This window comes from Gobio gobio, assembly GCF_949357685.1.
Source record: "Gobio gobio genome assembly, chromosome: 18".
NCBI classification, from domain to species: Eukaryota; Metazoa; Chordata; class Actinopteri; order Cypriniformes; family Gobionidae; genus Gobio; species Gobio gobio.
Genome location: NC_137111.1, coordinates 4,671,263 through 4,743,351, shown reverse-complemented (window position 1 = coordinate 4,743,351; position 72,089 = coordinate 4,671,263). Strand labels below are relative to the sequence as shown.

Below are 72,089 nucleotides of genomic sequence, written 5' to 3'. Positions count from 1 at the left end.
ACGTCATTTAAGGAGTCAACAAAAATAACGACTTTATCACACTATTATTGTTGTTCAATTTGAGCCTCTGACGAGAGTTTGCGGGAGTGCCACGACGCATGCGCGAGAACTGAGATTAACCCTACTCCGAAAGAGTGAGCAGCCAGTCAAGTAGTAGAAGAAGAAGAACGCCGTAATCTCAGTTCTCGCGCATGCGTCGTGGCACTCCCGCGAACTCTCGTCAGAGGCTCAAATTGAACAACAATAATAGTGTGATAAAGTCGTTATTTTTGTTGTTTTTCCGCTCAAAAAGTATTTTCGTCGCATGATAGACTTAATACAGAGCCACTGTAGTCATTTGGACTCCTTAAATGACGTTTTTACTTACTATTCTGGGCCATCAAGTTTCAGTCCCTCTGAAAGCCTATGGAGGAGTGAGACAGCTCTCAGATTTCATCAAAAATATACTAAATTATGTTCCGAAGATGAACGAAGGTCTTACATGGTTGGAACAACATGAGGGTGAGTAATTACTGACAGAATTTTCATTTTTGGGTGAACTAACCCTTTAAGGCGAGACGAGGCAGGTGAAACTTTCAAGCAGTTGTCAATTTTGAGATTTTGGGCCAGTTTGCTCCCTTAACATGTAAGCTTTCAAGCCAACCTGTTAAAACTTTGAATCATTTATTCTACAAAAAAATGGGTTGCAAACTTGACAAAAACTGTTCCATAATTCCTATTAAACCAAAAGATATTGGAAAAACAACATATAAATTATATAATATTTATAGTTATATAAATACATTTTATTTAATATTATTTAATATTAGTGTTGTTTATATGTTTATTACATCAAAGCGAATACGAAACGAAATAACAAAATCCTGTGAATAACCAGGCAAAACTTATGAAAACGCCAATCAATGCTCTGAATTTCTTCTGCCCATTTACATGATCAAGATAAGACTTAATTGATCCAGAACTGCAGAAATTCGCTTGTTATAGCAGCTCCAGATACAACACAACAGATGGCAAAAACACACATTAAATAAAAAATAAAGATATGGTGAATAAGAGCATAATATATAGGCTACAAAATACAGATTGATGTTAACATTGCACTGGTCACGAAAAGGAGGTAGTGGCACGGTGTAGAAATACATGCATTTTATTGCATAGGACGAAAGTTGCCAGATATACATGACCATATGTGCTACGAGCACTTCCTCGGAGTGTGTATTCAGTGGTGCTAGCAACATCGTCACTCTGTTAAGATCCTCGCTGAAACCAGACAAAGTGAACATGTTGGTTTTCCTGTCATGAAACATTAAGACTGAAAAATAGAGCAGCAGGACTTGCCGATTCACTTAAAGGGATAGTTCACCCAAAAACGAAATGTTTGTGTGTATCTGCTCACCCCCAGGGCATCAGAGATGTAGGTGTGTTTGTTTCTTCAGTAGAACACAGATGAAGATTTTTAACTCCAGCCGTTGCAGTGTGATAGTCGTATAATGATGTCAATGGGGATATTTTAGAGTATGAGAGTAAAACATAGACATACGAATCCTTATTAAACCTGCGGCTCGTGGCGACACATTGATGTCTTAAGACACCAAACCATCGGTTTCTGCGAGAAACCCAACAGTATTTGTTATTTTTTACCTCTTATCAGACGAACGTCATCTAGTATTCCCAGCGCCATAACTTCCGGCGAATAAGGTCAAAATACTATCAAAGATAAATATATGCACAGATGCCTCATTCGACCGATCCACGCAGGAACTAATGAGGAGTCTATGTATATATATCTATGATCGCGCCGGTATTTTGACCTTATTTGTCGGAAGTGATGGCGCGGCTGATGCAGAGCCATAGAAAAAAATGAAATAAATGTTTAAATATGGATATTTTTCTTACACAAACGCATCGATTGGCTTCAGAAGGCCTTTATTAACACCCCAGAGCCGTGTGGAGCAGTTATATGACGGACAGATGCATTTTTATGGACTTCAAAAACAGCGCAACTATTACTGCTATTATAATGCTTGGATTAGCCTGAACATTTGTAATATAACTCAGATTTTACTCGTCTGAAAGAAGAATGTCATACACACCTCGGAGGACTTGAGGTTGAGTAAATCATGGGCTAATTTTCATTTTTGGGTGAACTATCCCTTTAAGCGGGCCAACAGCCGAACACTTGTACTAGGTTAACAGCCAAACCACGAGATTTGTCGCTTCCCATAAATCCCATACCGTCACAGCCCTAAACCTAATATAAATATGGGGATACTTTCATGCATGATGTCACTGCTTGTAGGATAAATCAAATATAAATAACACATTCCAAATCTGAGTGAATTTAATTGTAGTTTTACAGGATCTTCTAACGTTGAACATTGACCATCTTTACCATACATTGAGTAACATATAACCGTCATCTTTTTCACAGTCTTGTGTGGTTAGCAGTTGTCAAGTTTTTAATGAGTTTTGTTTTCAGAAATGCGCAGTATTTGGTTCTCAGTATTGATGTGTGTGTGTGTGTGTGTAGATGGCTCTCAGCGCTGCCTCTCCGTTCTACCGTGGATTCGTATCAGACATCGACTGCCGTTGGGGAGTGATCTCTGCTTCTGTGGATGACCGAACTCGAGAGGAGCGGGGTCTGGAGGTGAGGACCGGGTTCATCTACACACCTCACACAAACGATCATTTCCGTCTTTTGGCCATATCCATAAAGGAATAGTTTCCCTGAGGAGGTCAAGTTGATTTGCACTCCTGTTCAAATTGATGCTGCCTGGGGTTCTGGCACAATATATGGAGCAAATAACCTACTGTTTTTAATTTTTACTCAATTATATTCTGTAGTTTTATAATTACAGACTACATGATGTTCCGTAACGCCCTCGTCCTAACTATAGACAATCACTTCAGTAATAATTACAGAGATCCCAGTCCTGTGTGAATCATACATGAGGTGACTCGCTAATCATTTAAAAAGAAAAATTATCTCATCATCTTTTGAGAACTTACTCTGTTAATGACAAGAAAAGCTGCATGTGTTATAATTAACAAGGCGATCACATGGGTCTACAGCCGGAATTATTCTGAAATAAACAGTCAAACGTTACTAATTCTGGGTCACTGAGAACGAAAAATGATGCTTACAATGGTTGATTGCCTCTAGTTTTCAAGATATGCTATCGGGTCACTATATACGGCCCTTGACTTGGGAATGGCGGAGTTATAAATGTAGGGAACTCCATCTTTGACTGGAGCTATCACTGGGTTTGGACATTACAGTAAAATAAATGATGCAATCTGAAGATGGTATTGCATCATACATGAAATTAATTGCATCATGTTATTCCAAGAAGTCATGGATGATGCAATTATAACGAAGCTTACATCACTCCAGCGCTAGAAACCATACAGCAGGGTATTGTCAACACAATATACATGTAGATATATTAAAATATCTTGGAAACAGTGGGTAGTCATATTTTAATTGTCATATTTGAATTCAGCGCATCAAAATACATGAGAGATACTCCAGGCGCACTGTAAATAGTGAATCCGCCATGGTGCGAACACAATTGGCTTTTAAAGGGAAAGGGAGATGAGACTCTGATTGGTTTATTGCACGTTACACCCAAAACACACCCATAACTCATTAAGAGACGAGAGACGGCCCTTTTGGACCATTTGTCCCCCCGCTAAACTAGCAAAAGTGGATTCGGACACCCCGAAGTGCACCTGCGCCACGAGCTCAGATCGTTAAAATAAAGCCCCAAGACTTTGTTAGGGGCCGTTCACATCGCGTCTAAAATGTGTCGTTCCTCTATCTTGACTGAGCTTTCAATGTTGTTACGGAAAGGCTAAAGCTGATTGGATGGTTCTTGTCACATGACCTGCGGTGCGTTTGCGGCATTCTGAAAACAGCTGTGGCGTAGTTAAACAACATGTCACAAACGCGTCGCTCTATATCATGAATGCACATCTACATGAACTCAAAATGAACTAATGTGCACAATAAGCCCTGTGGTTTACAGTGAATTTGGCTAAGGGGCGTTGTTAGGCATGATGCGGAGCATCGTTTATAACCGCTAACCCCCTTAGCTGTCATAAATTCACTGTAAACCACGGCTTCATGGGGTTGTGTTACCACACAATACAAATATTAAAGCCAAAATATATGCATCAATGCAACTTTTATGAAGTAAAATCACTAAAAGCGTGAGGTCAGGGACCGTTTTTTCCGGCGGAAGGCAGACATGGTGTAATAATTTAACAGACGTTACATTTTTACACCATTAGATGGCGGCAAAGTCGGTCTTAGTGAGCGAGTCACTCAATAGAGAAGACTTTTATATTGAAAGGACTGAAACGCAGAGGTGGAAAGAGTAACAAAATATTCTACTCAAGTAAAAGTACTATTACTTCAATGAAATTTTACTTAAGTAGAAGTAGAAGTACTTACCTAAAAATTTACTCAAGTAAAAGTAAAAAGTTGTTCATTTAAAATGTACTCGGAGTAAAAGTTACTGAGTTACTTTTTTAACTGCGGGGTGGGGACTATCCCGTGTAGGGTTGTGGTAGAATGAGATTTTCATGATATAAAAACAGTTTTCACAGCATCACTGTATTAATTATTTAATAAATAAACTGTATTATTAAATTATGGTTATTATCACCAGTTAAAATGGCATTAAATTAATGAAAACTTTTCTTTTCTTTTTTTTTGGTTGAACAAATGCTTTATTATAACAAACTTGAAACCACTTTTTTAAATTAATTTTTTTAACATTTCAATAAAACATGTCTAATGAACTAAATAAATTATTATAAATTAGATTAACAACTTTAAGAATAATAGAGTCCTAAGAAATTTTCCTTTTTATGATTTAATACAAATAACATTACCAAAACGGTGGTAATCAAATACTTATCCTTTAATATTTTTGGGCAAAGCGCTGCTGTTTTACTAAATGAAACCATGGATTTAAAAATATATTCTTAAATAATGTTTAAATTATGTAATATTATTATTGTTGTTAGTTAATATTATTATTATTTTGACAAGTATTCTATAGAGGCCTACAATAGTAATATATTTCTGTCACAATTTCATCTAGTTAAACCGTTTATTTTGACGGGTGTAAGTGAGGACCTATTTCAGCGAAGATCTGTTTCAGAGTGTATTTGATAATGGCTTTTAATCAAATAAAATGATGAAAATGTTCATTAGGGGGTCTCAGATCAGCTCTGGAAATGTTCATACTGTATGTTCATGCCCAAATATGTTTTTTGAGACGTTAAACACCACAGGCATCGCTTGGGCTACTTAAGTATGTAGGCTAGTAGACGAAACAGAGCTGCTCATTCACACAGAGACAGAACAAGCAGATAATATATTCATATAGCAGTGTTTGAGCTTTAATATTCACAGACCATGTCGCGATTTGATTTATTGTACAGCTTTACCGTTGATGTATTCATTCATCCATCAGTTTGCGTGTTTTACGTGACATCTGCGTTATACTGTAATTCCGGGATTCCCTCTGCATCACAGAAAGCATTCGGCCTTAAGTTATAAACGTACCTTTATCCGCACAGAGGGAAGTTCCCGAAAAGTTCCTTTCAGCTGGGTCTGTCTTCAATGCAGTCGTTTCCGTATCGCGTTTTTCCCCCCTTTGTATTATTTATTTTTACTCAGTAACGGATGTGGTTTAAAATGTAGCGAAGTACAATACTTCAAACAAAACATACTTAAGTAAAAGTAAAATTACAGATTTTTAAAACTACTTAAAAAAGTAGAAGTACGCAGAAAAACTACTCAATTACAGTAACGCGAGTAAATGTAATTCGTTACTTTCCACCTCTGCTGAAACGTGTGTGAACACAGAAAAACCCCTTTACTGTTAAAAGGACAAGATATCACAGTGGACATTCAGCTGATTTTTTTATTATGACCATAGGACTGACCTGAAGAATATGTGGTAACACTTTACTTGAAGGAGTGTGCATAAGACTGACATGACACCTTCATAATCATGACATGAATATGAAGGAGTTTTTATGCATGTTCATGACAACTCTCACTAAGTGTCATTCGCTCAATTTTGTCATTTTTAATGCAAAGATGACATTATTTGAGATGTTTTTTTTTGTCATGACAACTTGACAATACCAATACAACATAACCTGTCATAAACATGACATAGCAGATTAATTATCAAACTTAAGTATTAAAATAGGAAATATTATCCAAATTAAGTCTTAATACTCTGTCAAATTATTTTACAAGTGTCATGAATATTTTCCTTGACCTAAACTATGGCGTCATAGAGGAAATCGAGAACTCATTGAAAACTCACCTCAGAATGATAGAGTGGCCTTTATGATGGTGTCTTAGCTACACTTATCCATGATGTAAAAAAGCATTTTGGAATGGAGCATTACACGGTTGATGCTACTTCCATTTTCTTTCACATATCCCTTTCAACTAACGAATAATCCAAGCTAATAACTCATTTTTTAACCAAATCATTATGATAATTATCTTCATGATTTATCTGAACGGAAATAAAAATGAAATGAGGAAGAAAAGGGTGTGGTCCGCTAATGGAGATCAAAAATGAACATGCGTGAAGGGAAGGAAGTGGAGACGCGTCGCGGAAGTGAGAGCGCGATGGAAATGGTGGGATGGAGTTGCCGAGAATAATTAGTTGTCGTTAGCCTGGCGTGGCCATACTCAATTCTAGTCAGAATATGAGTCTGGTACCGCTCCATTGAGCTTTGATTATGGGGCGTGTTTCAACCGAACCAGGAAAGACCTCAATTGGATAGACCCACAACCAATCAGAGCAACGGAGCGACGCGTAACGTTAGTTGTCAAATGTCAACAGAACTCAACTGCACTGTGTTGCCAAGTCCGTGTTTTTCTCCATGTCCGCGGGTTGAAGCGACCCCAATTATGTGATTATATAAACCCAGGAATGCGAATTTTAGCAGGCAACCTTGCCAAAATAACATATTTTGCCAACCAAACGCCATTTTTTTCCGGAGAACCCCCCGGAAAGTTATTGTTTTGGGCTATAGTTTTGAGTAGCAATTGTGCGCGACATTGCAAAAACACTTGTAAACCCTGTCTGCACGCACGCTGGATTAAGTAACGTTACAAGAAAAAGATGAGTGTAAACGATCTTTGGCAGTAATAAAATAATTTAAGGATACACAGAGTACTTACCAACACGATCATCGTTTCTGAGAGAAATAGTGAAGGTGAATGCATATACGAACAAGTTCTCCAGTTTAGGATAAGAGCAAATTCAACCCAAGAGCCTTCAATGACGTGGATGATTACGTTACTGTTGATCATCTGTCAATCATCGTCTAAAGCCCGCCCTGATGATTTCATTGGTCCGAACAGTTTCTGTTCGGGCATAATTACTTCTCTATGGAGCGAGTCCAGACCGAATTGCCCGAGCAAAAATTTTTGTGGGCGGGGCTAAATTCGGCTGGCATCCAGGCTAAGTTGTCGTTGGAGTTTAACCACATTCGATTGAACTGCAAAACCTTGTGGGTACACCAGGAAGATCGTGCTGAAATCTTCGGATGTCCTCTGCACAGATGATGAATTGTGGCAATCGAAACGGAATCGAAACCGGACCTACCCAGGTTTCAACGACACACGCCGAACGGGTTTGAGGGATTTTGATTTTCTACCCCTTTTTTGTTACTTGACTGCTGGCATAATTATTCTCCCCCGTGACTCTCAAGAGGAGAGCTCAAAGCAAACTGTTTCCACGCTTTTAAAGCTTCCTTCGATCCGATCTCTCTCTCATCTTCACTAAAGTTAGACCCTTGCCCCGATACAAACAGAACCCTAACGAATATATCACTTTAAATTGAATATTTTTGGTTGGAGAAGTTTTTGTTTTGTCTTTTTTGTCAATTAATTATTTATTTATTTTTTGTCGTATGAAAACATTTAAGTTTTGAATTGCAAATTCTCTAAAAGAGTTTGTGCTATATATGTTTGAACTGAACTGAAAGAATAATAACACTTATTTTCGGAACTTTTTGAGAGTGATTTAATGTGTTGAAATGCTGGGTGGGGTCAGGTTTTTTTTTCGACAGTAATTTAAACTGTCTGGCGCCCGAACTGAAACTTTGAAATACCTGGGTGACCACGCTACAATTTCAAGGAAATATAAATGTGTGGGATCCTGTAATGAACTGTTTAGGACACTTTTTTTTTTTTAAACATTATGAACTGAAAAATGACGCTGTTATAAAATAATTTGTCAGAGTATTAACACTTAATAACATTTTAATGACAAATTCAACTTGTACCACTGAAAAAAATATTTATTTGTCAAGTTGTCATGACAAAGACATCTCAAATAATGTCATCTTTGCATTAAAAATGACTAAATTGAGCGAATGACGCTTAATGACAGTTGTCATGAACATGCATAAAAACATATTCATGACATGTGTCATGTCAGTCTTATGCACACTCCTTCAGGTAAAGTGTTACCGAATATGCAAAATCTGAATGCAGGTGATACACTCAGTCACTCGATCTCTCTCTCACAATAATACAAGCTTCAATGAACATCAATTAGAACGAACATGTTTACGTTGATAAGAGTGTTGTGCAGTGATACACAGGCCTCTTTAAAGCTACACTGTGTGATATTTTCCCCCATCTAGTGGTGAAAAGGTATATGACCATCCAGTGAATATTAGTTTCTCTCAATTCCGATTTCGTTTTAACTCCTACGGTGGCCGATTTAGTCCAAGATTAACATGGCTTCCAGTTCGACCTCGTCCACATTGGACACGGTGCCATCGAGTGTTAAAATGCCAAGGGCAAAGCTTGAATTTACCGGAATGTCCCTCTTTGGCTAATGTACTTTCAAGATGGAGGGGCAACATGGCGACCCGCATTCAAACCCTCACCCGTATGTATTTACAATGGCATATTATAAACTTACAAGAAACTTTATTACTTGAAAGAAGTCAATATACATTAATGAGCACATATATTTTTGAAAGAACTAAGTGTTTTTAGCTAAGAATAAACTAAAAAAGTTACACAGTGTAGCTTTAAAATTAATCATGTGTATCTGTTTCTCTGCAGCCGCTGAAAAACAACAAATTCAGGATCAATAAATCGAGGTATGATTCGATTGACAGCTACCTCTCCTGCTGTGGTGAGAAATACAATGACATTGAGCTGACCATCGATGAGGAGATCAACACACAGCTCCTGGATGCAGGTAAAGACACACACTCAAACCTTCCCTAAAGAGCACCATTCCTCATCGGGATGTCAGGAGAACCGATACTTCGGTACCAATCAGTATCAACATTGCAAAATCCTGCCGGTTCTTGTTTTTCTACAGTAGCTTATGTACCAATGGTACTTAACGTTTCTGCACTATAGCATTATCAGAGCAAATCCGTAATTAAATCAGTCATTTTAAATCTTTCTGTGAGACGATCGGTACCGCGTCTCTCTCACAATGCACAAACGGCTTCATAGTTTCCACATTGCTTTTGCTCTGCAAGCGAGACGCACGTGCAAGACTTTAGCGCACATCAATGTACATCATGCCAATTTATAAATTCAAGCAATTGTAAACTATAAAGTACTCGCGTGCTCTCTGAGAGACAGTACATGGCGCGCACACACAGTCGGCTCTTGCACGAGTGTCAGATTTTTGCAGCTTATTAGCCTACTACGGGTGTAACGGTACACAAAACTGACACAATTTGTTCAGTAAACCACTGTTTAATAAAATAAAAAATAATTAGGGCTGTCAAAAGATTAATCGCGATTAATCGCATCCAAAATAAAAGTTTGTGTTTACATATATGTGTGTGTGTACTCTGTTAATTATTATTTATATATAAATACACACACATTCATGTATATATATTTAAGAAATATTTCCATGCATATACATTTATATAATCTATAATATATATAAATATAAATGTTTTATATATATAAAAAAAAAATTCTTAAATATATGCATGCTTGTGTGTGTGTATTTATATATAAATAATAATTAACAGAGTACACACACATATATTATGTAAATACAAACTTTTATTTTGGATGCGATTAATCGCGATTAATCTTTTGACAGCCCTAATCTAAACATAAATATCAGCTGAATTTAGGCTAATAGTTCGAGCTCTGTCGTTTAATATTATAGTAATGAGCACGTAAGAGCTCCTTATAGTTTACAGAATTAGCAGAGATAATTTTTTTTTATCTTTAAGAAACCTTTAGTTATAATTTAATTAATTTAAGGACTGACACAATTTGTTCAATAAACCATTGTTTAATAAAAAAAAAAAGCAATTTTATATTTAGTTTTCTCTCTCCTGCTGTACCGAACCGTCAGTTTTGTGAACCGTTACAGCCCTATTAAAGGGTTAGTTCACCCAAAAATGTAAATTCTGTCATTAATTCCTCACCCTCATGTGGTTGGACACCCGTCAGACCTCCGTTCATCTTCAGACACAAATGAAGATATTTTAGTGTAAAGCTGATGCTGAGAAAGGCTTCACACAGGCCTCCATTGGCATTCAGTACATTTACACTCACAAGACCCATAAAAGGCACTAAAAACGTCGTTACAAAGTCCATCTCACCACAGTGACTCTACAATCATTCTACAAAGCGACGACAATAGTTTTTGTGCGCAAAAAAAAATCAAAATAACGACTTTATCCAACTTGTTCTTGTCTTCTGTGTGTGTCTCCACGACGCATGCGTGAGAATATGACGCAGATCCGGCGTTCGGACACATGACCCAGAAGAGATTTGTTTACAAGCAGAGGAAGACGCGCGTGTCTCAGCTGTTGAATTCTACATTGATCGTGCTTTAGGTCTCGGCGTAGTTCTCAAAATGTGGCTAAAGTGTGCATTTCATGGATTCCCGAACGCCGGATCTACGTCATATTCTCGCGCATGCGTCGTGGAGACACACACGGAAGACAAGAAGAGGTTGGATAAAGCACAAAAACTATTGTCGTCGCTTCGTAAAATGATTGTAGAGTCACTGTGGTGAGATGGACTTTGTAACGACGTTTTTAGTGCCTTTTATGGGTCTTGTGAGTGTAAATGTACTGAATGCCAATGGAGGCCTATCTGAAGCCTTTCTCAGCATCAGCTTTACACTAAAATATCTTCATTTGTGTCTGAAGATGAACGGAGGTCTGACGGGTGTCCAACCACATGAGGGTGAGGAATTAATGACACAATTTTCATTTTTGGGTGAACTAACCCTTTAAGTATTATTATTTGTTTACTGTTTTGTGTACTTTTGGTGGTGTCTCTACTAGATGTAGAAGCGGGTCAGCTGTGTTTGCGGTGTTTTCAAGCGCTCTGTGTTGCTCTGTTGCAGGCATTGACAAACTGCTGGCTCAGCACATCGCTCACCTCTTCATCCGCGACCCGCTGTCGCTCTTCCAGGAGAAGATTCATCTGGACGATGAGAACGAGTCGGACCACTTCGAGGTATTTGAAATCAACACCGATGGACAACAACAAGAAGAAGTGTTGATACTAGACCACTGGTTTGTTCAAATCGCATGTGAAAAAAATGAAGTTTGTTTTGCGTGTCACAGAATCTGCAGTCGACCAACTGGCAGACAATGAGGTTCAAGCCCCCTCCTCCAAACTCGGACATCGGATGGAGAGTCGAGTTCCGCCCAATGGAGGTATTAAACCAACATCTGTGTGTGTGCCAAATGATGCAAGCAGACGCGGCTTGACTGACTGTGTGCTTAGCAAAGCATGTGCAGATACACAGATCTGGGGGTGTTTCTGAAACGCATGAACCACAGTGGGTATTTCATACATTATTTAAAGGGTTAGTTCACCCAAAAATGAAAATTCTGTCATTAATTTCTTACCCTCATGTGGTTGGACACCCGTCAGACCTCCGTTCATCTTCAGACACAAATGAAGAAATTTTAGTGTAAATCTGATGGCTCTGAAAGGCCTCCATTGGCTCAATGCACTTTACACTCTCAAGGCCCTTAAAAGACACTAAAGACGTCGATACAAAGTCCATCTCACTACAGCGGTTCTACAATAACTTTATGAATCGGCGAGAATAGTTTTTGTGCGCAAAAAAACCCTAAATAACGACTTATATAGTGATGACGATTTCAAAACACGGCCTCATGAAGCTTCGAAGCGTTATGAATCAGTGAGTCGAATATGATTCGGATCGCGTGTCAAACCGCCAAACTGCTGAAATTTGGCGATTCAAACTGCTGAATCGACTCACTGATTCATAACGCTTCAAACTGCTGAATCGACTCACTGATTCATAACGCTTCGAACTGCTGAATCGACTCACTGATTCATAACGCTTCGAACTGCTGAATCGACTCACTGATTCATAACGCTTCGAAGCTTCATGAGGCCGTGTTTTGAAATTGTCATCACTATATAAGTCGTTATTTAGGGTTTTTTTGCGCACAAAAACTATTCTCGTCTTCATAAAGTTATTGTAGAGCCGCTGTAGTGAGATGGACTTTGTAACGACGTCTTTAGTGTCTTTTAAGGGTCTTGAGAGTGTAAAGTGCATTGAGCCAATGGAGGTCTTTCAGAGCATCAGATTTACACTAAAATATCTTCATTTGTGTCTGAAGATGAACGGAGGTCTGACGGGTGTCCAACCACATGAGGGTAAGTAATTAATGACAGAATTTACATTTTTGTGTGAACTAACCCTTTAAGGCTGGGCGATACAGATAAAAATGTATCAAGAAGTAATGTTTCATATTATTCGGTATCAAATAATTATTTTAATCTTTTTTTTTTTAAACAAAGGACCAGTACAAAAAGTAACACTTTCTATGAAGCCCATGCTTGTAATGAATTATAGCTCCATTTATACTTGTTTATAAGTATTACTATTCTATCCTCCTGGGACCCAGGAATAGACTTTTGTCCACTGTAGTGGTCATTATATTTGAGTGAATTTCTCTTGTGTCACATGTCTCAGTCTGGATGTCCTGTAAAGAGCACATTCGGGGGTTTGCAGAGATACCAAATGTTTGGAGGTTTCACCAGGACAAACAACTTATTCTTGGTCTTTAAAACCTCTTAACTGTCACCGTCCCGCTGATCGCCTTTTTAAATTAGGTTTCATTCGAAAGCTTACGAACTCCAAATTCATCCTGTGGAAAACGTTTTGAAATTGGATGTTGTGTTACCATGGAAACGGTACTTTAAATTCTTCTAGCGGGCTCCTTCCCCTAGTGGGCGGTGTCACGTTTCATATTACAACATTTATTTTAACTACTTTATAATCAAAATATTTTCTAATCTTGACAAAACACATCGTCGGAAAGGTCTGAGTCTCAAGGGTCCATATTTGGGGACCGTTTTGTGATGGACGTGACATTTGGACAGAAAATTACAGGAAAATGCATCAAAAAAACAATCAATGGAATTTCAATGAAACCCGGTGGCTATTTTTGGTATTGCGCATAAACAAAATCGCATGGGAACTTACTTTTTTGTGATATCAACTTCAAATTTGGAACACAACTTGGTTAGACATATGGCTTTGATTTTATAGTAATTTTTGATTATAATTTTTTTTGTAAAATATATATTTTATATAAAATAAAATATTTTGTACAGTATTTTTTATTTACAGTAAATTTAAACTTCCATAACTTTTTCATACTTTCATATTTTGAACTAGCCTGGTTAAAACCAGACCATTCTCAGTAGTGACTGAGTTATGGTCTGGCAAAGCTTCATAGACAAATCATTTCCAAAGGGGCGTCACCAACGGGCGTCGCTCAAATGCCTCTCGGCGCAATTGGATAGACCTAAAACCAATCAGAGCGATGAGGGAGATGACCTATGCAGAGCGACGGAGAAACATCTACTCTGGCCGTTTCTCAATATGCGTTTTTGTCTGTACCACTGTCTATGGTCTGTACTTGTGTTCTCAAATAGGAAATGTCTGGTCACCTTACCTAAACCACATATTAATGTTTAATTATTTTTAAAATGTAAACGAAAAGAGGCAGGGTGTTTTATACTTCGTTTTATTATAAATATATAAGATAATGAATGTAGGCCTAACTACCCGTTGCCTGAACCACATGTGTGTGGCTAATATGTTTTTTTTTTATGAAATGAGGCAGTGGTGTTTTATGACATATTTTGTACGCGAACTTCTGACTTGCGTGGAGAATGAACTCCCGATGACGGTAGTTAATATTAAACATATTATAGCCACACAAATGTAGTGAAGGCAATGCATATTATCTTCAATGCATGTATATAACAAAACGAAATATTTAAAAAACCCGGCCTCTTTTCGTTTACATTAAAAAATAAAAACATGTAATATGTGTGCATAATATAGGCTATGATTATCACTGTAATACAATGAGATATGACATAAAACAAAATCCAGTCTCTTTTTGTTAAATGTTAGTTTAATGCGTGATCAATATCCATTTTAAAAGTATAAGTAAAAGGTATAAGAAGCTATACAATACATAAAGCAATTCAGTCAAAGAAAGTCAGCGCTAGGAGACTACAACGGTAAAGTTTAATAGCTTACAAATATAAAGTTATGAAACTTCACTTTGCCCTCAGACAAAACGATCTGTCAGGGAACAAATGATAGATTAATGAGAGCAAAGATCAGCCGTTAGATCTACACAAGACGAATCATATCTTCATATCAGAGCCAGCGGCAGACGGCAGAAGGACTGGCCGAGGAAAGGCGCCTCTCGGTGGGGTTGAGCAATTGAGCGCCGCTGGTCCACTGGAGCTCACAACTCCAAAAACGGCAGATCAAATTTTCAAAAAGGCGCTCTCTTTATAAATAAACCACAGATTTGAGCTTTAAAAACAACTACATTCTCGCCTGAAAAGGACTTAAAACTATATTTTGTGAAACATTAACACTACCAGAGGGCTCTCGCTAAGACAAGCAAGCTGGTATATCAGACTTTTGCCGAATCCAGTCGGTAAGACAGCGATAACATCTTTTTTAGATATGAAGGCTTCTTGTGTTGTTCTTTGCTCTGGTTTTAACGAAATGGGAAAGTTTAAATCGCTTAAAACAGCCGCGATAGCTGATAGTGATGTTCCACTGCTGCATCCATCTTTGTAGTCAGTGTACAAAATCTGCTTCACTGTCGCTGCGCTGTCGTCATCGTGTAAAGCCCGCCTCAACGTTTCTGATTGGTGCCTCGATTTCTGGGGCTTAGAAATGGGTTTGAATGGGCTCTTTGCCAGACTACTTGCAGAGCAAATCTAAATTTGCCGGAAGTTGTCTGGGTTTTCCCAGGCTAATTTTGAATTGCTTTCACTTCAGCAATAATCTGCGGAGTGTCTGCTTTAAAACAAGACCAAACTTAGTTTTGTTGAATTACAGCCCTTTGTTTGGATAGTGCATTTTCATGTGTATTCTCAAAAGAAAAGAAAAAAACGGCTGACATTAATGTTTATCACTCTTATGGAAATATGATAATATTTTGTAATTATAATTTAAATCTGGTTAATTTTCAAATTGTTTGTTATAAATCAACATCTCAGGAAAATGTTATGGGGTTTCTAATCAAAATATGACTTTCTGTTATAGAACGGCATTGATTATTTCATACATGTCCACTGTAGAGACGCCAGGACTTAAATCATGATTATCAGGAATTCTGGGAGACACAACAAGTGAATAGGGAATTAAATTACATATCAATATTCCTATGAAATATTAGATATTATTATGAAAATGTTGCCAATTTTTCCTCCCATTATTACACTTCTATTTTCCTTACATGTTGCACCAAGAACACATTAATATGCAAATTAGATGCAGTGTATAGAATGGGAAAATCCAAGTATGGCCATTTTACCCACTTATAAAAAATATTGTATATCTAGTATTTAACATTAAAAGATTCATTTATAGCCATCAATGATACATTTATAGAGATTAGTAACTGTATTATCACTCACATTAAGTATTTATAAGAACACAACACCGCTATTAATAAATTAATGAATCTGAATGACTAAAAAGTTATTGTAACTGTAATATAATGCAGGCTGCATCTTTATAAATACATTCATGGATCCATACGACTGACTTATTAATATTTATAAATCAGTGTATGATCGATTATGTGCATTGAAAGAGCAAATCCATGACTTATAATTATAAAAAATAATATAAAAGCGACTATAACTGTTCTTATAATGCAGTATAGGTCTTAATAAATATATTTATAGAATAGTAATATTTGTCACTAAGTATAACTGGAGCTATAATTCATTATAAGGATGGGCTTCATAGAAAGGGGTTGAATTTATCCACTATATTTTTAATTTACCCAATTTATTAAGACAAACCACAAATAATTTTAATAGTAGATTTAAACCAACATCATCTTTCTTATATATTATATGAAGATTAAATGTGTTAAAGAAATGTTTGTCTCCTGAGGCCACAAGAGGGCGCAATGAGCAAAATATTAATAAACCGCATTAATGTGTTTATTGAGGAACATGTAAAGTCTTGCCAATAGAGTCGCCACATTTGTTGAACACACATGAATGATTCCACCAAAGCAGCTTATCTTTGTAAGATCTGTTTACATTATGATGCGTTCATATTTGATATGATCTGAAAGTGCATATTTACATCAGTCAATCAAGCATTTTTTATAACAGAACTTAATTAGAACTAAAATGTGGTAATCATTATAAATTAAAATGTATGAATGCATTTGAGACCTTGTTGATCAGTTAAAACAGTAATACTGATGAGATTAATCACATCATCTGTGTTTGCTTGAACTGATTTGCTGAAATCAAAACAGGGAGGGTAATAGGTGAGCGCTAACCAATGAGATCAGCGTTTGTGTGTTAGCTCCGCCCACTACTGGAGAAACCGCCAGTGTCTTCTGCTTGTTCTTAAAGGCTGAATAAAAACAGTTTAAGTTCTTATGAGTAAAAAAATCCTGGCGTGTTTGTTGAACGCTAATTTAACATCCCAGAATTAAAACCTGCTTTTAGAGCGAGTGTCATCTCTCATCACACGACAGGCCAAGAACATTCAGTTCAGTGTTGTTTAAACGTGCATGGTGAAGCGTTTTAATCATCCATCCATCATCCATCCATCCATCCACACGTCGTCCACCCGTCTGTCTATCCACATGTCATTCATCCACCCGTCTGTCCATCCGTTCATCCACCCGTCTGTCTATCCACATGTCATTCATCCATCCATCCATCCACACGTCATCCGTCTGTCCATCATCCATCCATCCATCCACACGTCGTCCACCCGTCTGTCTATCCACATGTCAGTCGTCCACCCGTCTGTCCATCCGTTCATCCACCCGTCATCCATTTAACCATACACCCGTCTGTCCATACACCCGTCTGTCCATACACCCGTCTGTCCATTCAACCATCCATCCACACGTCATCCACCTGTCCATCCATCCATCCGTCCATCCACCCGTCATCCATTTAACCATTCACCCGTCCGTCCATCCACCTTTTTGTTCATTCGTCCATCTATCCATCCATCCACCTGTCATCCACCCGTCCGTCCATCCACCTGTCTGTCCATCCATCCACACGTCATTCACCTGTCTGTCCATCCGTTCATCCACCCGTCATCCATTTAACTATTCACCCGTCCGTCCATCCACCTGTCTGTCCATCCATCCGTCCATCCACCTGTCTGTCCATCCGTCCGTCCATCCACCTGTCTGTCCATCCATCCGTCCATCCACCTGTCTGTCCATCCGTCCGTCCATCCACCTGTCTGTCCATCCGTCCGTCCATCCACCTGTCTGTCCATCCGTCCGTCCGTCCATCCACCTGTCTGTCCATCCATCCGTCCATCCACCCGTCATCCATTTAACCATTCACCCGTCCGTCCATCCGTCCATCCACCTGTTTGTTCATTTGTCCATCTATCCATCCATCCACACGTCATCCACCCGTCCGTCCATCCACCCGTCATCCACCCGTCCGTCCATCCACCCGTCCGTCCATCCACCCGTCATCCACCCGTCCGTCCATCCACCTGTCTGTCCATCCATCCACACGTCATCCACCCGTCCGTCCATCCACCCGTCATCCACCCGTCCGTCCATCCACCTGTCTGTCCATCCATCCGTCCATCCACCTGTCTGTCCATCCGTCCGTCCATCCACCTGTCTGTCCATCCATCCGTCCATCCACCTGTCTGTCCATCCGTCCGTCCATCCACCTGTCTGTCCATCCACCTGTCTGTCCATCCGTCCGTCCGTCCATCCACCTGTCTGTCCATCCATCCGTCCATCCACCCGTCATCCATTTAACCATTCACCCGTCCGTCCATCCGTCCATCCACCTGTTTGTTCATTTGTCCATCTATCCATCCATCCACACGTCATCCACCCGTCCGTCCATCCACCCGTCATCCACCCGTCCGTCCATCCACCCGTCCGTCCATCCACCCGTCATCCACCCGTCCGTCCATCCACCTGTCTGTCCATCCATCCACACGCCATACACCCGTCCGTCCATCCACCTGTCTGTCCATCCATCCACACGTCATCCACCCGTCCGTCCATCCACCCGTCCGTCCATCCACCTGTCCGTCCATCCACCTGTCTGTCCATCCATCCACACGTCATTCACCTGTCTGTCCATCCGTCCATCCACCCGTCATCCATTTAACCATTCACCCGTCCGTCCATCCACCTGTTTGTTCATTCGTCCATCTATCCATCCATCCACACGTCATTCACCCATCCGTTCATCCACCTGTTTGTTTGTTTGTTTGTTTGTCTGTCCATCCATCCACACGTCATTCACCTGTTTGTCCATCCGTTCATCCACCCGTCATCCATTTAACCATTCACCCGTCCGTCCATCCACCTGTTTGTTCAATCGTCCATCTATCCATCCATCCACACGTCATTCAACCGTTCGTCCATCCACCCGTCATCCACCCGTCCGTCCATCCACCTGTCTGTCCATCCATCCACACGTCATCCACCCGTCCGTCCATCCACCCGTCATCCACCCGTCCGTCCATCCACCTGTCTGTCCATCCATCCACACGCCATCCACCCGTCCGTCCATCCACCTGTCTGTCCATCCATCCACACGTCATCCACCCGTCCGTCCATCCACCCGTCCGTCCATCCACCTGTCCGTCCATCCACCTGTCTGTCCATCCATCCACACGTCATTCACCTGTCTGTCCATCCGTCCATCCACCCGTCATCCATTTAACCATTCACCCGTCCGTCCATCCACCTGTTTGTTCATTCGTCCATCTATCCATCCATCCACACGTCATTCACCCATCCGTTCATCCACCTGTTTGTTTGTTTGTTTGTTTGTCTGTCCATCCATCCACACGTCATTCACCTGTTTGTCCATCCGTTCATCCACCCGTCATCCATTTAACCATTCACCCGTCCGTCCATCCACCTGTTTGTTCAATCGTCCATCTATCCATCCATCCACACGTCATTCAACCGTTCGTCCATCCACCCGTCATCCATTTAACCATTCACCCGTCCGTCCATCCATCTGTTTGTTCGTTCATCCATCCATCCACATGTCATTCATTCACTCGTCCGTCCGTCCATCCACCCGTCTGTCCCTCCATCCATCCATTGCCCTGTCTGTCCATCCACCTTTTTGTTCGTTCGTCCATCTATCCATCCACCCGTCTGTCTGTCATCCGTCCATCCTACATCCATCCACCTGTCATCCATCCGTCCACCCATCTTCCATCTGTCCATCCTCATGACATGATCTTGACTGATATTGTGATTGAGTGACTGAGTGTTGTTTTTCATATGCGTGTGTGTGTGTAATGCATATTGTCATATGTGACACTTTTTCTTTCAGGTCCAACTGACAGACTTCGAGAACTCTGCGTATGTGGTGTTTATCGTTCTTCTCACCCGTGTGATCCTGTCCTATAAGCTGGATTTCCTCATTCCACTGTCAAAGGTTGGATTCGCTTGTTTTGTGGATGTGGTGTGTGTGTGTGTGTGTGTGTGTGTGTGTGTGTGTGTGTGTGTGTGTGTGTGTGTTTTTGTCACATTTAGCATCTTAACTATGCAGGGCAGAAGTGTGATTCTGGGGATGATTTTAAATGGCAGAATTACTGTGCATATTCTTAAAGGCGTGTCTAAATAGAAATGTGCATGCATGACTTTTGTAATTTGTTTGCAACTCTTTTTGGTTTAGGTTGACGAAAACATGAAAGTTGCTCAGAAGAGAAATGCCGTGCAGGAAGGCATGTTTTATTTTCGGAAGGACGTCTTTAAGGGTTAGTTTACAGTGCAGCTCATCATCAGTGTTAGGCTGACACACATCTTTATAAAACCGAAACCATGTGGATGTTTGTGGCAACATGTTCAACATTTATAAGTGAAATAACAGTGCACTTATCGCACTCATGATATATTTAAAAATGCCTTTTAAAAGTACAGTGTGTTAAAGTAACACCACTTGTGGCTAGTGGCTTTCCAACATTACGACATTCTCACTGGCCGCAGTTTTGTTACAGAGTCTGGTCTTTAATACACACAGCACTTGAAGACACCTAATGTAGCCACGTTTCTTTATGTCATGCATGATTTGTTTTATTTTAAGGCTGTAACCCAGTGTTAGACCCGCCCTCCAGCGCTCAGAATGGGGTGGAGAGTGAAGCGAGTGACGGTGAAGAGTTCACACTGATGAGCATCGACACCATCATCAACGGGAAGGTGTGTGTGTGTGTTTCTCTGTTAGGGTTAAGTGGGTTCAACCATACTTGGTTCCTCCATTTTAATTTGTGTGGCGTCTGTATTGATCTTGTTCAGGAAGGGGTATTTCACGGGCTGATACCGATGTTGAACAGCTACCTTGAGAACATGGAGGTGGACGTGGACACGAGATGCACGATCCTCAACTACCTGAAACTCATTAAGAAGCGCGCTTCAGGTACACGAATGTCTTTAAGTTCATTAAAGTGCTTTAAAAGTAGTGCAGTATTTTCCCCACAATCGACCACGGTTTTATTGTTTTGTGTAGTTTCTAACCTTTAAAGGGATACTTCACCTCTGGCAAAATGGGCTTTCAATAAAACTTGGCTGCCTAAACAGTAGAAAAGCAAAATGTAATGGAGTAAAAAGTACGATATTTGTCTTTCAAATGTAGTGAAGTTAAAGTTTCCCGAAAAAATAATCCTCAAGTACTGTGCCCGGTTGCATAAAGCACCTTCAGTTTTTCCCTCAAGTATGAACTTAAGGGGCGATTTCCCCTTACCTAAGAGAATAACTTAAGGGTGTTACATATAATCCAGGGTTCCCACGCTTCTTGAAAGTACTTGAATTTCAGACACATGGATTCAAGGCCTGGAAAGTACATGAAAACAAACACAGGTCCTTCAAAGTGCTTGAATAGCATGAACAGCATTTTGTTAGAGTAGCATTGGTGCTATTACAAACACTGGCCTTCCTACGCAGCCAAAGCCAGAACAAAACAGCATTATTGGAGGAAGCTATTTCGATATATTTCTGCTGTTCCATAAGCGCCATCTACTGTCAAAAGCCCTATTCGGATGGAAATTGTTTCTCGTGGGGTCGTAAGGTATTTTCAGGGGCTAGTCTGTGATTTTATTGCCGCCCGAATCCAGAATGTCAGTGTTTTTCTCCCACCACCCGCGTAAAAATCCCCGTCCGAATTGCCTACTGTTTTTAGACAAACACCAAGGACATGTGGTAATTGAATTGTCATCCGAATCCACATCTCGCAGTTTTCAAGATGAGATCACTTCAAAATTCACTGTTTATATCCTATTTGACCCCTGCAGGCCACCGTACGGTTGCGCTTCGCTGTAATTTTGATGCATTTTAAAGATCTAGACTTTCACTACTGAAATGCTGGCGAGTATTTACAAGAGCGATATATTTCATCACCGCTCAAAAAATAAAAAGAAGAAAAGCATGTAAATGGGCCGTTATTACGGCAGCATTTATATATGTTAAATATAATATATGTGCAGGTCTTAAAAGCCGTCAAATTGATTTTTAAAAAGGTACAAGTACAGGTGATTTAATAAATAATTTTGCATATTTTTAATGCCTAACAATTAACTTGTCCATATCTTTTCATTTAATTGGAAAATTCATGTAAACAATATTATCTCTATTTAGATGTTTTAATTAAGTAATGCTTTATAAAAAAGAAAACTAAAATTAGTGTGAAATAAATGTTAAAAGCAGGAATAAGAGCGATCTCTCGTTAAAACTCGCTCGCTCTTCTACACCAGCCTCTTTCCTCATTGCATTTTGTAAAATTGGAAATTTTTCCTCATTGGAAATTGTATTTTAGTTGTCAGTATATGCTTTAGCGTTACTGCATTAATGATACACACAGGTACAGTAGGTATTTGATATATTGGCAGTAACACACCCACCTTTATCGTATTTATAATGCTTAATTTAAAATAAAAAGTGCTTTAAAAAGTCCTTGAATCTGGGGTTCAAGAAAGAGAGGGAACCCTGATAATCTCTTAAACGGTTCTCTTAGGTAAGGGAAACATTTAAGTGTTTCACGACAGCGATCCTGGATTCACGTTATAAAAGTCTTGTTGCCTTAGATACGCAAAACACTAATGCTGCGTTCACACCAAACGTGAATAGAGCGTCAAATTCACGTCTAGTTTGACGCTTGAACTTTGAATGCATTCGCGCGTCCAAAGCGAGATGGACACGCATAAATTGACGCGCGCCCTTTTGCGCTTTTCATAGTGATTGTGTGTGGCCGCGAAATTAAAAAATACTACTGTTATTGTGTCACGAAATGTAGTTTAAGTTAAGTGTTCAGTCGAGATTGTAGTAGTTTAAAGCTCAAATCTGTGGTTTATTTGTAAAGATAGCGCCTATTTAAAGATGTTGTGAGATCACGCTAGCCCTCCTGACTTCTGCCGCTGGTAAACGAGAAATGTTTAAATTCACAATCTATAGCTTGGGTTCTATTATATGAAACATATACGTTAAAAGGCATTAATGACTTGTTATAACGTCAAACGACTTCTTTAACTATGTGAGTTTTTCTTCATCTCATTCAGAAACGTACGAATGACTGCAAGTGTTCAGCGTCACAGTGGTTGCGATGTGTGACGGTCAAATCGCGATTCTTGCAACAATTTTTCATCGCTAAGAAGATGGTCCAAAGGGTTCTCCTTATCCCTAAAAACTCTTCTTGGCACATAATGATCTTCAGCTGGTTCCATACATTCAGCCATGTCGTCTTATTTTTGTCTGCGTTACTCTTAAGGTTACGATTTCCAAACCTTAAGTTATACTTGGGGAAATGACCGTTAAGGGGTTTTATGCAACACTTAACGCTTTTTAACGTATTACTTAAGTGTAAAAACAGCATTTAAGGGGAATTCTAAGTGTTTATGACGTTTCACTTAAAGTAACACTTAAGGGTTTTTTTCTACAACACCCTTAGGTTTAAGGGAAACATAAGGGCGAACTTAAGGGAAAATTACACTTAAAGTGCTTTATGCAACCGGCACAGATACTCAAAAAGTGTGCTTAGTTACTGTCCACCTCTGGCAATTCATAGTTTTCTCGTTACGTCACACGCGTATAGGAACACCTGGAGGGCAAGACAAGGCTTTCCTCCACTGCCCGCTAGTCACCAGGTTTATAGTCAGTATTAATCCAGTGATATTAAAAGAATTCAATATACACATTATTGATGATGCATACTTAGTTTTCTCATTGCGGGAGGGTCAAATTCAGACCTTATTATCTTTTTCTATGTAACATAAATGCAAAAGTGATTCTAATCTTTCAAACGATACCATATATGTCTAGTTTTGTGCAGTACAATTTTTAGATTTTTTCAAATGATTATAATGATGCAATATTGGACCCACGGGTGGGTAGATTGAATATTTGGATGATTTTGCTCATATTAGTTTCGACTTCCATGTGTTGTTCTCAACCTGTTCCGATTTTTTTTTTTTGACGGACGAAAGTTTCGGAGGCAGTGTGCAAGCGTGACTGACATAACGTGAGGTGGAATTTATTGTTTGACGTGCGAAAATTTCGCATGCGAATTTCAAGTGTGCAAAGGCCTTTAGACCACGATATGATCCAACCATGAGAGTTCCATAGAAATATATACATAGATGCCTAATTCGACCGCTCCACGTATAGCGGCCCATAGAAACATACGCTAATGAGGCATCTATGTACATATATATATATATCTATGGAGAGTTAAATCAAAGGAGAACAAACGCTTCGTTCATGGAAAACCAGCGGATGTTAGGTGCACCGGTGCGACCTGGGAAAAAATTTAGTCGCACCCTTACAAATTTTGGGCGACTCTAGAGCCCTGCCTACTACAGACAGGCTGAAATCAACGAAGTTACGCTTTAAGAATGACATGCGTCAGATGAACTAGTAGTAGATTGAATATTTGGATGATTTTGCTCATTAGTTTCGATTTCCATGTGTTGTTCTCAGGTGAGCTGTGGGGGAGTAATTTCTAAATCACACGAGGTCCCCAGATACAACTAATCCCTTGAGAATAGGGCTTTATTCACATATTTTAGTTTTTAAGATGGAAAATTGACAGGTTTGTGGCGGTTTTGCTCCATGACTGAACACCTATGAGTACAAGCACTATTTGACTGGAATGAGTGAGACAAGTGAGAAAGTATTGGGCAGGGTTCCTACGGGGTTTGGAAAAGTATGGAATTTGATTTGAGTAATTTCCAGGTCTGGAAAAGTATGGAAAAAATAAATCAGAGTATGGAAAAATATTTATGTTTCCAGACTATTGTCCCTATTTCATTTTCTAAATATAAAAGTAAGAATTTCTAAATGTATATAATAAATATATACACAATGTTTTTTTTCAATGAATGAAAGTAGCCGAGCTATGGCAGTAAAGGTCAGACCTGTGTGTTCCTTCCTTTCCACAGTTCAACAGTGGTTAACACAGCACTTCGTAGTTTGAGAAAGCAAGTTGCGAGTCGATGGTGGAGTTCTTAAAGGAATAGCACACCCAAAATGAAAATTTGTCATTTATTCACCCCCATGTCTTTCAAAAACATAAGACTTTATTATATTAACATTTTTAATATTTTAAATCTGAGATGTTTTAGTCCCTTTATTAAAGGACTAGTTCACCCCAAAAGAAAATGTCCTAATCATTTACTCACCTCAATTCCATCCAAGATATCCATGACTTACTTTCTTCAGTGAAAGATAAATTAGGTTTTTGAGCAACCAACTGAGTTGGTGCCATTTTGGAAGGCATTGGGGTGAGTAAATGATTAGGACATTTTCATTTTGAGGTGAACTAATCCTTTAAATATCTTCATGTGTCCAAGATTTCCAAGATTAACAAAAGTCTTATTAGCTTAGAATGACATGAGGGTAAGTAAATTATGATAGAAATGACATTTTTGGGTAATTTTTGGGTAAATTAATAACCCTTTAAAAAAAATTTGACTAATTTAGCATTTTGATCGTTAAGGTCACAAAAGGCAATATTTTAATATAGGATTTCTAAATATTAGATAGCCTACATAGAGGTTTTGACTCAGAGTGTAACAGACTTGTCGGTGCCGATAGCATTGTGGGTAAGTGCGTCGCCATGTTGTGCTTCGGGAGACCCGAGTTCGAGTCCTGCCTCATGGACTTTTCCCAATCCCGCCCCCCTCTCTCTCCCACCTTACTTCCTGTCTAGCTACTATCCTATCCTAATCAAAGGCAAAAACGCCAATTCTAAATCTTTAGAATGTAACACTTGTTAGCAGTTGAATTTTAAAACAATTTATCAGAACAAGTTAAATATGGTCGGAAAAATCTGTAGGAAGTCTGGAAATTCGAGTCTGGAAAAGTATGGAATTTTTAAATGAAAATTGTGTAGGAACCCTGATTGGGCCATTTCAGATATTTCAGATCGATATTTTCGATTCTGACAGGTTGAAAATCAACAAAGTTAGACTTTGAGAATGACATGCGTCAGATGAACTAGTAGTAGAGTGAATATGTGGATGATTTTGCTCATCATGTGTTGTTCTCAGGTGAGCTGATGACTATGGCCAAGTGGATGCGGGAATTCGTGGGCAAACATCCTCAGTACGAGCAGGACAGCGTCATCACAGACAAGATCAACTACGACCTGCTCCTCAAGTGCGATCGCATCGCTAAAGGGGAAGAGAAGTGCCCCGAGCTGATCGGAGAACCGGTGAACCGCGCAAAATAAAGCCCAGAAGGCCACAGCAGTCCAGATAAACCAAGAGAATATTTAATAAACTAGCATGTGGCGATCGCTGAGCTCAGCCAAAGGTTTGTGGAATTTGTAAATAGCAGATTTTTATCATTCGCAAATTATTTTAATAGCTTAAACAGACCCATGATGCAACAGTCCCCGAATGTGTACATATGTCACGCCGGTGTGAGGTTATGTAAATGTAGCGAACACTAAACACTGTAATATTTTCATTGTTGGAATGTAAATACTGTACTTCATCAGGCATTAACAAGTGTACTTTCTTTCTTTTTATCTTTTTTTTTATGGATGGAACTGTTGATTGTTCTTCTTTTGGCTTTTAATACTGTGTGTGTGCAGTGCGGTGTGTTTTCCACTAACTAATCATGCAGAGTTATTGTGTTGCTTGAGGGACGGGGACATTTATAGCATCTTAGCTGAGGTTGTGTTGAGCTCTGTCCACTAGAGGGCGCACGGGCTCTTTTTAAAATGGGGGGAAATGAGTTTGATTTGCATTATGCTGTAGTTTGTAAGCTTTAATATCTGTATATGGCTTGAAATAAAGTGATTCCTGTACATATTTCTGCTGTTTGAGTTGTACAATGCCTGCTTTTCTAGATTAGCATTCAAGCCTTGCACCTGTGTGGAATAAAATCAGTTTATTAAATCATTTATTTAACAGCTTAAAATACAGTATAAATTAGACATATTAAGACTTTTGGACTGGCTTGAAAGAAAACACGCCACTGTTTGTGAAAATAGGCTCATTCTCCGTCTCCTCTAGAGTTGAACAGTTGAGTTTGACCGTTTGTGAATCATTCAGCCGATCTCTCAGCACTTTTAGCATAGCTTAGCATAGATCATTGAATCTGATTAGACCGTTAGCATCTCGCTCAAAAATGACCAAAGAGTTCAATATTTCTCCTGTTTAAAACTCGACTCTTCTGTAGTTCATCGTGTGCTGAGACCGACGGGAAATGAGAAGTTGTGATTTTCTAGAACGATATTTCAGGAACTATTCTCTCATTCCAGCGTAATAATCCAGAGCTGTGAGCCGCCCCATGAGTGCAGCGGCGCAGTGATATTACACAGAGCCTGGAAATAGTCAAACCACCGTCAACATAACCAACGGGACAACCGGCTCACACCAGCGTCATACACTCTAAAACATGCTGGGTTAAAAACAACCCAAGTTGGGTTGAAAATGGACTAACCCAGTGATTGGGTCGTTTTAACCCAGCGGTTGGGTTAAATGTTTGCTTAAACCAACCCAATCACTGGGTTAAAACAACCCAATTGCTGAGTTAAAACATCCCATTCACTGGGTTAAAATAACCCATTCACTGGGTTAAAACATCCCATTCCCTGTGTTAAAACAACCCAAACGCTGGGTTAAAACATCCCATTCCCTGGGTTAAAACAACCCAAACGCTGGGTTAAAACAACCCATTCACTGGGTTAAAACATCCCATTCCCTGGGTTAAAACAACCCAACCGCTGGGTTAAAACATCCCATTCCCTGGGTTATAACAACCCAACCGCTGGGTTAAAACATCCCATTCCCTGGGTTAAAACATCCCATTCCCTGGGTTAAAACAACCCAACCGCTGGGTTAAAACATCCCATTCCCTGGGTTAAAACATCCCATTCCCTGGGTTAAAACAACCCAACCGCTGGGTTAAAACATCCCATTCCCTGGGTTAAAACATCCCATTCCCTGGGTTAAAACATCCCATTCGCTGGGTTAAAACATCCCATTCCCTGGGTTAAAACAACCCAACCGCTGGGTTAAAACATCCCATTCCCTGGGTTAAAACATCCCAACCGCTGGGTTAAAACATTCCATTCGCTGGGTTAAAACATCCCATTCGCCATTCCCTGGGTTAAAACAACCCAACCGCTGGGTTAAAACATCCCATTCCCTGGGTTAAAACATCCCATTCGCCATTCGCTGGGTTAAAACAACCCAACCGCTGAGTTAAAACATCTCATTCGCTGGGTTAAAACAACCTATTCGCTGGGTTAAAACATCCCATTCGCTGGGTTAAAACATTCCATTCCCTGGGTTAAAACAACCCAACCGCTGGGTTAAAACATCCCATTCGCTGGGTTAAAACATCCCATTCCCTGGGTTATAACAACCCAACCGCTGGGTTAAAACATCCCATTCCCTGGGTTAAAACAACCCAACCGCTGGGTTAAAACATCCCATTCCCTGGGTTAAAACATCCCATTCCCTGGGTTAAAACAACCCAACCGCTGGGTTAAAACATCCCATTCCCTGGGTTAAAACATCCCATTCGCCATTCGCTGGGTTAAAACAACCCAACAGCTGAGTTAAAACATCTCATTCGCTGGGTTAAAACAACCCAACCGCTGAGTTAAAACATCTCATTCGCTGGGTTAAAACAACCCAACCGCTGAGTTAAAACATCTCATTCGCTGGGTTAAAACATCCCATTCGCCATTCGCTGGGTTAAAACATCCCATTCGCTGGGTTAAAACATCCCATTCCCTGGGTTATAACAACCCAACCGCTGGGTTAAAACATCCCATTCCCTGGGTTAAAACAACCCAACCGCTGGGTTAAAACATCCCATTCCCTGGGTTAAAACATCCCATTCGCCATTCGCTGGGTTAAAACAACCCAACCGCTGAGTTAAAACATCTCATTCGCTGGGTTAAAACAACCCAACCGCTGAGTTAAAACATCTCATTCGCTGGGTTAAAACAACCCAACCGCTGAGTTAAAACATCTCATTCGCTGGGTTAAAACAACCCAACCGCTGGGTTAAAACAACCCAATGTTTTCGAGTGTAGATATGTAGACATAGATGCCTCATTCGGCCGCTCCAGGCTCGTCGACGCGCCGCCACGAACGGTCAACACACATCAGCACTTCAGAGGCTGTCAATCATCACTCGCATTAAAAAAACAAACAGGTGAGAGTGTGTGGTTTGTGTTTTTATAGCCTATTTATAACTCAACATTACAGGTTTTTAACTATAGTTACTTTATAATGTCACAATCATCTGCTTCAGTCTATTTATATACAGAGATTAATTTCACACATGTATATCTACGTTCATGACCGGCTTCGACCGCTCGGAAATGGCGGACGGCTAACGTATAGCGGCCCATAGAAACAGTCGCTAATGAGGCATCTATGTGTACACATCTATGGCGAGAGCGCTGGGACTATTTCCAGGCTCTGTGTAATATCACTGCGCCGCTGCACTCATGGGGCGGCTCACAGCTCTGGATTATTACGCTGGAATGAGAGAATAGTTCCTGAAATATCGTTCTAGAAAATCACAACTTCTCATTTCCCGTCGGTCTCAGCACACGATGAACTACAGAAGAGTCGAGTTTTAAACAGGAGAAATATTGAACTCTTTGGTCATTTTTGAGCGAGATGCTAACGGTCTAATCAGATTCAATGATCTATGCTAAGCTATGCTAACAGTGCTGAGAGATCGGCTGAATGATTCACAAACGGCCAAACTCAACTGTTCAACTCTAGAGGAGACGGAGAATGAGCCTCAGAAATAGAGGCGTGTTCCTTTAAGAGATGCTGAGTGTGTGTATTAAATATTCCAGAAATATGATGATGCTTAAGAGTGAATGTTTAACGTATGAAATGCTGCATAATAGGACTTTGCATAACTGCATCATAAAGAATCCGCACACACTGAACTATGGCCAGAGATTAATTTGATTCATCTTTATTACCTTTACTGACATACACCGATCAGGCATAACATTATGACCTAATTATTGTGTTGATCCACCTTTTGCTGACCCTTCCACTCCTCTAGACCCCTGAAGGTGTGCTGTGGTATCTGGCACCAAGATGTTAGCAGCAGATCCTTTAAGTCCTGTAAGTTGCGAGGCGGGGCCACTTGTTTGTTCAGCACATCCAGCCGTCACAATCTGGCCCTTGTCAAACTCGCTCAAATCCTCACGCTTGCCCATTTTTGCTTCTAACACATCAACTCTGAGGACGAAATGTTCACTTGCTGCCTAATATATCCCACCCACTAACAGGAGATCATCAGTGTTATTCACTTCACCTGGTCATAATGTTACGCCTGATCTAATACTCTCCCCGCTGTTGTACAAAATAAACATTCACAAGAGCTTGGGGAAATGACAAGCTTTATATAAAAAGAATAATTATTAACCAAAGCAGTTTTGGTGGAATCTGTGACGCTTCCTGAGATTGTCCCCTTCGCCATGGGCCCCGATGCATGAGAGCCGCGCTGTGATTGGCCCGCTCTGCATCCGCACGAGAGCTGCGCTGTGATTGGCCTGTCCTAACTTCAGATGAATGGGGTGACTTTAGTTCCTGCAACAGTTCACGCCTGGTAACGTAACAGAGCTGCCAGAGCGCGCGCTTTCCCCTGTTGGAAACGGATACATTTGCGTTCTAAACACACACGTGGAGTGTCACATTTCGAATGTGATTACATCACCACTTTTAAAAAAGTTTCAGCGCGTTCGAAACGTTCCAAACGCACGCCGGAATGACGCGCGCGTGAGGTGCGTGCGCGCAGACTTTGCCCCGGCGCGGAAGTATAAGAGCGCGTTTCGGACGCGTCCCGTTATACGCATCAGTTTAAAGGCGGACTACAGACGCTCATGACGCTCTTTAGTTCGCGAGGGTTTTCCACACGGACGACAGCGCGCGCACAGGAGGACTGAGCACCGAAGAAAACACCGCGTATTCCCGACACGACCACAGGTAAGACGCGCGACGCGACACCGATTAAAACACACAAATGTCATCGGAAAGTGCGCGGTCCGGGGCGCAGTGACGCGCGTGACCTCGCGGATGTGTCGAGCATCATATGACTTTATGAAAGAGCAGATGAAGCCGAGCTGATCTTATGAAATGTGTAATTTTGCATGTGTTGTATAAGAGCAACAGATCATATCGCGCGTAACACAATCACTCGTTGTATAATATCAGGCGTAATGTTGTGTGTGTGTGTGTGTGTGTGTGTGTCTGTATAGTATATCTCCAAATGGCATCATATGCAAAAGTAAGAATGAAGACTTCCTGTTAGATTTATACACTGATGAAAACCTTTCAAGAACCCCTAAAGAAAGGAAATAAAGGCTTTGTGTAAGACTTTTTTTGAACATTATGATTCCCTTCCTCCCTCGGGCTGTGAAATGTCATGCCTTCATTTTCTTTCATGTGATTTCTTATATTTTAAATGAATAGTGTCGCACTGTAAACCTGAACAAGTTGACAAAACTCAAAAAGAATTGAGGTAATCGGTTATATAACACTTTTTTTAGGATAAGAAATGTCAAGTTTAAGCAGAACTGGCGGATTTAAATGTTGTACTCATGAACTTGATCATTCATTTAACTTAAATTATCATGTAATCTCAGTTTAAATAGTTCTAGTAGTGGGAATTTCGCTATAACTATAGCCTAAACTTGAATAAGCTGGCAAAAATTCGGTAAGATGCATCAAATTTTGAAGTTAAGTAAAAATTTTTAAGCAGATTTTTATGAACATTTGAATTGCGCTGAACTTGAAATATTTGAGTTCATTCATACATTTAACTTAAATTATCATGTAATCTCAATTTAAATATTTTTGTAGTGCAAACTTGGCTAGCTTTAACTAGCTTATAGAATAAATTGTCAGAACAATATATTTGACATCATAAAATATTAATATAAAATTATAAAATATGTAACATCTGTTCTCAAACTAAGCTCGGCTCCACTCGTCACATGATGTGTTTTGGGATCTACTTTTTTTTTTTTTTGTAGGGTTTGCATCATAACACCTAATTTGAGCATTTAATCTCCCGTTTGAGTGGCATGGCAAAGCATTCTGGGAAATATAAATCCCAGCCTAGTTTCGGTTCAATTTAAGTTAGTTCATAAAACTCAAAACAATAAAGCAATTCGTATTACTGAAAATGTCAGTTTTGAGAACTCAAAAGAAAAATAAAGTGCTAAATACTCATAAAAGTTAATTTGTTTGAATTAATTTGTTTAATTTGAGTCGGCTCTACTCAAACTAGTTACCATAACACAAACTCCTAAACTAGCATAGCAAAGCATTAAACACTAAATCTCCACCTTAACATTAATCTGGCACAAAAAAAAAAAAACATTTAACACTTCATTTTGCCATTTACTGTCCCGTTTGAGTGTCATGGCAAAGCATTCTGGGAAATAAATATCCCAGCCCAGTTCCGGTTAAATTTAAGTTCGTCTAAATTAAAAGAAACACGTTCATAAAACTCAAAACAATGAAGCAATTCGTATTACTGAAAATGTGTCAGTTTTGAGAACTCAAAAGAAAAATAAAGTGCTAAATACTCATAAAGTTAATTTGATTGAACTAATTTGTTTAAATTGAGTTGGCTCTACTCAAACTAGTTACCATAACACAAACTCTTCTAAACTAGCATAGCATAGCAAAGCATTAAACACTAAATCTTCACCTAAACATTAATCTTGCACAAAACTTTATTTAACACTTCATTTTGGCATTTACTGTCCCGTTTGAGTGTCATGGCAAAGCATTCTGGGGAATATAAATCCCAGCCCAGTTTCAGTTAAATTTAAGTTAGTCTAAATTAAAAGAAACAAGTTCATAAAACTCAAAACAATGAAACAATCCAGATTACTGAAAATGTGTCAGTTTTGAGAACTCAAAAGAGAGAAAGTGCTAAATACTCATAAAGTTAATTTGATTGAACTCATTTGTTTAATTTGAGTTGGCTCTACTCAAACTAGTTACCATAACACAAACTCTTCCTAAACTAGCATAGCAAAGCATTTAACACTACTAAATCGCTTAACATTAATCTGGCACAAAAAAAAAACATTAATAACACTTAATTTTGGCATTTACTGTCCCGTTTGAGTGGCAATGCAAAGCATTCTGGGAAATATAAATCCCAGCCCAGTTTGAGTTAAATTTAAGTTTGTCTAAATTAAAAGAAACAAGTTCATAAAACTCAAAACAATGAATCCGTCCAGATGACTGGAAATGTGTCAGTTTTGTAAGTGCTAAATACTCATAAAGTTAATTTGATTGAACACATTTGTTTAATTTGAGTTGGCTCTACTCAAACTAGTTACCACAACACAAACTCTTCTAAACTAGCATAGCATAGCATTAAACATCAGTCCTGCTGGGAAACCATTAGCACCATGTCTTGACCTTTACTGGCCTGATGGACGGCCGTCCTTGCTGTAGGCAGCCGCTGTTATTGCTGTAATCAATGTGTGTTTTATTAGGTTAACTTCTGGTGTGTGTGTGTGTGTGAGAGAACTGCTGAAGTAATCCTATGATTTCTCTCAAAGGTTGAAGATGGAGGCCGTTAATCTCAGAGTTAACTCTTATATTGAGTCTTGGATGGGACCCAGGGGTAAGATGACCCTCTAAACTCTTCTTTATGTTGTTCTCATAGCCTTTATGGCAATATTAGAGCGCACTGCTGATTTTAATAACGTCTCTCGGGCTGCTGAGCGAGTGCTTCTGATTTGTTTGTGTATTTGTTTGCTCATTTGGATCCCCATGAGCTTTACCTTCACACGACACCGAAACAACATGCATTATCCTCACAGAAACATGACAAACTCCAGCTCTGAGAACCGCAGGTGTGCCTTTACCTGCCGGGGAAAATGGACATTCATGTGATTGCGTTTTCCAAATTGCATTTTAATTGATTGTACCGATCCAATGGGATCTTAAACCGTAAAACCTTCCACACTGCAAAAAATGCTTTTCTTACTTAGTATTTTGGTCTTGTTTTCAGTCCAAATGTCAAAAAAATCTTACATTAAGAAGCATTTACTAGACAAGCAAAAGGTTTTGTCTTGTTTTGGGGGAAATAACTCAAAATTAAGGGAGTTTTTGTCTAAAATAAGCAAAATAATCTGCCAATGGGGTTAGCAAAATAATCTTCTGTTTGAATTAAGATTATTTTGTCTACCCCATTGGCAGATTATTTTGCTCATTTTAAATAAAACTCACTTAATTTTGAGTTATTTTCCCCAAAACAAGACAACAACTTTTGCTTGTCTAGTAAATGCTTCTTAATGTAAGATTTTTTTGACATTGGACTGAAAACAAGACAAAAATACTAAGTAAGAACATTTTTTGCAGTGCATATTGCTAATAAAAGTCACCCGTTCTTCAACTCTTAACCAGTGAATGCTGTTGATATGTGTGGCGTACGACACTGGAGAGCAAGGCCTTGTTCTGTCGTTTTGCCCAAATCATCTGTCAATAGTCCAGCTGGGAAATGAAAAGTGTACGTAAATACTGTTTTCATTATATCTTCTGCAACACCTTACCCGCTTATTAACCACTTAAGCTCTGGGACCATTTCCTCCTCCTGGATTTGGCCGACCCAAATGTAGAAGCTTCCCACACACACACACACACACACACACACACACACACACACAGAGTCTCTAAATACACAATACTGGTGTCATCTTACAGGAAACCCTCTGAAGTTTCATAAACCACTGCTAAAAGTGACAACATGTGAGTATGTGTTGTCTGAGCTGAAATAACCCCACCCAAAAATAGGAGCTTTTTAAATTTTTGGTTATGGTTATAAATTCATAGGGCCCTATAAAATCAGTTTTATTTTTTCCCAAATTCTGTTTTTTGTTTTAATTTTTGGGAATTCAGGTTTTTTTACCCTTAACTGTTATTTTAGTTGTAAAAAGAGTGTGCTTTCAATGTTAATATAACAGAATATAAAACATAAAATATGAATTGCCTTAAAATTATTGAGCTAACAAACATCACATTCACATAAACACTGCACTCTGAGTACTTCAAGTCACAACTAAATATTAGTGCTGTGAATTGATAAAAAAAAACAACTAATAAAACCCATTTTTTTCTGTAATTAATCATGATTAATTGCAATTTTTAATATTTTGATATTGTAATAATTTCAGTTACTCTCCAAATTAATGAAGAAACAATTTAAAGACAGCATATTTTAAATATGTGTTGTTATGGCATGTTTTTATCACTGATATGAAACATTAAGGACGTTACATTACAGTATAACTGAAAACTTTCACCATTTATTAGGCTTTAAAAAATAGCAACTTTTAATTTAAGTGAAGTTAAAACAATCTTTACATAAACCCATTATAATAAATGTTATTTTTACCCGTGGCCTTCCCTGCTAGACATAGTTTACACAGAAATTGAATAAAGTTATCAAACACCTTTCTTAACTGCATAAATAATAAGTGAAATATAGATTAATCATCATTAAATCATCATCATCATTCATTTTCTCTGTTCCCGTTGTTCTGTGAACATTAATGACATCATCATCAGTGCTCCTGTCACTTTAAGATCTGCCGCTGCCGAACATGACGTGGATCTGGATCTCTCAAGTTCATTTAAGACGTTATTTTAAATGCAGTACATTAAATGGCCCTAAATTCAGTTTTAAAAGTGTGTAACTCAGACCCTGTGCTCTAGCACCCTGCAGACAGTTTGGGCTGTTTCCACTAGATTACAGAAAAAAAATATCGAATTTTGAATTTTTCCTCCCATCAGATTCATTTGAATAAATCTTGCACACATGATACAAACTAAATTCTTTTTTCCAGTATTTTCTGTAATCTAGTGGAAACGGCCCAAACTGTCTGCAGGGTGCTAGAGCACAACGGGTCTGAGTTACACACTTTCTTTTTGGGTGGGGTTATTACAGCTCAGACAACATATCCTCACATGTTTATCACTTTTAGCAGTGGTTAATGAAACTTCAAAGTGTTTCCTGTAAAATGACACCAGTATTGTGTGTTTAGAGACACTGTGTGTGTGTGTGTATGGGAAGCTTTTACATTTGGGTCGGCCAAATCCAGGTGGAAATGGTACCAGAGTAATTAAGTGTAAATAAGTTACTTTGTGTAAAACAAATGCCGAAGTGATGCATATCTCCAGAAAGTAGAGACTCTAAGCTTTCAAATGAGGTCAGAGCTCCTCCACAGACATTTAACATTTAAAGTATATACTTGATGATTATTATCAAGGCAAAAGAGCCAAAACACACAAACACACTGAACAAGAGGATGAATATAGCAAATAATAGGATGAAAAACACAAATGATTTCATGTTGTTTGCCACAAAATGGCATTTTATTATGTATGGACAGCAGATACACACTCTCTCTCTCTTTCTCTCTCACACACACACACACACACACACACACACACACAGAAACGTGTAGTCAGCGCCGCTCTGATTTTATCAGTAAAATGGATAAACAACTTAAAATATTCATGACATTTCTCAGTAGCGAGGGCATAAAGGCGCTGTTCTTACAGTTTTGTAATAGTAGACTCCACTAGGCGTTGTGACCGCATTATTTGTCTAATAATTCAACGTCCCGTCGTCTATTATACACATAAGCTCTGGTTCAGACCTTAAAGAATGGTGTGAACCAAAGACTAAACTCTGTTTTAGATGGATTAAGCATCAGTTTGTTTTCTAAAATCCTATAATATCAAACTCTTCCTTCAAAATGGCAGGTTTCAGACTGTAATATCATCTGCATGTATTTTTAATTTGGCACTTTTTAAAACGAGAGTAAAAATGTAATTCATGAGTGTCTCCCTTGAGGAGCTTTCCACTGATATTCTCTCTGAACAGCTTCCATTAAAACTCTCTGTGATCTGTTTACTGAATGACTTTCCTCCAAGCAGCTGCTGAAGGACTACATCCATAACACTTCGCTTGCGATCAATATGATCAAATGCGGCTGTAAAATCTAAATCCGCTCCACTTATCATTTTATTATCCAAATCCCTATACCAGTAATCTGTAGGAAAGCTGTAGCGCTGGTAACAAACTTACTGGATGATGCTCTTTTCCTTTCTTTTGCCAAGCTTTGACAAATCCAATGATTATTTTAACCTGAAAGTGCTCATTGTAGTATCATTCCAGACTGAAATTAATATTAATACGTATAATAATGACAACACCACAAACTGAAAATGATCTTTTAACCGTGGAAAGACCATTTCAACTTCAAGTCCACCGAGGTTACTCTACTAACTCTCCTGACTGCTCTGTCGGACAAAATGGTGGATTCAGCGTTTCGTGATTTATGATTGGTCAGATCGCCTGTCAATCAAACTCCAGGCGACGGGTGAATTGCGAGTTAAGTCGGAAATGTGAGGTAAAAACTAACAGTTGCGAGAGATAAAAACTCTCAAATTCTTTTTTTTATTCTATAGCAGTCCATGCGACACCAATTCTGCGAAATTCAGCATTATAATATTCTGATCGGATGAACTGCTGTTAACTCTTTCCCTGCCAGTGTTATTTTTTTCGAAATGTCTATTTACACCAAGTGCAAATAGCGCGCCTTGTTGGCAAGTGCTATTCGTACTAGCTCCGCCTAGCAATGCCTGTTTGGGAAAAACCAGAAAAATAAAAAACTTGTATTTTAACATTTTCAGTGGTGTAGTTTGTAGAGCGTAACTGTGCGTTCACACCAGACGTGACTTGTGTGAATAAATCCCGCTATTCGTGTGTAGTTGGACGCTTGAACATTTTGAGTTTCCTCGCTTCATTCGCGCGTGACATTCACTTCACAACAGATGCAAATTCGTGTCATGGGAGGAGCTTCTGCCAGCCATGGCTCGTCTCGTTGTGAAATGGCTGACATGGATTGTTTTAAAATACTGCGAATAAGCTCAATTTGCCGGCTTTAGCTAGCTTGTACTCTCAATAGGCCTATGTATAGCTCAAATTGAGTAAAGAGCGTTTTTTACAACTTACCAGATTGTCCGACCTCCTCACTCACTTTCTTCCAAGCCAGATCCTTTTTATTCCTGTTTCTATAAAGTATGAAGGTGTGTCGTACAGCTCTGGGTATCCATATGTGATTTTGTCCTCATTGTTGTCACTACTAGAGCAAGCTCCTGATTGGTTAACATGGCACGAATATCTGCCAAAGTTCAGTTTTTCAACTTGTGCGATTCGTGCCAATCACGCGTCAAACGCTCAATTCGCGTCGCAGAATGTCTATTCGCATCTTTGCATTGACTAAACATGTAAATCACTCACGCAAAACACTTAATTTGCGTCTGGTGTGAACGCACCATAAGCCTTAAGGATCTTGGTTTTGACGTGATTGACCCGGGTTCGAATCCGCCTTTTGCAGAGCTCGCTCTTCTCCCTTTTCCCATCACACATCACACATCAAGGCATTTACTTTCAATAAAAATTAAGACAATGTTCTAAAAATGGAAATAAAGTGCCTAATGAAATGTTAAGAGCATTTATTGGGTAGGGTTAGGGGTCGGTGTAGGGAGGGCTTTATCGTCACATTAAGGCGGCATCCATTTAATAATTTTAATAAATATAATAATTTACACTCTGTGTTATTATTGCATCCTGTTAATGTACAACAACACTGAGGTGCAAATAGTGTGTATCTGTCAAAATAAAGTATACATTACATCTAATTACTATTTACACATTTCAAAGAACTACTTTACATAGTGTAGATAGAATATATCGCTATTTTCACTTTGTGCAAATATCATCAATCGCTAAGAAAATGTTATTTTCACTTGGTGCAAATGGCATCTGCCTTCTTTTTTTTTTTAAAGTTGCCAGCCATTTTTGATCATTTTCACACTTTGAAAAAAAAAATTATTCTAGCTTCATGCAACTTTTTTTATCAACACTTGAATGTGGGTAATTTTAACGAAAAAAGCAACATTTTGAGCAAAAAGTTGAGAAAAGTGTTTTTTTTTTGTCAATGATCAAATCACAGAATGAGTCCATCAACACCCCAAAGCTTCACAGTCCTATCGCTCGTCCTGGGGCGACATTTCATTCAGTAACATTAGACAGTTTTGATTTATATGCTGTGTTCATTTACATGTGCTTCTATCGCTTGTTTCTGCTTCTTCTTCTCCTGTGTTTTGATCAGGAGATTCTGTACTCTTTCAGATGATGTGTAAAGCCGGACAATTCGGTCAATGGCGGTGGAAAGGGTTAAACGCAGAGGAACGAACACCTGTGATTGTTCACTGAACACAATGTCCATATGCGTGAGGATGCTTGTGCTCTCTCGTTCACAGATCCTCGGGTTAAAGGATGGCTTCTGCTGGAAAACTACATCCCCACTTTCACCTTCACCCTCATTTACCTTCTGATTGTGTGGATGGGACCAAAATACATGAAGAACAGACAGCCGTACTCCTGCAGAGGACTGCTGGTGCCGTATAACCTCGGCCTGACGCTCCTGTCGTTCTACATGTTCTACGAGGTGAGTTCTGACCAACAACACGGCCGTCATATCAGGAGGGATCTGACAAGTGCTGTGAAAGGAGATAAACTGTGAGAACATGTAATTTTCAGAAGTCAAAACAGTCCCTTCCTTTGACCATCCGCGTCAACGACGTCAATTGAGAGATCAGAAACTTGCCATTTCCAGTCATGGTGAGGTTTTAATATTCCTAAACATCAGAAAAACCAGCAACTAGGGTCATTTCAGTGCAGATTATTCTATGAATCTGTGATATTTCACATTTCATGCAGCGGTACAAACATGGCAAAAAGAGTGTTTTGACACAAAAAGAAAACACAAATCATTTCCTCACAATACGCAATATTATAGGCTCATTTGAAGTTTTCCCATTGAATGAAAAAGACAAAATAGTATCTCAATGATACTAAAACGAGTGAGTTTAATTCCAAAAACGAGTTGGTCGTCCTGTTCTGGAGTGCTTTCCTACATGCAAAGCTTGTATTTGCATTGATTTTATGCTGTAATAGGTGTTACACAATCTAGATATTTGATTGTGCGCGAGACCTTTAAGGACATGCACTTTGAGACTGTGATGGTTTGGCTTTTTGGAAACTGAGCAGGTCTGATGTGTCAGTCCATGTGCACCTTAAAGTTCAGAGTCCTTTCTTGCCTCATTTGCACTCTCCACGCTGTCTGCATTGCAAAACTGACTGACACACTGTCTGGCTTTTCCAAATAAGCACACAGATACTGTATGTCAGCGATGAGACCTTTAATCACAGCCATCGGTTACCTAAAGCTGTTTTACTGCGGCCTCATTAGAGAGAACGAAACCTCTCGGCTGCAAATGTCCATGGTATTTACTCACCGTCATGTCGTTCCTTACCCATAAGTCTTTAGTGAGATTTGTCTCTCCATTGAAGTCTGTTCACACGAACCGAGTGGTTTAATGCAGGATTTCTGAAGAGTCACAGATGCTTTACAGATTTAGGCTTTTATTCACTTAACATTGATCAACGCGCATGCATTGAGCTCATCAAATATGGTCAACGGAAAATATGGACTTAAAAATATATCACAATTTTCTGGTATTTATTGCGATAACGATATATATTTAGTACCCTTCCCCGTGTTTTTGGCTACAAGTGAGAGATGCACGCATTCTTAAGAGTCTCAGGAACACAGAAACAATGATCTGAAGTAAAACACACCCATCATCAAATCCTTTAACAAACAAATTACACAAAGAATAAAGAAACCCAGTAACAATCCAAACACCAGCCTTTAAACATCACACAATACAAACAATAATAATTAAAGCTGCGATCAGCATTTAGCAGGATTCAAGCATTTAAGGCACACATGCATAAAAAAAGTTTTATTTAGCAAGCTTATAAACATCTTGATCATATATGGAAAAGACCATTTTACAGTCAATACAGGCAGTTTATCATAGGAAATGCATGGTTTTTAAACCTTTTTAACAGTTATAGCGCCACTTATGGACCGAAAATTTTGCATGCTTCTTTAGAGTCATTTGCTGCACGTGCTCACCTATTTTCGTGAAGTTTTGAGTTTTTCTTCAGGATTAATAGGCTTTTGAGCATGTTTTGTCAGACCCATTCTCTAAATGACCCTGTTATAGCCACCCAAAGGGTAAAGCTCAATTTTTTTTGATAATTACTTATCATGAGAGTCCAGAGAATCATACTGCAGTGGTTTGGTTCTGATCGGGCAACAAACCTAGGACTAGTTTACAAAAGTAGGTTTTTTAACATAATTGCAAATATTTAATGAATGATTTGATTGACAGCAGTGGTTCTAGAGGCAAAGTTGTTCAATATGAGGAGATCTATCAAATGATATGCATGTTGTGTGGATATGTCAAACACCATGTGATTAGAGAGTAGTAAAACTTGTTAGCGCCAACTAGTGGCCGATTTCTTTCAAAATTCTTACAGACTTCTTGGATCATGAGTCGAACATGCCCACCAATTTCGTTTCGATCGGCCTCTGTTAACCTTGTCTAATAGGTGCCCAGATTAATTGGTTGATAGCAGCCATGTTTTTTGAGTTACGCCAATGTCCTCATAGACATGCATGGTACCTTGGACCAAGACATTGCATACCAATTTTCAAGTCAATCGGACGAATGGTCGGGTGGTCATAGCCCTTTTCATGTTTTTTTCATGTTATAGCGCCACCAAGTGTTCAACCGTTGTGATTTTTTTTGTTGTTGACCAAAAACTGAGCCCATACACGTGTACCAAGTTTGGTGAAATTATCTCATTGCGTTCTTAAGTTATAGCCCTTTTAGTTAAATAGGCTCCGCCCTGAACGTCCATGTTGACGCTGCTTAACAACCTTGATTCAAAATTTCTACTTTTTTTCCGATAATTACTGATATTCAGACTCCAGAGAACATTTTGGCACTGGTTTGGTTCCGATCGGGGCAAAAAACCTAGGAGTAGTTGACAAAAATAGGTTTTCGACAAAATTCAAAATGGCGGAAAATTAGTCATGATGGAAATTAAATCGGAGATATACGTTTCGTTCGTCATGGACTCAGCTTTCCAATGATATAAGACAGTGTGGACAAAACGGTTTCGGAGTTATGAGCCCTTTCGCGCTTTTGATCGCTGTATCGCCACCTATTGGCCAATCGGGGTCATACCATCTCAGGTTCTCCCCAAATTGACGACTACCATCTGGCCAAGTTTGAAGTCTCTAGCACTTACGGTTTGGTCTGCATGATCAGTTTTAGATGGAGAATGATGCATCATGGGAAAATGTACAATTACAATAGGGTTTCAGCACAATTTTGGTTAAAATATCTAATTTCGTTTTGGAGTTCTAGACATTTATATGAAAAAACACATAATAAATGACTGACACCTGACTTTGATTGGATTTTACTCCCCTTACATTTGGGTATTAGTGTTTAGCTATCGACGTATGTTTCTGAACTTCTGACGCTGGTTTCGTCTGGATCGAACTAGCGGTTTCGAAGATATCAGCTAATGTTTTTTAAGCGCTAAATTACTATGCTGCACAAACCATACGCCGAAACCTGGCAAGTCTGGTATCGTTGGACTCGGCAAGGATTCAGGAGACTAAAAAAGTTACTCCCATGAAAATAAGTCAACCACACCCAAAGTTATAAGCATTTGCACTAGGTGGCGCTGTTTCGAAACTTGTCAGACTCCTTCAGGGCATTGTGGTGATGACTCACACCGAGTTTCGTAACAATCTGTTCATGTGTTCATAAAATACAGTATTTCAGCACATGATTCAAAATGGCCGACAGCCAAAATGGCCGAAATGGTAAAATTGGATATTAGTCGACTCTGCAATTTTATGATTCTTGGAAAAACGGTTCAGAAGTTATAAGCAAAAATAGCAATTTTTCCTGCATCTCCTGATCCGTATTTAGATTCTGTATTTATTCATATTCTAATAGTGCAAACAGCAAAAATAATAATCCCAACCTTGTCTTCAGATTATAACAAAAACATGCAAATAATAATTTAATGATAGAATTTAAGTAATTTGAACTAAAACCTGGGTTTGTCATTTTAACTGAACTTAGGACTGGCGGTGGTGCTGAAGGCATTGCTGGTCTTCAGTGTTTCTGTAACAATAATACTGATAAGATGATAATACTACTAATAACAAAATAAACCGCACTAAGGATTAATGAGCTGCTGGGTTCATGAATATTAATCACGTTGTCTGCATTCGCTCGAGCTGATTTGCTGAAATCGAAACAGTAATAGGTGAACACCAGCCAATGAGATGCCGTTTGAGCATTAGTTTCTTCTTGTAAAGGCTGAATAATTTCAAACAAACGCCGTTATTTTACAGGAAAATACAACAAAGAATATAGTTTACATATAGCACGTCAATTCTGCATGGTATGAGTCTCTCACTCTCTCTTCGAGTGTGTGAGAAACATGGAGCGCTCTCAGTCGGGCGTTTATTGCGCGTAGTTGTTTTCGCTCTGCACGTGAGCGATGTCGCGTCGTCAACTAGGCTTTATCGTAATTATCGCTGGAAGACTCGAGCTGCGTTCACACCAAACGTGAATAGAGCATCAAATTCGCGTCTATCGCGTCTAGTTGGACGCTTGAACATTTTGAATCCATTTGTGCGTCCACAGCGAATTGGACACATGTATAAATTGAGCGTTTGAAGCGAAATAGACGTGCGTTCAGGGAGCTCCAGGAGATGACCTTTCAGCCATGTTTATAAAACACAACCATGTGACTCTTTTCGTTTACATTTTTTTAAAAAATAAACGCATTAATATATAGTTCAGACAATAAGTGTGCATATATATATATATATATATATATATATATATATATATATATAATGATTATCACTGTAATCAAATTAAATCTGACATAAAACACAACCCAGTCTTTTTTTGTTAAATATCAGTTTATGTGTGATCAATAATAGCCATTATAAAAGTAAAAGGTATAAGAAGCTATACAATAAATAAAGCAAACAATTCAGTCAGACAAAGTCAGCGCTAGTCGGCTACAACGGTAAAGTTGAATAGCCTAAAAAAATTAAGTTATGAAACTTCTCTTTGCAATCAGTCAAAACGATTTGGCAGACAACAAAATGTAGATTCATGAGACCAAAGATTGGCCTTTAGATCAACACAAGATGAATTATATCTCATGTTTAACCACTACAGAGACATCAGAGCCAGCGGCAGATGGCAGAAGGACTGGCCGAGGAAAGGCTGCTCTCGCCGGGGTTAATGAGCGCTGAGCGCCGCTGATCCACTGGATCTTACAAACGCCAGATAAAGTTGTCCAATAGGCGCTCTCTTTATAAATAAACCACAGATTTGAGCTTTAAACAACTACATTCTCACCTGAAAAAGTCTTAAAACCACATTTTGTGACACAATAACAGTAGTATTTTTAAATTACGCTGGGTTTCTCATCCGCTATTGACTTGCCAATGAATCCCTCTTGCAGCAACATCTCTTTTCTTCTCTGATGACAAGGGCGGGGCAACCTGAGATCCACCAATAGCAAACCACAACCATCCAATCAATTCCCTACAGTCAAAATCAAGCCCCACCCTACATTTCCATGAATTCTACATGTTGCACAAGCCGTTTCACTCGGATACATGTCATAATAGAGAAGAAAAGAGTAGTGCAACTTCCCTTTAATGCACTCTCAAAAAAACGAACAAAAAAAAAAGTACAAAATTGCACCGTTTAAGGTACAAGTGGCCGTCACTGGGGTGAGACCCTTAAGGGCACATTTTTGTACCTCTATGTCCGGAGTAGGCAATTTCGGTCCTAGAGAGCTGATGAGAGTTAAGCTCCTACCCTACTAAGGCACCACAGTGTAAAACTCATGGCTCCCAGCATGCATTGCAGCATTAAGTATGTCCCCATTGTTGAGATTCATATGCTGATTCTTGATATCTGTGTGCGTCTAAACCCCCCCCCCCCAGAATGTGTTTAAAAATCAAAATACAGAATGTCTGATCTGTGGCAAGAAAGTATTGATGTTGAATTTTATTTATAAATATTCTTAGTCAGTGATGAGTTTAGTCAAACATTTTTCTTCATGACAATTTTTGGTTATTGCTTCTTTTGACTTGAACAGATTATGTGTTTTGTTAACGCACTATCAAAAACCACAAACTCACATAAAAAGGCAAGAGTCAAACTACCCAACTAAATGAAACTCTGATCTCCATAATGGCGACTCAATAAATCATCAACATCTAAACCTCTGTTAATTCTCAATAAGAGCTTCTATAGACGTCTTTCAGGGTTGGATCCAAACTCAGCAGGACAGCGGCTCACTAGGACCAAACTTCTGCTCCAAGTAAAGGGAAAACAATGGTATAATTGTACCCTAAGTACCAATTGTGTACCCATTAAAGGTACAGTTTTGTTCCCCAAGGAACAAAATTGTACCTCCACTGTACCCTTTTTTCTGAGAGTGTGGTCGTGGATATGCCATCTGTAGGTTATTTCATTAAATGTGAAATGAGCCGAGTCAGAGAGTGTGTTGGGACTGTGTTTCCGGACGTTGGAGAGAGGCAGCGGTGCACACCGTCCCGTGACAGTCTCTCGTACTGCTAAAATAAACCCGCTGACCCTGAGGAGCTCCATCAGGCCAAAGCAATTAGGGTTATATCGGGGAAGTTGAATGGCCCTTTATGTCCCCTGAATGTCCTTTTAAAAAGGTTGTTTAAATAGAGATGCCCTCCTCTGAATGTCATCATCACCTGTGACATGAGGTCAGGCAATAATGAGAGAATTTTTTATGTTTAGTAGGATTTATATATAGGGGACAGATGTGCATCTTTCATTCTGCATTTTGGCAGAAGAACAAGGACTTTATTCAGAATGAGACAATGAACAATGACACATCAGAGGCTCATGGGAGATTTTACTGAGATCTGCACAGTGAGAGGTGAGAACAAGAACAAGTGCTTAAATCTTTTGAAGAAGTCAGCAGTAAAATCTCTGCATGCATCAGCTGTACACCGGCGAGCCTCTGGAGCTGCTCATGCTCAGGAGAGAACGTTTAAATAAGGATGACCCTTGAGCGAGAGAGGTTAGATGCATTTGATGGCCTGTTTGTTGAAATTGCAAGATGCGATGGGAAGCATTAAATGTTTTGAGCCATGCCATCGGTTTTCAGCAACAGTGCACATGAATACGTTACAGACGAACATTCTCAACTTTAGCTAACGTTGTGGCAATGTTCTCTCAAAGTCTCCAGCAACGCTAATAGGACGTAGGGCTGGGCAATTTTATCGATTCTGCGATATAAATCGATATTTTTTCTCCCAAGAAAGTATCGATTTGTAAGCCGCGAGTATCGATACATAAGTCCCATTCAAATCCCCGTGTTTACCCCCATTTGCGTTGCAGGAAGAGCGATTTGGTCAGCCAGCCGCTAGTATCGCTGTAGAGCAAGTTACCCGTACTACTAACTTTACACAGACGCCGACGTCTACCTCTTCTTGTTTACGGAGTCAGAGCGAGGAGATTCAAATAAATGGCGGCGAATATAAATCCAGCGCCTTCATGCTTAAAAGCAGATGTGTGGGAGCACTTTGGGTTTAAAAAGAAGAAGGAAAGCGACGACTTAGACTCAGGGGTCAACAACATGAGTCGCCCGCAAGAACCACACGAGTTGTCCGCGGGTCTGTTCTAAAAATAGAGCATAGCAGCTGCGTTCAGTCGCTTCCGTGTTCATTTAAACGCAGGGCTCCAGACTGAAGCCGAATATATACTAGTGTCTGTAAATAATAAACTGCAAAATACTATTTAAATATTACTCCTGCATGTTCTGCGTCTGTGTGGATGACGAGCGCCGCGCGCGCACTCGCTCTTGTAGTCTCTGCCGACACGAACGCAATCCTCACTTCATGAGAATTTACCGTTTCATTTGAGAAAACTGGGTGCGTCTCATTCTGCTCCTGGTTCAGTAGTCAGGGCACTGATCAGGACATGAGTCAATGGGCTGATCCCTGATCAGTGCCCTAACTGAACTAGGGAGCTGAATAAGACGCGCACCCACTGTCATATCATCATGAACACAGACACTGGTAATCACGGCAACCCGTTAAAATAAAAGTTTGGTTTAACGTGAAGAGATTGACTACAGATTGTAGCCTACAGTATATTTAGCTACGTCTCTATGTAATAATAATACGTCTCTACTAATAATAATAATTATGAAATAAATAATACTAATTATATAATTATTAATGGTTGCTTATTTTTCACTTGATCTTTCATTTATAAACAATGTTTACTTTTAAACAGCATACAGCCTTTACATGTTTATGTATTATTTACTTATGATTATCATCATATATAATAAAACATTTATTTAAAAAAGAAAATAGTGGTATTGTACCGACTACTGGAACTACTACTATACTCTTTCAGGTGTAAAACAGTTTGGATAGTTGTTAATATGAGAATTATGATGCATTATTTAAGAGTTTTAAGTATTATATAACATGAGTAGCTCTCTGTGACTTTCTTTTTTAAAAAGTAGCTCTCAAATGAAAAAAGGTTGGAGACCCTTGACTTAGACAAAATATTGCGGTTGATTTGCAAGCTGTGTGACACAAACGTGAAATACTCTGGAAATACTACCAAATGTCAGTGTCAAGCTAAAAAAGCTGTCAAAGAAACTGTTCAGAACAGGCCACTTGCTGCAATTTTTTAAAACTCCATTGTTAATTGCAATACTGCACTTTATTTACTTTTCAAAGGCTTGTAAGCTACAGTTTGCACTGTTTCAATAAATGGAACTAATTTTCTGAACACATCTTTGATTCATTTTGTCCAGCTTTTGCAAGCTGTAGACTCTCTGTCCCGTCAGAGACTTATATTGAGTAATTGATGATTTTAGTTTTCAGTTCAGTTAATTCAATCCAAGTAAATGAAACACTCACAAGATGTCACCAAAATCACTCTGTCCCCTTTAAATCTTTCAGAAAATGATGTAAGTGTATCGAATTATATCGAATCGTATCGTTGGCTGAATATCGTGATATATATTGTATCGTGAGCTGAATATCGAGTATCGTATCGTATCGTGAGATTAGTGTATCGCTACAGCCCTAATAGGACGTTCGTTCAACTTCAGTTATCTGGTCTTTAACTCTTTCCTCGCCAGCGTATTTTAAAAAGTTGCCAGTCAGTGTCAGCAAAAGGTTTCATGGATCCCCAAATATTTTGTTGTATTGATATCTGAACATGAAATATGTCAAAAGAAAGAATTTATAATATACACAGATCAGGCAAAACATGAAGTGAAGAACACTGAGGATCTCTCCATCACGGCTCCTGTTAGTGGGTGGGATATATTAGGCAGCAAGTGAACATTTTGTCCTCAGAGTTGATGTGTTAGAAGCTGGAAAAAATGGGCAAGCGTAAGGATTTGAGCGAGTTTGACAAGGGCCAGATTGTGATGGCTAGACGACTGGGTCAGAGCATCTCCAAAACTGCAGCTCTTGTGGGGTGTTCCCGGTCCGCAGTGGTCAGTCTCTATCAAAAGTGCTCCAAGGAAGGACCAGTGGAGAACCGGCCACAGGGTCATGAAGGACTAGTGGAGAACCGGCCACAGGGTCATGAAGGACGAGTTGAGAACCGGCCGCAGGGTCATGGAGGACCAGTGGAGAACCGGCCACAGGGTCATGAAGGACCAGTGGAGAACCGGCCACAGGGTCATGAAGGACCAGTGGAGAACCGGCCACAGGGTCATGAAGGACCAGTGGAGAACCGGCCACAGGGTCATGAAGGACCAGTGGAGAACCGGCCACAGGGTCATGAAGGACCAGTGGAGAACCGGCCACAGGGTCATGAAGGACCAGTGGAGAACCGGCCACAGGGTCATGAAGGACTAGTGGAGAACCGGCCACACGCTCATGAAGGACGAGTTGAGAACCGGCCACAGGGTCATGAAGGACGAGTTGAGAACCGGCCGCAGGGTCATGGAGGACCAGTGGAGAACCGGCCACAGGGTCATGAAGGACCAGTGGAGAACCGGCCACAGGGTCATGAAGGACCAGTGGAGAACCGGCCACAGGGTCATGAAGGACCAGTGGAGAACCGGCCACAGGGTCATGAAGGACCAGTGGAGAACCGGCCACAGGGTCATGAAGGACCAGTGGAGAACCGGCCACAGGGTCATGAAGGACCAGTGGAGAACCGGCCACAGGGTCATGAAGGACCAGTGGAGAACCGGCCACAGGGTCATGAAGGACCAGTGGAGAACCGGCCACAGGGTCATGAAGGACCAGTGGAGAACCGGCCACAGGGTCATGAAGGACCAGTGGAGAACCGGCCACAGGGTCATGAAGGACCAGTGGAGAACCGGCCACAGGGTCATGAAGGACCAGTGGAGAACCGGCCACAGGGTCATGAAGGACCAGTGGAGAACCGGCCACAGGGTCATGAAGGACCAGTGGAGAACCGGCCACAGGGTCATGAAGGACCAGTGGAGAACCGGCCACAGGGTCATGAAGGACCAGTGGAGAACCGGCCACAGGGTCATGAAGGACCAGTGGAGAACCGGCCACAGGGTCATGAAGGACCAGTGGAGAACCGGCCACAGGGTCATGAAGGACCAGTGGAGAACCGGCCACAGGGTCATGAAGGACCAGTGGAGAACCGGCCACAGGGTCATGAAGGACCAGTGGAGAACCGGCCACAGGGTCATGAAGGACCAGTGGAGAACCGGCCACAGGGTCATGAAGGACCAGTGGAGAACCGGCCACAGGGTCATGAAGGACCAGTGGAGAACCGGCCACAGGGTCATGAAGGACCAGTGGAGAACCGGCCACAGGGTCATGAAGGACCAGTGGAGAACCGGCCACAGGGTCATGAAGGACCAGTGGAGAACCGGCCACAGGGTCATGAAGGACCAGTGAAGAACCGGCCACAGGGTCATGGAGGACGAGTGGAGAACCGGCCACAGGGTCATGAAGGACCAGTGAAGAACCGGCCACAGGGTCATGAAGGACCAGTGAAGAACCGGCCACAGGGTCATGGAGGACGAGTTGAGAACCGGCCACAGGGTCATGGAGGACGAGTTGAGAACCGGCCACAGGGTCATGGAGGACCAGTGGAGAACCGGCCACAGGGTCATGGAGGACCAGTGGAGAACCGGCCACAGGGTCATGGAGGACCAGTGGAGAACCGGCCACAGGGTCATGGAGGACCAGTGGAGAACCGGCCACAGGGTCATGGAGGACCAGTGGAGAACCGGCCACAGGGTCATGGAGGACCAGTGGAGAACCGGCCACAGGGTCATGGAGGACCAGTGGAGAACCGGCCACAGGGTCATGAAGGACCAGTGGAGAACCGGCCACAGGGTCATGAAGGACCAGTGGAGAACCGGCCACAGGGTCATGAAGGACCAGTGGAGAAACGGCCACAGGGTCATGGAGGACCAGTGGAGAACCGGCCACAGGGTCATGGGCGGTATAGGGCGGCAACAACAAAATTAGGAATGAGGAATTAGGTCATAATGTTATGCCTGATTGGTATACTATATTCATTCTAGCTTCATGCATTCTTTTTTTATCAATACTTGAATATGGGTAAGTTTCATAAAACGCAACATTTTTGAACATTTCGGATGGGATGGGATTCAGAGCGATGATCTAATCACGGGGTGAGTGGGGTAGATGGAGTGGGTGGATGGAGGGAGGGAGGGAGGGAGTGGATGTAGCAGATTGAGTGGATGTAGTAGATTGAGTGGATGGAGTCCATCAACACCCCAAAGCTTCACAGTGGTTTCCTCCTCATATGTTCGACATTTCATTCAGTAACATTAGTCAGTTTTGAGCTTATGTTGTTTAATGTCTGATGATCACGATATTAGACATGTGCGTCAGCAATGCTTCTATCACTTGTTTCTGCTTCTTCGCCTGTGTTTTGAACGAGAGATTCTGTACTAGAATATGAATAATAGCGTCCCCTACCGTATAACAGTGGAAACATGGGCTGCTGGGAAATTCCATCAATGGCGGGGAAGAGTTAATAATGTCCTCTGTGTTAGCACAAAAACATTTGTCATTCATGGAATAATGTTACTACTCGTTTCAGAGAATATTCAAAAGTAACACTCCAATGTTTGCAAAATGATAAAGTGGAATGTTTTTGTCGTCCTGATTTTGCCGAGTTAAATGAGTTCCTGGGTTAACGTTCCTGTCCGAAAATATATAGTCCTAACCATATCCATACGCCTGAACCTAACCCTGCCTATACGTTATCCCTAAAACCAGAGGGAAATGATGGTGAATAACCGTGATGTTCAGCCCTGAGTGTAATCCTAAACTGACATAAACCATAAACTTGTCCCTCGAGTCTGGAATGTGGAACATGTTGCACTTGGGGAAATCAGGTTTTGTATAAAAAAACATCTGAAAACAAAAAAAACTGGTTGTTTTGAATGTTAAATATTGTTTTCATGACTTATACAATGTACAAAACATATGTTCACTGATTGTGTTGTTAGTGTAATCCAATCCTCAAGCATTAGCACTGACTCCACCAATGTGTGGCATATTGAGAGGGCTGATTAAAGAGCTGTTGATGATCATTCCCTGTGTTTTCCTTCTGTCTCTACAGCTGCTAATGTCAGTGTATCAAGGCGGATACAACTTCTTCTGCCAGAACACACACAGTGCAGGAGAGGCCGACACCAGGGTAAAAACACAACCTGAACTTCACATGTTTCAGAAAATATACAATATTCTCTATTCTAGGGCTGCAACAAACGATTATTTTAATAATCGATTAATCTAACGATTATTAGAACGGTTAATCGACTAATCATCGATTGTTGCCGTTGACATCAACGACTAATCAGTAAATTTTGAGCGATTTATTCAGCTTTTTCAATTAGTTAAAACATTGAGTTATACATATTCTAACTATAATATATAAAAAAGAAAATCACTTTCGCTTTTGAAATGGTTGTTTTAATGAGCTTTGAGCCAAGTTCTCAGAACTCAAATCACTCTAAGCATTGTTTAAATATTCTGTTCTCTTTCAGTTGAAAAAATAAATAATAATAAACAAAAATTAGCTGCATTACAGACACAAAATAAAAAATAGATGTTTGAATGTAAACATCTCTTGGCAGCAGTATTAAGAGCTTCATTTGTAAAACAATAACAGCCCCACTGCTTTTCTTAGAACTGAAACAGAAAGAGAGGACTTTTACTTCAGGACACAAAGAATGGTCAAAATATTAATCTGCAAATGACATTGCAGACAAAATGACATAATATTAATCTCTTACATGACAATTGAGCTGACAGATTCTCATTCACCTTTTAATTAACAATATGAAAAAGTAACTGCCATGATATTCTTCCTAACATCGCCTCTTGTGAGTCTTCATGCATATGGAACAAAATACAGGCAGTGATGAGACTATAATGCCTAATAGTGTTATAATAATAAACACAGTCCTGACTCCAAGCTCCATCAAACTTTATTCTATGCTAAATAAATCATCACATTACTGTAATTATATTATTACTGTTAATATTATTACAATTATTAGTAGTATTGCATTCTCTAATAAAGAGATTTGCCGCTAGTTAGTTAGTTGTTTCCTCTTTAAGTGCTCAACATGCACGTTGTGCTCCCGTGAAAAGTTTGGCCTTGCACGTCTCAATCAGCTCCTGGTTCAGAGGTCAGGAGACGAGTCAATGGGCTGATCCCTGATCAGTGCCCTGACCTCTGAACCAGGAGCTGATTGAGACGCAGCCTTCGTTTGTTTTGTGGAACTTTCCCACATCTTGCTAGTTCAGATTAGTTTGCACTCTGTCATTTGTGCTGTTTTCTTCTACCGCAACATTTGTAAGGGCTGCATTACACTCTAGGGCTACAGCGCCCTAGCGGTCAAATCGCCATATTGCAGGCCCTTACATTAGGTCACATGAGATCAAACGACTTCTCGACAACAAAGATATTTGTCGACAATTATTTATTGTCGACATTGTCGACTAATCGTTTCAGCCCTACTCTATTCTATTGGAGAATGGCCCTGTCCCAACTGGAGTCCGAAGCTCACAATCAAAAGTCCAAACTTTTGTGACTTAACGGCGGTATCTCCAATGTTCTCCAATAGTTCTATTCCCAGTGTTACTGTATTGTTAGCTGGGATTAAAATCAGTGATTCCAAAAGAGTTCTTTGAATACAGGTGTGGATCATCAGCTATTATGCCCTTTTTTACACACCTGCTTTCACACCTGAGCGTTTGTTTCAGAACCTGGTGTGTTTTCTCCATAGACTGTAAAAATATATGGGCGTAGTGTTCTGAAGAGCATTTATGAAGCGTAAAGTCGGGTCGAGCTGGCCGTCGCCATCTTGTCAGTGTGTCACTCCCGGATAACAGAAAATGGGCAAAGAGGCGGGACATGGGCGGAGCTGAGGTGACGACTAACAGACAGCAGACAAACGGCAATCCACCTGTCACTCAAAGTGGCCACGCCCTTAACTATGCAGAACTTTAAGGCTTTATATAATGTAAACGAATGAGTTATAAAAACATTCCCCCCCTCACAGTCGTCATGAAGGGCAACATTAGCCGTACAGACCAAAAGCACAGTTTGTCCCAGACTGTAAACATGTGTTCTTCTGCTGTAAAGTTGGCCATTTTAACATGAGCTCAATGAGATTCTGCTCCTTCTGGAGTCTGTCTCTAGTGGCCAGTCCATGAACTGCAGTTAAACTCACTTCTGTATCGGCTTTAAGAGAAACTGTGGGAGGAGTTGCTTGGTTTTCTCCCTTGGGTCGGTTCTTTTGGGCGTATGTGACCATGGCAATAGCGCTCCGATCCTCACCAAAACAATCACTCTGGGCACATTTACACTGCAAGTTCAAGTGACCCAATTCCCTCTCATGTGGCACAGATCTAGCCTGGCTCCGCCCTCCTACATACTTCAGCTCAATCTTCATTTTCCTTCTGTTCTCCGTCTGGGATTGCGGTTTATTCGCTGGTTTTCGCCGGTCAAATTTTAATCAACGAACAGAGGGCGTGGCTGAGAACGATGACATTGATGTCGTGCGCTAGTTTGAGATGATATACGTCACAACCAAACGTTAGCGATTGGTTACGGCAGATCCAGAGCGGCTCTGGGCAGATCACATAGTTTTAAACCTCAACAGAGTTCCCGCCTTCAAGGAAGTTAACGCTTGTCAATGGAGAGGGTCCAGGAACAGACACACACCCTAGGAACAGACTAGGGAACCCTAATCAAACCAATACGTTTGAAAACAACAAATTATGGAATTGTTGATTTCTTACTCTTATTGATATGCTAAGCAATCATGACCCCAAAACCGAGGTATGTACCAAACCGTGACTTCTGTGTACCGTTACACCTCTACTATGTTGTGAACTTCAACAGAGTACCCGCCAGGCCCGGTTCTACTCAAACACAAGCAAAAGCACCTCAGTTGATACTGTAATAATACTGACGAAACCGATTTGGCAGATTTGCACATTTGTGTCCGAGCTCTGGAGAGCTTCAAATGCATCTATTCACTGTTTGAGCAGCCAATCACAGATCTAGTTGTTGATCTCTCGAACGCGTTTTTAGCTTTTAGGCTATTCAGGTCTGAGTTACTGCACGAAACCTCTCATTAACAAACAAACTCAAGACACGATGCAAGTAAGAGATTTATTATTGACGGCTTCATTTCTATAACGGACCTTTGTGAGATCACGAACTGACAAAGCAACAGCATTTAGTGATCGCAGCGATCTTGGCTTAATCTTGGCTTCAGTCATTCTTTGACTAAAACTATTATTGCTAAGAGGACCGCAAAGTTTCAGAAGTGACTAAATCTAAATATAAACGCCATAGCATGAGACAGAAATATCCCAGAGACCCAGAAGAGACGTGTTGCCTCTGTAGAGGACATTATAGTTCAGTGACAACACACACAGTTTTAAGTCTGGATAATCTTATGAAAATATTATTACACTTCTTTTTACGTTTACATTTTGTCCCAAAACACATTAATATGCAAATTAGATACCATGTATAAATGCATTGCCTAGAATGGGAATGGCATTTATGGTCATGTTTACACACATATTGCATAAAGTAAAATGGTAAATCAAATTATTCTGTATCTTTCATAACATTGAGAATCATCTTTATACAAAGATTGGATAAGCATAAAAATTGATTGGTGAATGAAAACACAAATCCAATTGTTTGTCTTTTAATTTTCTTAATAAATTTGTTCTGGTGTCCTCTACAGAGCAGATATAGCATATAATATAGGAATTAAAAAATAAATATCAATTAGTTTTTTATGCTCCAAACAATAATGACCTGGAAAAAACTCATCTAAATTCACAAAACCTTTTCTGGTTCTCAGGAAGACGACGTGTTAAAATACTAGTGACGCATTAAAGCAATGTAAAGGCAGACTAATAGAGTAATAGACCAATTGTAGATAAATATTTTTGAAATTCACGTCACGTACGTCATTTGAATAAGGGACGTAGGCGAATGACGGGACACGAACGGCGATCACATGACACTAATGACACAATGGAAGACGACACAGTGGAGTAATGTTCATGTCTTTTAAGCCTTTGGGGCGAAGACACAGTACAGTGTAATCATTTCGTCTATGTCCATTGCATATCACGCTTTTAACTTCCTTTTCCGGGTCAGAACGTCTTGGGCTGTTTCGCCTGTGTATAGTGTAAATGCAAATATCGGATAGGCAGGGGAGCCGCTAAGGGGGGGAGGGAGTATAATCTACCAAAGAGTTACAAATAAAACAAAATGATGGCTTATTTCTGCATTTCCGGCAAACGCTTGACTCATGAACCGCTCACCAGTAAAACGACGTTCACTCAAATCTCGCTCCGACATGACATTTCTCTGCACTGTAGGCTACTATACTTGTTGTAGCCATTAAAGGTCCCGTTCTTCGTGTTTTTTTGAAGCTTTGATTGTGTTTACAGTGTGCAATATAACATGTGTTCATGTTTCGCGTGTAAAAAAACACAGTATTTTTCACACTATTTACTTATCTGTGTACCGCTGTTTCCACTGTCCTAAAAACGGCTGGTGATTTCCTTGTGCTATGAAGTCCCTCCTTCAGAAACACGTAACGAGTTCTGATTGTGCCAGCGGTTCCTGTGCTGTGATTCGACCACAGCTTAGCGCACGTGAAAGCGGTTCCTGTGTTGTAATTTAACAGCAGCTAAGCGCACGTTGGAAAGGTCACGCCTCTTAACGGAGAGATGTATGCGTTCAATAATCTCTACAGCGTCCCTGGGAAAGCCAAACAAAGGTGATTTGACTCCTGGATGAAAATAACAGCGTCTCGATGACATGGCGATAAACACACTCAACGCAACAGTTCCTTTTCTCCACGCGACCGTCCGCTTCTCCACGTGGGACAGCAACAAGACCGCGCCCCCTTTTTCGCGTTTCTTTGTGGGCGGAGGTTAGTCTGTTCTACTGCTCTACTGACGTAATTAAAGCAGGAAGTACCAGGATGTAGTCCAAGCCAGCCGTTCGCTGTAGGCTTTGAAAGGGAACTTCTTTTAAATAAAATATCTCGCTTGGCATTGAACTTTGAGCTTTATAATTGTACAGGTATTATTTATGCTCTAACAGCAACATTACACACAAACTAAAGATTGAACAATGGAATCGCGAAGAAGGGGACCTTTAAGAAAAGGTATTTAGTTTCATATTTATGTTTAAATATTAGGTGTGTTTGTTTTTTTAAATGTCATCTATGTTGATTTATGAAAAGTGAACAGCATGAGACGCCTCATAAGATGCGCAATATGCCGGGAGACATGGAGTGGGTCAGACATGATTTTGACCACTTCATTAAGTTTTATATATATATATGTATATTAGGGCTGTCAAAAGATTAAGGGCGATTAATCGCATCCAAAATAAAAGTTTGTGTTTACATAATATATGTGTGTGTACTCTGTTAATTATTATTTATATATAAATACACACACATTCATGTATATATTTAAGAAATATTTGCATGTATATACTGTGTATATACATTTATATAATCTATAATATATATAAATATAAATGTTTTATATATAAAAATAATATTATTTTCTTAAATATATACATGCTTGTGTGTGTATTTATATATAAATAATAATTAAGAGTACACACGCATATATTATGTAAACACAAACTTTTATTTTCGATGCGATTAATCGCGATTAATCTTTTGACAGCCCTAATAATATAAATATAAATAGTTAAAAAATCATACATTGTGATTTCTGGATTTTTTTTTTAGATTATGTCTCTCACAGTGGACATGCCCCTACGATGACAATTTCAGACCCTCCATGATTTCTAAGTGGGAGAACTTGCAAAATATCAGGGTGTTCAAATACTTATTTTCCTCACTGTATAACGTAAACGCTCATTATTGTTTAGAATTCTCTCCAGTATAAATATATTTATGTAATTAAATGAATAAAAGTGCTTAGTTGACTAATGGCTTAAAATGAGCAACTAGTCCAGTAGAAAAAACGTCATTTATTTTACGTACTTTTGAACCAGTACGTCACAAAGGGCATTCTGGGTTGAGCAAGTGGAGCTTAATAGGTCAGGATTATTAAATTGCAGACAAAGAGTGCACCTTCATCTTAATGTAGTGTAATTGACCTTCTCCATGGGAGAATGCTCTCTGAGAGAGCGTGTTTGAATTAGCTACAGTATTAATACGAATACAGTGTATAATCTAACAGCGGGAATGACGGCTACATTGATCGTATAATGTTTGCGAGTGTCTTGACAGTTACAAATAAAGCCACAATAAACTCATGGAGCGAGCTTGTCAATCATCTTGATGGATGCGCAGAGGAAACTGACCAATAAGAGGACGGTTCCACTCGCATGTGACTCGCGTGATCACATTTTTGTACGCTTTGAAAGGTTGCCTTGTGAACGCGAACCGAGCCAAGAAGAGTGCAACATTGTAACAAATTAAGTCCCTGTTTCTGAACAAAACAAACGACCTATAGGTGTGAAAGCGCCCTAAGTCTCTGATGTCCCCAATGCAAATGCACCGTTTTTGTGTGTCCCTTTAAATGCAAATGAGCCAGAAGAGGGCGGAGCTTCAAGAGCTCATGCTCTGGCATACCGGCAACAACAAAACCGGGCAATCTCACGCACTAAAAATATCAGATAATAAATGTGTGTTTATGAATTACGCAGACGGTGAGCTTCTCACTCAGGGGTGTGTCTATGCTAATAGGGCAGATTGTCACCGGATGTGGGCGGGGCTTCTCCCTACAATGACATCATTGTAGGGGAGAATCTGAACCGGCGCGTTTGAAGAGACTGCGTTTGATTTATGGGAATTATAAACAAATGAGTGCGTGTATTTTGACCATTATAGGCTGGTTGTTTACACACTGCGGACACACGTCAAGTGTCAAACACCTTATGAAAGTGAATTTTGCCTAATTATAAAAAGATACTTGATTATATGGCTTTAGTGAAGAGTCTTCTAATGCTGTGAACGTGACGGAGCGGGTCAGGAGAGGAGGATCTGTCGGCAGCAAACGTTTATTTTTATTTACAAACTAAAGCGGAGACCAAACGGCTTTGAAAACCAAAGACAATACTCAACAAAGGAACTGAGGAAACAGAGGGCAATAGATTCAAAGGAGAATGAGGAACTAGAGCAGATACAGGTGAGGCAGATCAGTTAGCACAGGAAACCAGAGGAACAAACACGGGAACTCAATACAGGAACACAAAACACTGCATACTTTAAAAAGAGTGCTTATTATGGAAATATTCAACTTTGAAATTATATACCTGAGTGCGAACTGAATGTAATGTTTTCAACAACATGGTATGCTAAACATGTTAAATAATGCTAACATGGTATTTCATGCTAACAACATGTTAAATCATGTTAACAACATGGTAATTAATGCTAAAAACATGTTAAATCATGCTAACAACATGGTAATTAATGCTAAAAACATGTTAAATCATGCTAACAACATGGTAATTAATGCTAACAACATGGTAATTCATGCTAAAACGTTAAATTGTTACCAACATGGTAATTCATGCTAAAACATGTTAAATAATGCTAACAACATGGTTATTAATGCTAACAACATAGTAATTTAATGCTAAAACATATTAAATAATGCTAACAACATGGTAATTCATGCTAAAACATATTAAATCATGCTAACAACATGGTAATTAATGCTAACGACATGGTAATTAATGCTAACAACATGGTAATTCATGCTAAAACGTTAAATTGTGTTACCAACATGGTAATTCATGCTAAAACATGTTACATAATGCTAACAACATGGTAATTAATGTTAGAAACATGTTAAATCGTGCTAACAACATGGTAATTCATGTTAACAACATGTTAAATCATGTTAACAACATGGAAATTCATGTTAACAACATGGAAATTCATGCTAAAACGTTAAATTGTGTTACCAACATGGTAATTCATGCTAAAACATGTTACATAATGCTAACAACATGGTAATTCATGGTAACGACATGTTAAATAATGTTAACAACATGGTAATTCATGTTAACAACATGGTAATTCATGTTAACAACATGTTAAATCATGTTAACAACATGGAAATTCATGCTAAAACGTTAAATTGTGTTACCAACATGGTAATTCATGCTAAAACATGTTACATAATGCTAACAACATGGTAATTAATGCTAACAACATGGTAATTAATGCTAACAACATGGTAATTAATGCTAACAACATGGTAATTCATGCTAAAAACATGTTAAATCAGGTTAACAACATGGTAATTAATGCTAAAACATGTTACATAATGCTAACAACATGGTAATTAATGCTAAAACATGTTAAATAATGCTAACAACATGGTAATTTATGCTAAAAACATGTTAAATAATGTTAACAACATGGCAATTCATGCTAAAACATGCTAGCAACGTTTTAAATCATGATTTAACAAGATAGTAACATGTTTTAACACGTGGTTTGCATAAATTAGCACATTTCTGGCATGTTTTAACACATTGCTAGCATGTCCTAAGCTAGTTGCTAGGCTTTGGATGAAGCTTAAATACTCTATTAAATCTATAAAATGTTTGTTCCCTCAATGAAAGAGTATGGGACGTTTACACTTATGATTTTTATGAAATTTCATGATGTTATGCTATTATAAAAAGCTTAATAGTGTGCACCATCGAATATTGCATGTCTGTAATACGCCTGGACAAGCGACTTCTTGTGTAACAGATTCTCTTTTAATCCCTCCTCAGATGATTCATGTTCTGTGGTGGTATTACTTCTCCAAACTCATTGAGTTTATGGACACGTTCTTCTTCATCCTGAGGAAGAACAACCACCAGCTCACCTTCCTGCACGTGTACCATCACGCCAGCATGCTCAACATCTGGTGGTTCGTCATGAACTGGGTGCCGTGCGGCCACTGTAAGTTGTTTCTGAAGGCGCTTATGCTGCATATTATATGCTGAATAATTCAGATGCATAAAAACAAACCCACACAGAACAGGGTAGAAGTGCTTGTTCAGGGGGTCTTTAAATAATCGCTGACATTGTGTAACAAGGACACGATCTCTGGACTTAAAGGGATAGTTCACTCAAAAATGAAAATTAGGATGGATAGATGCAGTGATGGATAGATGCACTATTATGATGGATAGATGCACTTATGATGGATAGATGCACTTTTATGATGGATAGATGCACTTTTATGATGGATAGATGCACTTTTATGATGGATAGATGCACTTTTATGATGGATGGATGCACTTTTATGATGGATAGATGCACTTTTATGATGGATAGATGCACTTTTATGATGGATGGATGCACTTTTATGATGGATAGATGCACTTTTATGATGGATAGATACACTTTTATGATGAAAGATGCACTTTTATGATGGATCGATGCACTTTTATGATGGATAGATGCACTTTTATGATGGATAGATGCACTTTTATGATGGATGGATACACTTTTATGATGGATGGATGCACTTTTATGATGGATAGATGCACTTTTATGATGGATGGATGCACTTTTATGATGGACAGATGCACTTTTATGATGATAGATGGACTTGCACTTTTGGATGGATGGATGCACTTTTAGGATGGATGGATGTACTTTTATGATGGACAGATGCACTTTTATGATGATAGATGGACTTGCACTTTTAGGATGGATGGATGTACTTTTATGATGGATGGATGGATTATCCAACTACAGTTGTTTTTATTGAGCTTCATAAATACATTTTGATTTGATTTACAAGCACTTCTAACTACATACTTATAAACTATGGGCTGAGGCGGGTCAGAGCAGGAATAATTTTGTCTGGTTGCATTGTGTCTTTACACAGAGCCGTAACTCAGCCGTATCACTTTACCAGAGGGAACACCAGAAGGAACTCAATTTAGGAGAAAATGCAACAGCTTTGCATAAAGACAATAGAGGCACACACTCAAACTGAGGGCTTAAACACAGCTAAACACAGGCAACCACAGGAAAGGGAACTAAGATACAGGAAGCAGAACTCGCACGCTGAAAGAGATCAGGCCAGCCGGTTCCAGAACCACATCACTGAGGCGCTAGTAAAGTGCATTTAGCAATAATTTGAATTTAAAAAATATTTATCTACAAATGGTCTATTACTCTATTAGTCTGCCTTTACATTGCTTTAATGCGTCACTAGTATTTTAACACGTTGTCTTCCTGAGAACCAGAAAAAAAGGCTTTGTGAATTTAGATGAGTTTTTTTCCAGGTCATTATTGTTTGGAGCATAAAAAATAAATTGATGTATAATTTTTTTAATTCCTATATTATATGCTATATCTGCTCTGTAGAGGACACCAGAACACATTTATTGAGAAAATTAAAAGACAAACAATGGGATTTGTGTTTTCATTCACCAATCAATTTTTATGCTTATCCAATCATTGTATAAAGATGATTCTCAATGTTATGAAAGATACAGAATAATTTGATTTACCATTTTACTTTATGCAATATGTGTGTAAACATGACCATAAATGCCATTCCCATTCTAGGCAACACATCTATACATGGTATCTAATTTGCATATTAATGTGTTTTGGGACAAAATGTAAACGTAAAAAGAAGTGTAATAATATTTTCATAAGATTATCCAGACTTAAAACTGTGTGTGTTGTCACTGAACTATAATGTCCTCTACAGAGGCAACACGTCTCTTCTGGGTCTCAGAGGATATTTCTGTCTCATGCTGTGGCGTTTATAATTAGATTTAGTCACTTCTGAAACTTTGTGGTCCTCTTAGCAATAATAGTTTTATTCAAAGAATGATTGAAGCCTCGAAAGTGAGCCAAGATTAAAGGATTAGTTCACTTTTAAATAAAGTTTTGCTGATAATTTACTCACCCCAATGTCATCCAAGATGTCCATGTCTTTCTTTCTGCAGTCGAAAAGATATTAAGGTTTTGGATGAAAACAGTCCAGGGTTTTTCTCCATATAATGGACTTCAATGGGCTCCAAACGGTTCAAGGTCCAAATGACAGTTTCAGTGCAGCTTCAAACGACACCAGATGATGAATAAGGGTCTGATCTAGACAAACCATCAGTTTCTGAGAGAAACCCAGCAGTATTTATGCTATTATTTTACCTCTTATCAGATGAACGTGATCATCTCTGAGCTCCGCCATAACTTCCGGCAAGTGAGGTCAAATTAGATTGTGGTCATAGATATATACGTAGATGCCTCATTAGCGACTGCACGGATCAGTAGAATGAGGCATCTACTATTGATATATCTATGACCACGATCAAGGCTAGATCAGACCCTTATTCATCATCTGGTGTCGTTTAAAGCTGCACTGAAACTGTCATTTGGACCTTGAACTGTTTGGAGCCCATTGAAGTCCATTATATGGAGAAAAACCCTGGACTGTTTTCATCCAAAACCTTAATTTCTTTTCGACTGCAGAAAGAAAGACATGGACATCTTGGATGACATGGGGGTGAGTAAACTATCAGCAAACGTTTATTTAAAAGTGAACTAATCCTTTAAGCCAAGATCGCTGCGATCACTAAATGCTGTTGCTTTGTCAGTTCGTGATCTCACAAAGGTCCGTTATAAAAATGAAGTCGTCAACAATAAATCTCTTACTTACATCGTGTCTTAAGTTTGTTTGTTAATGAGAGGTTTGGTGAGCCTGTAGTAACTCAGCACACACACACACACACGTCACAGATCGTTGATTTAGGTGTGTAATGATGGCTATTCCTGCAACAACGTGGGTGAACCCACAATAGAATAAACCCAATTCTCAGGCCTCAGTATTGATATGATTTATGACTGAATGCATGAACTAATGCTGATAATGCTTCTCTTCATCAGCGTATTTCGGCGCCACGTTTAACAGCTTCATCCATGTTCTGATGTACTCGTATTACGGCCTCTCCGCCGTCCCGGCCATCAGACCGTATCTGTGGTGGAAGAAATACATCACTCAAGGGCAGCTGGTAAGTTCACGCCTTACTCAATAAACATCACTTTTACACTCACTTTATTACAACACCAAGTGCTCCGTTGTAATGGAATATGTGGATCTGCTATTAATAATCCAATCATCTTCAAGTAGGATATGAAGTCATTGTCTTCAACTTATGTTCCAGTTAGGGCAGCTGTAGATGATTTTTAAAGAGAAAATCTACATCCATTCACAGGTTTGGGGTCAGTAAGAGGTGTTTGAAGTCTCTTCTGCTCACCAAGGCTGTGTTTGTGATCAATAATCCAGCAATATTGTGAAATCTTCCTCCAGATCAGCTGTTCTCTATGTTAAGTGTCATTTATTCCTGTGATCAAAGCTGAAATTTCAGTGTCCTTCACAAATCATGAATGTGTTGCAGTGTGTTACACAACCAGCCTATAATGGTAAAATCCACCCACTGCTCTTAATCCCCATAAATCATAAGCAGTGTCTCAGAATAAGCCGTTTGCAGTTTCTATGCCATTTGACATCACTGCTTAGGCCCCGCCCACGACTGCTGACAGACTCCACCCTATTAGCATAGATCCCACCCACGACTGCTGACAGACTCCACCCTATTAGCATAGATCCCACCCACGACTGCTGACAGACTCCACCCTATTAGCATAGACCCTGCCCACGACTGCTGACAGACTCCACCCTATTAGCATAGACCCTGCCCACGACTGCTGACAGACTCCGCCCTATTAGCATAGACCCCACCCACGACTGCTGACAGACTCCGCCCTATTAGCATAGACCCTGCCCACGGCTGCTGACAGACTCCGCCCTATTAGCATAGACCCTGCCCACGACTGCTGACAGACTCCGCCCTATTAGCATAGACCCTGCCCACGACTGCTGACAGACTCCGCCCTATTAGCATAGACCCTGCCCACGGCTGCTGACAGACTCCGCCCTATTAGCATAGACCCTGCCCACGGCTGCTGACAGACTCCACCCTATTAGCATAGACCCACCCACGACTGCTGACAGACTCCGCCCTATTAGCATAGACCCTGCCCACGGCTGCTGACAGACTCCACCCTATTAGCATAGACCCACCCACGACTGCTGACAGACTCCGCCCTATTAGCAGAGACCCACCCACGACTGCTGACAGACTCCGCCCTATTAGCATAGACCCTGCCCACGGCTGCTGACAGACTCCACTCTATTAGCATAGACCCCGCCCACGACTGCTGACAGACTCTGCCCTATTAGCATAGACCCTGCCCACGACTGCTGACGGAGTCCGCTCTATTAGCATAGACCCACCCACGACTGCTGACAGACTCCGCCCTATTAGCATAGACCCACCCACGACTGCTGACAGACTCCGCCCTATTAGCATAGACCCCACCCACGACTGCTGACAGACTCCGCCCTATTAGCATAGACCCCACCCACGACTGCTGACAGACTCCGCCCTATTAGCATAGACCCCACCCACGACTGCTGACAGACTCCGCCCTATTAGCAGAGACCCACCCATGACCAGTGTTGGGCACGTTACTTTAAAAAAGTAATTAGTTATAGTTACTAGTTACTTCTTACAAATAGTAAGTTAGTAACTGAGTTACATCATTATAAAAGTAACTAATGACCAGGGAAAGTAACTAATATGTTACTTTTTTTTTTCTTCAAATGTTCAAATATGTCAAATAACTTGGATGCCCCCAATATTAGATATGTTAAATGAATGAATTGGACACTAAATAGAATAAATTATTATTATAAAACATTGTACATTAATGTACACTATTGTAATGTTGCTGTGTTGCTTTCTTCCTGGGCATAAGCTGCACATCACATAAACATTCTGACCTTTCACCTCAACGAGGGAAAAGTATCGCTTATACTTTCAGTTTGCGAAAGCTACCTTTGAAGTCGTTGGACTGCCATCGCTGACTGTGCATATGCGTGTGCGTCATAGGTGTGTGTGTGTGTGAACTCACCCTATCAACCTCAACCGTGTGTCCCACCCACCAATCATCATCAGTTATGTGTACCACCCAACCCAACCCCCAACACGCATGGCTGTGCGTGCGTGCGTGCGTGCGTGCGTGCGTGCGTGCGTGCGTGCGTGCGTGTGTGTGTGTGTGTGTGGTCAGAAACCATATATCAGGAGTTTAGACTGATATAAAACACATCAGATCATAAACTCTCATGATGATGAGGAACTGCAGAATCACGTGAGTGTGATAGAGATGATCATCAAAACCACACAGATGTTGTAGTTTCTGGCAGAGTATCAGAGGCACGAGCTGTACAGGCTCCGCCCGCTTCTGGAGAGGGGGCGGAGCAGCAGCTCATTTGCATTTAAAAAAACATACACCAAAACAGCATGTTTTACTTTCACAAAAATGGGCGTTTACAACATGATCTGTGGGGTATTTTGAGCTGAAACTTCACACACACACTCTGGAGACACTGAGACTTATATTACATCTTGTAAAAAGCCCTTTAAAATAGAAATACATTTGCCAGAATTTGGACTTTTTGCAAATCTAACCAAATGGAAGACCATATACAAGAATGATTAATAAGCGGTGACTGTTTCCCCTCAGGTCCAGTTCGTCCTGACCATGTTCCAGACGTCTTGCGCTGTGGTTTGGCCTTGTAGTTTCCCAATGGGCTGGCTGTATTTCCAGATCTCCTACTGTCTCACTCTTATCATACTCTTCTCCAACTTCTACATGCAGGTAAACTCATTCTCATTTTGGCGTAAAGAGTGAATATTACGGAGCAAAAGTGAAACGTTCCCCTTCTTTGCTCCACAGACCTATAAGAGACACGCGGGACCTCGGAAGAGCGATCACCCGAACGGATCAGTAAATGGCCACGCTAATGGCGTGACGGCCAATGAGAAGGTGAAACACAGGAAACCCCGCTCCGATTGACAGTCCTGACATCATCGCAGTAGAGGAGTGTGTGTATCATCTGACCGCGCTAAAGCCATTTAATCCTTAAGAGACTCCTTACATGTTTGCACACTGCAACCTCATGTTATTCATATTGAATCCAAAAAATTAGGAAAAGAGAGCTACAATTAGGGTCCAAGTTAGTCTACGTCTCAGGCGTCTAGAGTATTTTTGTTTTTCGTATATTTTTCTTGGAATATAAATATGGCTAACCTTTATTACTGTACTCATTTGCACTGGTGTTTTCACTAAACTTGTTTGTAGACATAGACTTTACCAAATACAGCAGCAGCATTCACACTTCTAGAGCAGAATCTAGAGTTATTATAGCCTCTGCAATGTGTCCTTACAGTACAGATGATGAAGATGATGATGATGAAGATGATGCATAACTTGGGGAAATAGGAGAAGAATGGAAGCTAATGAGTTTTACTGACTGTTGATTGGTTGAGTTTAGTGAATTACAGTAAGTTTACAGAAGAATATGGACTGCTTATTGTATGTTAACACTGATTGTGCATAGTTTGTCGCTAGCGCTGTACTTTACAGATGAATCTCACAGAAACATATCCATTGTTGTGCTGTCAAATCAATCAATCGCATCTTAAAAAGTTTGTTTACATAGTGTGTGTGTGTGTGTGTGTGTGTGTGTGTGTGTGTGTATACATACATACATACATACATGTATGCATGCATACACGCATACACACACTTATACATACACGCATGCATGCATACACACACACACACACACACACACACACACTTATACATGCATACATACACACACTTATACATACACACACACATACACACATTTATACATACATACACACATACATGCATACACACATGCATGCATACACACACACACACACACACACACACACACACACACACACACACACACACACACACACACACACACACACACACACTTATACATGCATACATACACACACACATACACACACACATACACACACACATACACACACACATACACACATTTATACATACATACATACATACATACATACATACACACATACATACATACATACATAAACACCCTTATATACACACACACACACACACGCACACATTTATACATGCATGCATGCATACACACACACACACACACGTACACATTTATACATGCATGCATGCATACACACACACACACACGTACACATTTATTGATGCATGCATGCATGCACGCATACACACACGCACGCACACATTTATACATAATGCATATATGTATGCGTGTATGTAAACAAAACTTTTTTGTTAGATGCGATTTAATCAATTTGACAGTACTAATCCATTTCATTCCAAAGTAAACATTTGTGTGTGTGTTTCTCATTATTCCCATTCCATTTTTGTTGAAAAATTACATTGAAAATTTAACTGTAAACATCATTATCTGTTAATACTTTACAATTTAAAAAATGTAGTGTTTTTCTTTTCATTACTATAATGACAATACGATTATTTGGTTACATTTTACAATAAGTATACAGTAGTTAACTAGCATTTATTAATCTCAGCTAAGGCTCATTTACTAATCCATTATTCAAATCAGAAGCTGTATCTGTTAATATTCTCCACTGGGTCTGAGCTAAAATGAACAGTTGTATGTTTGATGAATAAATACTGTAACAAACGTATCGCTCATTGCTAGTTAATGCAAGTGGCCCTTATGGTAAAGCGTCAGGGATTCTTCCCCTCCCTCATGTGGTTTAATAGCCAGGCATTGAGATCTTGCAATAAAGTGATGATTATAAAAGAAACACATCCGATCACTAATGTGCACTTGTGTGTTGTATGTGAAACTGGCATCAGTCTCCAGTTGTGTTTCGGCTGTGAATAGATTCTGTTTTATTTTTCGTTGTCCTAATAAAGCCGCAGTTCAGCACATGCTAACTCTGTAACACGTTCATTTTCCTCTGAGTGTGAGGAACCTTGAAAAACCTCATCATTTGGTGAGTTAAACGAGCCGCTCATGTCTCGATTCACCTGAACTCGGCGAGTTTCGACAGCGCACCGCTCTCTGTGCCAGCATTCCTCACATTGTCAAGCAACTGGTCCTTTTGTGAGAGCGGTTCCTTAAGCTAGTCTGCTGTTACTGTGCCATTTGGGTGAAAGTTAAACCACTAGCATAGAACTACAGGAACACCGTTAATACTGCAGTCATTAATATATCCCTCTCAGTTATTGCTGTTAATAATAACCAAGCCATTCTCTCTCTTAGTGTCTAGTTGGATAAGTAATAATATCTTGCATTAATTGTAATATTACCTGATAGATATGTTAATATATTTCGGTGCAGGGACACAGACCCACCCATCCAATGGTCAAGATACAATTTGCTATTAAAGAGAATGAATGAGGTGTCTCACAGAATTATTAACACTGGTCCCTTGAATACATGAATAAATTTGTGCCAGTGTTTCATTTCAGGTATCTGACACTTGAATATTGAAAGGTTGTGAAAGCTATTATTCTAATTACAAATAAATGCAATCTGTAAACAAATGAATCCTTATTATTTATCTAGCAATATTAACCCTTTACTGTCACCCCCCTTTTTGAGAATACTCTTGAAAATGCACTATCCAAACTTAAAGGACTGTAATTCAAGTTTGGTCTTAATTTTGTTACATTTATATAGCGTGAAGTGAAAGAATGAAAAAGTTATGGAAGTTTAAATTTACTGTAAATTAAAAATACTGTAATAAATATTTTTATTTTATATAAATATATATATATTTTACAGAAAAATGTTTTCCTATAAAATTACTATAAAATCAAAGCCATATGTCTAACCAAGTAGTGTTCCAAATTTGAAGTTGATATCACAAAAATTAAAGTCCCCAAAATTTTGAGAGCATTTCTTGGTGTACTTTTTATTTTAATAAATAATAATACAAAATGTCGAAAGATCTGGACCACTTTAATTTACAGCCTGTAGATTGTTACTTACTCTACTTACTTACTATTCAAAAACGTTATCACAAAAACATTACATTGTTCATGGAACTTTTTTTTTTTCTGAAATGTTTTAGTCTAACGTCTTTTAAATGTTATTCATTTTTTCAGAGAACATAACGCTCCCATAATGTTTGCAACATTTTAAAATGTATTGTTCCTTCAACATTCGCATATCCAAGAACTACTTTACTCACTCCATCTCATCCAAGATGCTCATGTGTTTCTTTCTTCAGTGGAAAATCATTTTTTTGAGGAAAATATTCCAGGATTTTTTTGCACATAATGGACTTCAATGGGAACCAACCAAATCAATGCAGTTTCAGAGGAAGGGCTATAGAGTCTGATCTAGACAAACCATCGGATTTAAATTAATATACTTTTTAACCTAAATTGCTCATCTTGCGCTGCTCTGCAACACAACTCAGATTGCGTAATCACGTCAGAAAGGTCACGCTAGACATGGGCAGAAGTACTTTCTGTTTGAGGCTAAAGATTAATTTTGCGAGAGGAGTCCGAGGTTTTGTTAAAGTGACTAATGTCTTCTGGCTTCTCCTACTATCCTTATCCTCTCAGACATTAGTTCTGCATTTGGCGCTGTGGATCACAATCTTTTACTTAATTGTCTTGAAACAGTTTTTGGTATTTCTGGCACTTTTAAACGGGTTTAGATCTTATTTGACCGGACACAGACTCAGTTTGTTGTTTTAACCCTTCTAGGGTCTTCGGGGTCTTTTCTGACCCCAAAGGACGTTTGCTCAAATAAAATAAAAAAATGTTCCCTTTGTCCAAATGGCATGAGACTTTGTATTGTGGTCAACACTCTCTAGATCTACAAATAAAAAAAATAATTGGATTAATATCTGTTTTTATGTTCCTGTGACAAAAAAAGTCACACTCAGGATCTTAGAAAATGGACAAAATTCATCCTCAAAAACAGAAACAACACAGAACACACATACAGAAATGAAGTGGCACACTTCCAACAATGCATAAAACATCCACAATGCAAAATGATCATGCTCATACACACACACACACACACACGCACAGGAATACATTTGTTATTGCTGTTCAGTTCATTCCATTTTGATGTTCATGTTGTGTATTTTTTACTCAATATGTGATATAACTGTTCATTTCTGTTAATTTTTGTTCTGTCACAGTTAGTAACTGAAGTGTAGATTAAATTTGTAGAATTGTAGAAAATCAGATGTTTGAAATAAATGATAAACTCTAAAGACTACAACTTTTCTCTTGTTCAGGTTTGATTGTAATCATAATGTAACATCATTGAAAAAAATATTTTTTCAGTACAAAAAATGCTAAACTTTGACAAAATTAATTAATTTTAAATGTTATAAATGTGATTTCATTACATTTTGATATGAATCCAACTGAAAAATACTTGTGAAAATATGTATTTCAGTGAGTCAAATAGCACAGAGCAAATAGCAGAGCTCTGCAGCCATACTGGTAAAAGTAAACTTTAAAAAAAAAACTTTTTTTAAAACTGTATTTTCCAAAAGATAGGCAAAAATCTTAGACTAAACCATGTCAAATTATCCATGTTATCCCCACAAATGAATGTGGGTCTTTTATAAAGTGAATTTTACATAAAAAAATGATTTTGTGTGAAAATCCATTAAAAAAAATATTTTTTAAATGTATTTATATAAATTTAATTTTTATTATAAATACTCCAATAACTGCACATATGTTGAGTAAAAACATTAATAAACAGAGTAAAAATAAATTTGTTCTAAAAAAAAAAAAACTATTGTTTTGTTACAAAATTACATTTTGTTGCCTGGGGTCTGTGGAGACCCCAAAGACCCTGAGTGTAATTCCCAAACGAAGGCCGGAGAAGGGTTAAGGGAATACAGGACTGATATTGGACCAGTTTCTACTAACATCCCTCAGGGCTCGGTTTTAGGACCCTTACTTTTTAGTCTTAAGGCCAATTTTTACGAATTCTAGATATTAAGTATAATTTTTATGCCAATGACACACAGATTTATATTCATTGTAAACATAGTGAGACTGTTTCATTGCTCAATCAATGTATTTATGAGATAAAATCATGGATGCTAATCGTTTTCTTTGTATAAACAGTGATAAAACTGAGGTCATGCTTATGGGTTCTCCTCATAAGCTGGTCAAACACCTCTTATCTGTACTCCAGTCTCAGAAAAGAGTTGAGGAATCTAGGAGTGATCTTTGATTCTTTATTGACATTTGACCCCCCATGTACAAAATGTTGTAAAGACTTGCTTTTTTATCTCGACTGTTACGGTTTACTCACTTTAATACCTAAACCTAACAAAGACATTATTTTTATTGCCAACTGCTGCCAATGTTAAACTGTGATTATAAGATATTCGCTTTGTTACTGGCTAAACGACTTAAAAGTGTTTTGGACACAATAACGGATCATTTAGGTCAGG

The 72,089-nt window shown here is 39.4% G+C and overlaps 2 protein-coding genes across 2 annotated transcripts in view; both read left to right on the top strand.

Annotated features, from left to right (window-relative positions):
* The window catches only part of gclc (glutamate-cysteine ligase, catalytic subunit), a 51,777-nt gene extending 24,786 nt beyond the window's left edge, over nucleotides 1-26,991 (top strand). Inside the window, exons 8-16 of the mRNA XM_079842857.1 lie at nucleotides 2,531-2,647; nucleotides 9,128-9,266; nucleotides 11,409-11,521; nucleotides 11,632-11,724; nucleotides 19,919-20,023; nucleotides 20,264-20,345; nucleotides 20,672-20,784; nucleotides 20,881-21,001; nucleotides 26,121-26,991. Coding sequence (XP_079698983.1) covers nucleotides 2,531-2,647; nucleotides 9,128-9,266; nucleotides 11,409-11,521; nucleotides 11,632-11,724; nucleotides 19,919-20,023; nucleotides 20,264-20,345; nucleotides 20,672-20,784; nucleotides 20,881-21,001; nucleotides 26,121-26,302 — 1,065 coding nt within the window. The 3' untranslated portion in view covers nucleotides 26,303-26,991. The remainder of the gene's footprint in view (nucleotides 1-2,530; nucleotides 2,648-9,127; nucleotides 9,267-11,408; nucleotides 11,522-11,631; nucleotides 11,725-19,918; nucleotides 20,024-20,263; nucleotides 20,346-20,671; nucleotides 20,785-20,880; nucleotides 21,002-26,120) is intronic.
* A 3,641-nt stretch (nucleotides 26,992-30,632) lies between these two features.
* On the top strand, nucleotides 30,633-67,585 carry elovl5 (ELOVL fatty acid elongase 5). Its single transcript, XM_079842358.1, has 8 exons — nucleotides 30,633-31,052; nucleotides 33,653-33,717; nucleotides 39,432-39,619; nucleotides 51,753-51,830; nucleotides 60,468-60,639; nucleotides 63,592-63,716; nucleotides 66,295-66,429; nucleotides 66,508-67,585. Exons 2-8 carry the CDS (start codon nucleotides 33,660-33,662, stop codon nucleotides 66,625-66,627), a joined length of 876 nt encoding a protein of 291 aa, XP_079698484.1. The 5' UTR covers nucleotides 30,633-31,052; nucleotides 33,653-33,659; the 3' UTR covers nucleotides 66,628-67,585.
* The last annotated feature ends 4,504 nt before the right edge of the window (nucleotides 67,586-72,089 follow it).

What these genes read in the sequence shown, in the direction of transcription:
- elovl5 (XM_079842358.1), top strand. Translation starts at nt 33,660, where the DNA reads ATGGAGGCCGTTAATCTCAGAGTTAACTCTTATATTGAGTCTTGGATG. An exon ending in CAGGAGAGGCCGACACCAGG is followed by an intron (nt 51,831 to 60,467) that starts GTAAAAACACAA and finishes ATCCCTCCTCAG; the next exon opens with ATGATTCATGTTCTGTGGTG. An exon ending in TCTCCAACTTCTACATGCAG is followed by an intron (nt 66,430 to 66,507) that starts GTAAACTCATTC and finishes TTTGCTCCACAG; the next exon opens with ACCTATAAGAGACACGCGGG.